Here is a 61,315-nt window from a genome sequence, read left to right as displayed (position 1 = left end):
GCCAAATTCTACCAGAGGTAGAATTTGGCTGTGAATCCATCTGGTCCTGGACTTTTTTTGGTTGGTAGGCTATTAATTCTTGCTTCAATTTCGGGGTCTGTTATTGGTCTATTCAGGTATTCAACTTCTTCCTGGTTTAGTCTTGGGAGGGTGTATGTGTCCAGGAATTTATCCATTTCTTCTAGATTTTCTAGTTTATTTGCATAGAAGTGTTTATAGTATTCTCTGATGGTAGTTTTTATTTCTGTGGGATCGGTGGTGATATCTCCTTTATCATTTTTTATTGTGCCGATTAGATTCTTGTCTCTCTCTTTTTTTTTTTTTTTTTTTGAGACAGAGTCTCGCTCTATCACCGGGGCTGGAGTGCTGTGGCCAGATCTCAGCTCACTGCAAGCTCTGCCTCCCGGGTTCACGCCATTCTCCTGCCTCAGCCTCCCGGGTAGCTGGGACTACAGGCGCCGCTACCTCACCCGGCTAGTTTTTTGTAGTTTTTAGTAGAGACGGGGTTTCACCGTGTTAGCCAGGATGGTCTCGATCTCCTGACCTCGTGATCCGCCCGTCTCGGCCTCCCAAAGTGCTGGGATTACAGGCTTGAGCCACCGCGCCTGGCCAGATTCTTGTCTCTTTTCTTCTTTATTAGTCTTGCTCGCAGTCTACTGATTTTGTTGATCTTTTCAAAAACCCAGCTCCTGGATTCATTGATTTTTTTGAAGGATTTTTTTGTGTCTCTATCTCCTTCAGTTCTGCTCTGATCTTAGTTATTTTTTGCCTTCTGCTAGCTTTTGAATGTGTTTGTTCTTACTTCTCTAGTTCTTTTAATTGCGATGTTAGGGTGTTGATTTTAGATTTTTCCTGCTCTCTCTTATGGGCATTTAGTGCTATAAATTTCCCTCTACACACTGCTTTAAATGTGTCCCAGAGATTCTGGTACATTGTGTCTTTATTCTCATTGGTTTCAAACAACATTTTTATTTCTGCCTTCATTTCGTTATTTACCCATAGTCATTCAGGAGCAGGTTGTTCAGTTTCCATGTAGTTGTGTGGTTTTGAGTGAGTTTCTTAATCCTGAGTTCTAATTTGATTGCACTGTGGCCTGAGAGACAATTTGTTGCAATTTCTGTTCTTTTACATTTGCTGAGGAGTGCTTTACTTCCAATTATGTGGTCAATTTTAAAATAAGTGCAATGTGGTGCTGAGAAGAATGTATGTTCTGTTGATTTTGGGTGGAGAGTTCTGTAGATGTCTATTAGGTCCACTTGGTGCAGAGCTGAGTTCGAATCCTGGATATCCTTGTTAACCTTCTGTCTTGTTGATCTGTCTAATATTGACAGTGGGATGTTAAAGTCTCCCCTTATTATCGTGTGGGAGTCTAAGTCTCTTTGTAGGTCTCTAAGGACTTGCTTTATGAATCTGGGTGCTCCTGTATTGGGTGCATGTATATTTAGGATCATTAGCTCTTCTTGTTGAATTGATACCTTTACCATCATGTGATGGCCTTCTTTGTCTCTTTTGATCTTTGTTGGTTTAAAGTCTGTTTTATCAGAGACTAGGATTGCAACCCCTGCTTTTTTTTTGCTTTCCATTTGCTTGGTAGATCTTCCTCCATCCCTTTATTTTGAGCCTATGTGTGTCTCTGCAGGTGAGATGACTCTCCTGAATACAGCACACTTGTGGGTCTTGACTCTTTATCCAATTTGCCAGTCTGTGTCTTTTAATTGGGGCATTTAGACCATTTACAATCAAGGTTAATATTGTTATGTGTGAACTTGATCCTGCCATTATGATATTAACTGGTTGTTTTGCCCATTAGTTGATGTAGTGTCTTCCTAGCATCCATGGTCTTTACAATTTGGCATGTTTTTGCAGTGGCTGGTACCAGTTGTTCCTTTCCATATTTAGTGCTTCCTTTCGGAGCTCTTGTAAGGCAGGCCTGGTGGTGACAAAATATCTCAGCATTTGCTTGTCTGTAAAGGATTTTATTTCTCCTTCATTTATGAAGCTTAGTTTGGCTGGATATGAAAGTCTTGGTTGAAAATTCTTTTCTTTGAGAATGTTGAACATTGGCCCCAACTCTCTTCTGGCTTGTAGTCTTTCTGCCGAGAGATCCGCTGTTAGTCTGATGGGCTTCCCTTTGTGGATAACCCGACCTTTCTCTCTGGCTGCACTTAACATTTTTTTCTTCATTTCAACCTTGGCGAATCTGACAATTATGTGTCCTGAGGTTGCTGTTCTCGAGGAGCATCTTTGTGGCGTTCTCTGTATTTCCTGAATTTGAATGTTGGCCTGCCTTGCTAGGCTGGGGAAGTTCTCTTGGATAATATCCTGAAAAGTGTTTTCCAGCTTGGTACCATTCTCCCTGTCACTTTCAGGTACACCAGTCAAACGTAGATTTGGTCTTTTGACATAGTCCCATATTTTTTGGAGGCTTTGTTCATTTCTTTTCACTCTTTTTTCTCTAAACTTCTCTTCTTGCTTCATTTCATTCATTTGATCTTCAATCACTTTTCTTCCACTTGATCGAATTGGCTGCTGAAGTTTGTGCATGTATCACGTAGTTCTCGTGCCATGGTTTTCAGGTCTTCTCTATGCTGTTTATTCTAGTTAGCCATTTGTCTAATCTTTTTTCCAGGTTTTTAGCTTCCTTGCAATGACTTTGAACATCCTCTTTTAGCTCGAAGAAGTTGGTTATTACCAACCTTCTGAAGCCTTCTTCTGTCAACTCATCAAAGTCATTCTCTGTCCAGCTTTGTTCTGTTGCTGGCAAGGAGCTGTGGTTCTTTGGAGAAGAGGTGCTCTGGTTTTTAGAATTTTCAGCTTTTCTGCTCTGGTTTCTCCCCATCTTTGTGGTTTTATCTACCTTTGGTCTTTGATGATGGTGACCTACAGATGGGGTTTCGGTGTGGATGTCTTTTTTGTTGATGTGGATGCTATTCCTTTCTGTTTGTTCGTTTTCCTTCTAACAGGTCCCTCAGCTGTAGGTCTGTTGGAGTTTGCTGGAGGTCCAGTCCAGACCCTGTTTGCCTGGTTATCACCAGCAGAGGCTGCAGAACAGCAAATATATTGCTGCCTGATCCTTCCTCTGGAAGTTTCGTCTCAGAGGGGCCCACAGCTGTATGAGGTGTCGATCGGCCCCTACTGGGAGGTGTCTCCCAGTTAGGCTACACGGAGGTCAGGTACCCACTTGAGGAGGCAGTCTGTCCATTCTCAGAGCTCAAATATTGTGCTAGGAGAACCACTGCTCCCTTCAGAGCTGTCAGGGATGTTTAAGTCTATAGAAGTTTCTGCTGCCTTTTGTTCAGCTATGCCCTGCCGCCAGAGGTGGAGTCTACAGAGGCAAGCAGGCCTCGTTGAGCTGCAGTGGGCTCCTCCCAGTTCGAGCTTCCTGGCCGCTTTGTGTCCCTACTCATGCCTAAGCAATGGTGGACGCCCCTCCCCAAGCCAGCCTGCCGCCTCACAGTTTGATCTCAGACTGCTGCAGTAGCAGTGAGCAAGGCTCCGTGGGCATGGGACCTGCAGAGCCAGGTGCAGGATATAATCTCCTGGTGTGCCATTTGCTAAGACTGTTGGAAAAGCACAGTATTTGGGTGGCAATGTCCCGATTTTCCAGGTCCAGTCTCTCACGGCTTCCCTTGGCTAGGAAAGGGAAATCCCCTGACCCCTTGCACTTCCTGGGTGAGGCCATGCCCCGCCCTGCTTCAGCTTGCCCTCTGGGGGCTGCACCCACTGTCCAACCAGTCCCAATGAGAAGAACCAGATACCTCAGTTGGAAATGCAGAAATCACCCATCTTCTGCGATGATCACGCTGGGAGCTGCAGACTGGAGCTGTTCCTATTCAGCCATCTTGGAACGGACCCCTATTTACCCTACTTTCAAGCTACAAGTTAAAGTTATCCAATGTGTTGGCATACAATTTTTCATAGTAGTCTTATAATCCTTTTTATTTCTATAAGTTGGTAATAATGTCCTTACTTTTGAAAAAATTTAGTTGAATTTTTTTTACTAGAAATTTTCAAATATACACGAAAGTGAATAGCATGATACACTCCTACATACTTATCATCAAGATGAACAATTTTCAAGGGTTCATTAGACTTGCTTCATCTATTCATTATCTTTCCCTCTCTCTCTCATGCAACCTAAGAGTGTATGAAAGGGGCCCATCTAGTTCTGTGTTAGGGTTAGAGAAGAAAGTATTTTTTAAAAAGGTTACAGGATGAATGTGTGCATGTGAATACCAATTCCTCACTGGCACTGAGAAGCTTTTCTTCCTCCTGTCAGTCTCCCTATCTCTTGTTCAAGACCAACCTCTTAGTCAAGTTTCTCCTGCTAGAGTGAAATTCTTGGCCAATTTTACTCACCTCAGGAGCTTTAAGAAAAATTGATTTCTGGACCCTATCCCACAATATTGTATTTAATTGGTCTGGTATATGGTCTGTAATGGTAGTTTTTAAAAGGTGATTCTAATATACAGCCAAGATTGGGGACTTGTGCTCTAAAATGTAAGAGACCTCATTCCTTCTACTTTCCTTTTGTAATGCATCTCTCATTTCTTACAAGATGCTTTAGAGAACAAATGCTGTGGGACCTGGCAGTTCACTTCCACAGGTGTTTACAAGTGAGTAATCAGTTTAGGCAAGGATATAACACATGAAATCTGCCCAAGGCCAGAAATAAATTCAGGAGTCAACTCTAAATTCTGCTGAAAGAGTTACTGATAATCTTACCTGGAAAGGGACCTGCATCAGGAAGTGGGGAGCGTGGTCTGATGTGAAAAATGGAGACTTGACAGACCAGGAATTCTACTGAGTTCCTAGGGCTTTCCACTTGTCCAAGGCAATGGTCTCAACTCTGGCTGTACATTAGAATCACTTGAAATGATCATCTTCTCAGGCTTCACTTTAGAGATTCTGATTTAATTAGTCTAGGTCAAGTGTTCTTAAATTTAGATTGCATCAAAATCACCTGGTTGCTGGGCACCAACCTCAGAATTTCTGATTCAGTAGAGCTGGGGTGGGGCCAACATCCACGTTTCTAGTAAGTTACCAGGCAGTGCTGAGGCTGCTGATCTGGGAACCACATTTGAGAATCACTGGTTTAGGGTAAGACCCAGGCACAGATTGTTAGGGGGAAAAAAATCTCTAAGTACTTTCAATGTGCATGCAGCCAGAGTGAAAAAAAAAAAAAAAATCACTGCCCTAGTACTGCTGGCTCGCAAATTGCAGGGAAACAGAAAGTACAGAAAGCCTGACCCTCTTGAATCAGGACACTTCAGATGAATGAATGAAAGAACTTGAACTTCAGATAGAATCCCTGAGTGAATCAGATACTCTATGGTAGGTTTGACCTCCCTGGGAGGAAAGAATGGTTGAACTCAATTCTTAAATTTTATTTCTGCTGTTTCTGAATTTTAGTTCTGTTCAGCCATTAGTCTCCACTTTTCTATGACTGTAGAACTAGAACAAAACTCTTTCCAAAAATGTATCTAACATCTTTACTTCTGAATAGAAGAGCTATCCAGAAACTTTACCAAGTCTCTGAGTCTCCTAGGCTAAATCTTGCTTTAACTCTGGCTCTGTGCTTACATCTGATAAAGTATTTCTTGAATGCAGGCAGTTACCGTTTAAATTTATTTTGTCAGTAGGAGAGAAGCAGCTAAAGGAACATTTTGCCTCTTGCACTAAACTGTTACAGATATATAAACCAGTGCTTCCAACACAAACGGCACACACGGAAATGATAATACAGTAGTTGTATAGCACACTGGTGTAACCGCCTAGTGGGTTGACTTTACCCAATTTGTAACCACCCAGTGGGTTCACCTTATCCTGCTGCCTAGACAGAGCAGATTTCTCGAGACAGGGGAATCACAATACAGAAAGAATAATTAATGCAGAGCCGGCTGAGCAGGAGACTGGAGTTTTACTATTACTCAAATCAGTCTCCCGGAACATTTGGGGATCAAAGCTTTTCAAGACAATTTGGTGGGAGGGGAGGGGTAGTGAGTTGGGAAGTGCTTATTGGTTGGGTCGTAGGTGAAATCATGGGGTGTCCCTGTCTTCTTGTGCTGAGTCAGTTCCTGAGTGGGGGGGGTGGGTCACAAGATCAGATGGCCGGTTTCTCGATCTGGGTGGTGCTGGTAGATCCATCCAGGGTAGAGTCTGCAAAACGCCTCAAGCACTGATCTTAGGAGCAGCTTAGGGAGGGTCAGAATCTTGTAGCCTCCAGCTACGTGACTCTTAAACCATAATTTTAAATTTTGTGGCTCATGTTAGTAGTACAATCCCCAGGCAAGAAAGAAGTTTGTCCTGGGAAAAGGCTACTATCATCTTTGTTTTAAAAGATAAACTAAGTTCCTCTCAAAGTTAATTCAGCCTGTATCCAGGAATGAACAAGCACAGCTTGGAGGTTAGAGGCAAGATGGAGTCGTTTAAGTTGGACCTCTTTCACTGTCTCAGTCATAATTTTGCAAAGGCAGTTTCACTGGGGCAAGAGGAAGAGGCTGCTTACAGCTGAAGATAATCACCCAAGGCAACCAACTGTCTCAAGGACTGAGGGCAGTCAATATCTGTGAGCTAGCACCAAGCAGGCTGCTTAGGAAATGCTGATATAGTAGGCAAAGCGCACATCTGCCTCATGTAGACTCAGCCTTCTGTAATGAATACTATTTAAAGAGAATATCCTCAAGTAGTCATTGTTGGTTTAGATATATTGTAAATAGCTTAATCTAGATTTTAAAAATTGTGTATTTACTTGTGATAGGTGTGAACTTACTCCAAAACACAGATGTGCAATACATATTACCACAATCTTGGAGTAATGGTGGAATGGTGAAAGGGAAGATTACACACTCTAGAATATTCAGGGAAGGACCCTGGTCTTCAGGCCATTGTTGCCACTTCATGGTCATTTGAAAGCAGGTGGTTCCGCTCTCTCCATGCCAAGCTTGGGCAACTCTCCCAGTGTTCCCAAGCCACAATGCCTAGCGTCCACTCACCTTGGGATCCCATGTAGACACATTTTTTTTTTTTTTTTTGAGACAGAGTCTTGCTCTTGCTCAGGCTGGAGTGCAGTGGGGCGATCTTGGCTCGCTACAAACTCCACCTCCCGGGTTCAAGCAATTCTCTCATCTCAGCCCCCTAAGTAGCTAGGATTACAGGCGCCCGCCACCATGCCTGGCTAATTTTTGTATTTTTTAGTAGATACAGGGTTTCACCATGTTAGACAGGCTGGTCTCGAACTCCTGGCCTTGTGATCCACCCACCTCGGCCTCTCAAAGTGTTGGAATTACAGGTGTGAGCCACCGCACTGGTGGCTACATACCCCAGGTAGGCATTTCTTCATCCATACATTGTTTGTAAGTGGGACACAGGTCTCTGCTAAAATCAAACCCTCCTCTCCACTCCTTTGGGGGCAGCTTAGTTTAATGCCTTATTGGTTCCTTGTGTATTTTTTCTTCAGGCCAATAACAAAAATGAACCCATTTTTAGCTTCTCGCTCTTATAGTGAGAAGAGCCCAAATACAGTTTTCCTGATGGGGCTGGAACTATCTTTCCATTCTTTTCAATCTCTTAAATTGAGTGTCTAAGAATTAGACAGGAACTACTATATCAATAAACTAGCTTGCCTCTTAAAAAAAAAAGTCTCAACTGGGCACAATGGCTCATGCCTGTAATCTCAATACTTTGGGAGGCCAAGGTGGGTGGATCACCTAAGGTCTGGAGTTCGAGACCAGCCTGGCCAACATGGTAAACCCCTGTCTCTACTAAAAATACAAAAAATTAACTGGGTGTGGTGGGGCATGCCTATAATCCCAGCTACTTGGGAAGCTGAGGCAGGAGAATCGCTTGAACCCGGAAGGCAGAGGTTGCAGTGAGCTGAGATCATGCCATTGCACTCCAGCCTGCGCAACAAGAGCAAAACTCCATCTCAAAAAAAAAAAAAAAAGGGTCTCTACTTCAAGAACACATACCTATGGCTGAAACTTAAGAAATTACATGGTGAAATATTATTTTGAATTAAAGACTTTTTAAAAATTCACTTACATACGTGGAATGTGCTTTTACTCTTTTAAAAAAATTCTGTCGGCCGGACACGGTGGCTCAAGCCTGTAATCCCAGCACTTTGGGAGGCCGAGACAGGTGGATCACGAGGTCAGGAGATCGGGACCATCCTGGCTAACATGGTGAAACCCTGTCTCTACTAAAAAATACAAAAAACTAGCCGGGCGAGGTGGCAGGTGCCTGTAGTCCCAGCTACTCGGGAGGCTGAGGCAGGAGAATGGCGTAAACCCGGGAGGCGGAGCTTGCAGTGAGCTGAGATCCGGCCATTGCACTCCAGCCCGGGAGACAGAGCGAGATTCCGTCTCAAAAAAAAAAAAAAAATTCTGTCATTCTGTCTTTATGTTAAAGTACAAGATACTCTAATTTTGGACAGATCGTTGCAAGTAATATGTACAATAATAAAGACTTTCCACATGCAAATGAGAAATAAACACTTTCTTTAAGCAAAATGAAATAGGCCTAGGAGTATAGGGGAGGAATAGAGCTATGTGGCATTCAAATGTGGGTGTGAGTTGGCCTAAGTCTAAAACCAGAGGTGGGCTGCAAGCAAAATCATGGCCTCTAATACCAGGAACTAAACTGGATTAGAACCAAGAAGAATAGCTCATAGAAGGGTCAGTCTAGAAGGAAGAGTAAGAAACCAGACTGGATGAAAACCCAGGGAGTGTTTGAGAATCTAGGTCATAAGAGGTCATTGAGCAGCTTCTCTCACCCTTAAGACTTGACCTAAGCCAATTTGTCCATTCAGGGACTGTCCATTTCTTATAGTAAAAATACTTTCAGAGATTAGAGATAGAAGGGAGTCATGCTTCCTCTTCTACAACATTGTTATTATGATTTATTATAATGAAAACTAATCTCAGATCTAAATTTTCCACACACCAGTATTAACAAATAGGCCAAAAGTAAGCAGTCGTACAAATGATTCCTATAAAGTCAGTGAAGTCCATACCCCTTTCTTGGCCCTCTAACAAACACCTTGCATGGAAGATTCACTTGGATGTCAAAGCAACTTTATTCTCACAGAAGACAAGCTAACCTTCCAGTCACTTCAGGTGAAAGAAACTAGTATTAGGAAGGGTCACATGGAAGTAAAGAAGTTCTAGACCTTGATGCTACTTAAAAGGCTGTTAGGCCAGGTGTGGTGGGTCATGCCTGTAATCCCAGCACTTTAGGAGGCCGAGACAGGCGGATCACTTGTCATGAGTTCAAGACCAGTCTGCCCAACATAGTGAAACCCCATCTTTACTAAAATATAAAAATTAGCTGGGCATGGTGATGTGTGCCTGTAATCCCAGCTACTAAGGAGGCTGAGGCACAAGAGTCGCTTGAACCCAGGAGGTGGAGGTTGCAGTGAGCCGAGATCGCACCACTGCACTCCAGCCTGGATGACAGAGCAAGGCTCTATCTCAAAAAAAAAAAAAAAAAAACGAAAAGGGCTGCTAGGCATCTGGCAGTATATCTTGAATACTGCTCATTTCACTATGAAAAAATGCAACATCGCTTATGGTGCAGGTTCAGAAAGTGAGATATCTAAAGTTCTACACCTGCCTCCTTTGGAGGGTGGCCAACAGATTAAGGCCCTTAGATATCTAGTTATTCACTCCGCCTCAGGTGTAGACTCCTGACCTGGGTGTTAAAAATGTTAAATAATTGTCCCTAGGGTGTGGATTAATTCATACACATACACTTCAAAATAGCACTTTTACCAGCAAATTCCAGACAAAAATCTCAGACACCTTTAGCTATTAATGTTTAAACCTAATTTCATATCTGACAGTATTTTCTTTTCCTCCTAGATGTGGGAGTAAGATTGATTTTAAAAATAGTTGCTGGCCGGGCGCGGTGGCTCAAGCCTGTAATCCCAGCACTCTGGGAGGCTGAGACGGGCGGATCACGAGGTCAGGAGATCGAGACCATCCTGGCTAACACGGTGAAACCCCGTCTCTACTAAAAAATACAAGAAACTAGCCGGGTGAGGTGGCGGGCGCCTATAGTCCCAGCTACTCGGGAGGCTGAGGCAGGAGAATGGCGTGAACCTGGGAGGCGGAGCTTGCAGTGAGCTGAGATCCGGTCACTGCACTCCAGCCCGGGCCACAGAGCAAGACTCCGTCTCAAAAAAAAAAAAAAATAGTTGCCATTACTCAGAAATAGATAAAATGTAATATGCCTTACTATTAGTCAAGGAGCAGAAATTTTACTCAAAATAATTTAAGCAAAGAGGAACGTTTAGTGGTTCGTGTTCCTGGGGAGAATAGGGAAGGCCCTGACCCTAGCTACTCTGAACCCCGGGACTCAAGGACATTGAAAGGTCTTCTCATTCTCTTTTTCTCTGCCCCTCTGCTTTGTGTGTATATCCTCACAGGTCTATTTCTCTGGGTTTTGGCCTCATTCCCTTCTATTTCAGCTAGGCCTTTTCATGAGGTGTGCAAGCCCCTCTGGCTTCACTTCATCTAGCTCCGTGACCCCAGAGCCAAAGGGCCCCTTGAGTACCTGCTCGGGAAGAACTTGGATTTCCTCAACTTGTGTCACCTGCCCTAATAATAATCCTTGGATAATTCCTCTTACCAGGAAGTTGAGGTTCGGTCTAAATCTGGGTTGCTGACCTTATGTTTTGTGGGTTGGGGAGTACTGTTGTAAGAAGAAGGGTAAGGTGTTTGCTTTGGAAGCACATATACTAAAATTGGAACAGGCCGGATGTGGTGGCTCACGACTGTAATCCCAGCACTGTGGGAGGCTGAGGCAGGTAGATCACCTGAGGTCAGCAGTTTGAGACTAGCCTGGCCAACATGGTGAAACCCTGTTTCTACTAAAAATACAAAAATTAGCTGGGTGTGGTGGTACGCGCCTGTTATCCCAGCTACTCGGGAGACTGAGGCAGGATAATCACTTGAACCCAGGAGGAAGAGGTTGCAGTGAGCCAAGATTGCACTACTGCACTCCAGGGTGGGTGACAAAGCGAGACCTTGTCTGAAATAAACAAATAAAATAGGAACAATGTGGAGACGATTAGCAAGGCCCTTGCACAAGGATGTCATGAAAATTTACAAAGCAGTCCATATATTTTTTCTGAAGTGTTCTCATCACGTACACACACAAAAACATAACTATTTCAGGTGATGGTTGATTAGCTTGATTGTGGTGATTATTCCACAATGCACACATGTATCAAAACATTGAGTTGTACATCTTAAATATATACCATTCAAATTTGTCAATTATACCTTATTAAAGCAACAGGAGAAGAAGCGGTGTTACCAAACTGCCCAATACTATAGTTGCCACAGCCCCGTTTGCCCTTCCTCTTCTCTTTTTCCTACCTTTCTATACTTGGGATCTTTCGCTTATGTGTGTTAAACTGGATGTTATGAAAAATAAGAAATACTCAAGCTTCTATGCATTAAAATTTAGTAGTTTATAAACTTTGATCCACTTTATATTTTTCAGTAGAGGGAACCATGTAGAAAAGCTGGCATCAGAATTTTCTGGATTTTTTTCCTCAAGCGATACCACTAAAATGGAAACCTGAAGATTTTTATAAGCAAATGTAGGCTAACATTGATTCAGAAAAAGCCGCCAATATGCTATAGTAGTGAATATTGCAACCAAAATGAATTTCCTTAATTATAAGCGGGTGAATTTGGGACTAGGAAAACAGCTTGTTTACACATTTAATCACCACCTATAGGTAAGAAGCTCAGAGATTTTCCAGGTGAATGATGCCCCTGATAAATATATCTCTGTCTTGGGGACAGTAAAATGATTCAACAAATGCCATATGTAGTGTTTAGCTCTTGAGGAGACCTATGGCCTAGTTGGAACATAGCCTATGTGCTGTGCCTACTGGAGGGTAGCATGAACAGATTGCTGGTAATAGCTCACTCCACATAGTGTCTGTCAGATATAAAGTGCCAGGTCAAGTAGTGACCACATGCAATGTGGACACCATGATTTTTCCATTTCTCTCAGTTACTAAAAAGCTTTTAAGAGGCTGGGCATGGTGGCTCACACCTGTAATCCCAGCAATTTGGGAGGCCAAGGCAGGCAGATCACCTGAGGTCAGGAGTTCAAGACCAGCCTGGCCAACATGGCGAAACGCTGTCTCTACCAAAAATACAAAAATTAGATGGGCATGATTGCAGGCAGAAGAATCTCTTGAACCCAGGGGGTGGAGGTTGCAGGTGAGCCAAGATCGCACCACTTAACTCTCAGCCTGCGCAAAAAAGCGAAAAATGTCTCAAAAAAAAAAAAAAAAAAAGCTTCAAAGAGGAACAAAGAGAACAAGTTTCAAGAATACTATCAGACAATAGTAAATTGTGGTATGATACTTGACCATTACATTATGATGACTAATTTATAGCAGTGTGGATTTTAAAATGGACAGATAGTATCCTTTGCAATTTTAATTCTTTATGACAGAAACTGTTATAATAATTGATGCACAACAATTTTCTGGCATGAAATTCCATCATTGAATATATTCTGAAGAGGAGTGCCATTATAGCAAAAAAAAAAAAAAAATTACTCTTCTTATATGAAAAATAGTGGCTGTGTGCAAGTAGACAAGACATATAAAGGTGGAACAGTGTGTGATAAAGTCAAAATTCTACTATGGCCTAGCCGATCGCTAAGAATTGCCCTTAGAGTACTGAAAACATACCCTGTTGAGTGTGTGTGAATAGGACCTTGCGACTCGAAGTATGGTGTGGGATCAGCAGAATCAGTATCACCTGGGAGCTTGTTAAAAATGCAAGTTATTTGGCCCCACCCCAGACCTACTGAATCAGAAACTCTGGGAGCTGGGCCAGAAATCTGTGTCCTACAAGCCCTCCAGGTGCTCCCAGTGCATGCTACAGATTGAGAGGCACCATTCTAATTAGTTACAAGCACTCTCCTGATGGCTTGTAGAACTGCCCAAGCAAGGGACTTGAGCATGGAGAAGTACCTGATGTACAGGCTTCTCTTGCGGCAATAAATCAACTTAGTAGACCACCACTGTTGCAATGACTCCTTTCACCCAATGGTCAAACCTAGATGTTAGCTGGGTTAAAACAGCCTCATTTTCTTTATCACTTTTTTTTTTTTTTTTTTTTTTGAGACTGGGTCTCACTTTGTTACCTAGGCTGGAGTGCAATGGCATGATCTCAGCTCACTGCAGCCTCGACTTCCAAGGCTCAAGTGATCCTCCTGCCTCAGTCCCTCAAGTAGCTGGAATTATAGGCACCCACCACCACACCCGGCTAATTGTTGTATTTTTAGTAGAGACAGGGTTTCACTGTGTTGCCCAGGCTGGTCTCAAACTACTGGCCTCAAGCAATCCTCCCACCTCAGCCTCCCAAAGTGCTGGGATTACAGGTTTGAGGCACCGTGCCCAGCTCTTTATTATTTATATATTAAAGACTAAGTTGTAGGAGGGTAGTTTTTGAACCAGTTATCAATTAGCATCAATAAATATTTATTAAGTGTTATATTTTGTTCTAGGAGCAGCAAAATATATACAAAGTGACCTAAAAGATGATTGTTGTTTAGCCTGTGGTTAAGGAGAAAATAAAAACTTGAAAAATTAAATGGCAATATCAGATAATAACACAAGAGCTATTCCTAGGCATTATATGACTAATTATAAAATAAGGGGAAAATTCACTGAAAAGGAAGAGATCCCTGGGTTGAATAGGTCTGTGAAGACATCACTCAAGGTTCCTTCACTGAGCGTATGTTTAGGAAGTAGCTTCTCCAGGAAGGGCCTTGGGCAGGTGCTGGAGAGAATGTGGAATTTGAACTAGGCTTCTGGAAAAGGCAATTCAGCCGGGCGCGGTGGCTCACGCCTGTAATCCTAGCACTTTGGGAGGCCGAGGCGGGCGGATCATGAGGTCAGGAGATCGAGACCATCCTGGCGAACACGGTGAAACCCTGTCTCTACTAAAAAAATACAAAAAAATTAGCCGGGCGTGGTGGTGGGCGCCTGTAGTCCCAGCTTCTAGGGAGGCTGAGGCAGGAGAATGGCATGAACCCGGGAGGCAGCGGAGCTTGCAGTGAGCAGAGATCGTGCCACTGCACTCTAGCCTGGGCGACAGAGTGAGACTCCATCTTAAAAAAAAGAAAAAAAAGAAAAGAAAAGAAAAGGCAATTCAAATGGCAGGAATGTAACAAACCAAAGGTATCATATGAGAGATTTACACAGCAATTCTGATTGCTCTGTCCTTGCATATCTCCAAGGAAACTTGGACCCATGACTGACTGTTGGTCAACCCTAGGTATGTGGCCCTTGGAAGGCTCTTTATGCTAAGGTTGATGATTTTGTTGTATGCACCTAAAGCAATGAACCGTGTCCTACTAGCTTGTCAGAATTGCTTTGCACGGACATCAAGACTGATCATGCATGCCAGGTTTCATTAATAGAGCCCTGAGTTTCAGTTGTCAAGGATGGTCATGTAGCAGAATATACCCATGTGACCAGACCTCCATAAAAGCCTTGGGCCCTGAGACTTGCATTGGGTAGAGAGATTCTGCTAGAAGGAAAGCATGTCTTGTGTGGCTCTGGTTGGAAAAAACTTGAAAGTGTGTATCTGACCTCTCTGGATTTTACCCAATGCCTATCTTCTTTCTGCAATTTTTACTGTCTACTTTTTGCTGTAATAAGTCTTCGCCATGAATATAACCTGATATTGAGCCTTCTGAGTCTTTCTAAAAAAACACCAAACTAGGAGTGGTTATGGCACCCCTGAAATATGGCCTGTGACAAGATGCAAAATACACGTGAATTTTTGGGAAGAAACAATAAATATTAAAATCCAATGGGAAAAGTCAATTCTTGATTGCTGAATCTTGGTAAAGAATGTAAAGGTGTCCATTGTACTATTTATTTTTCTTCTTCTTTTTTATTTTTATTTTATTTATTTATTTATTTTTGAGACAGGGTCTTGCAGTCACCCAGGCTAGAGTGCAGTGGCACAATGATGGCTCACTGCAGCCTCAACCTCCTGGGCTCAAGCAATCCTCCCACCTCAGCCTCCCAAGTGCCTGGGACTATAGGTATTTGCCACCACACCCAGCTAATTTTTGTATTTTTTGTAGAGACAGTCTCCTTATGTTGTCTAGGCTGGTCTCAAACACCTGAGCTCAAGTTATCCTCCCACCTGGGCCTCCTAAAGTGCTGGGATTACAGGTGTGAACAACTGCACCTTGCCTCATTGTACTATTATTTAAAGTTTCCTGTAAGTTTGACATTTTTCAAAACATAAATTTATGGAAAAATGAGTAGTATTGAGCAAATAGTACTCAAGAAATGTTAGCAGTTGAGAAGTCAATTATCGTATGCATGCATGGACATACGTATGTATAGAATCATAGAATTGTATGTTATCTTGAAGAATAATCATTTTACACTTTACCGTTTAGTCAAGCCTGTCCATCTTTTCCTATGTTTGCTTGGATGTGTGTTTTCTATTCTTTTTTTGACCACATACTCCTGCCTCAGGCAGATGGGGGGCCCTGAGTCCCTGGGCTGGAAGTAGGCCTGAGGCTGTGGTGAATGGGGCCAAGAAAATCATTACCAGGTCAGTTTCCTATGGAGTTTCTGGGTCAGTAATGCTGAGACCAATAGTCCAGGGTCAGGATGCCAAATTCAGACAGGGCAATAAATAAATAAAAAGAGAAAGTTCTAAGTCAAAGTTAATCGTTCTGACAAAGAAGGCAATGCAAAGAGAGTTCAAACAGTCAGACAAGCCAGGAGTGATTCCTGAGAAAAAAATGCACACAGTGCCAACTTCCTTTTTAAACTGGTTCCTGCCACAGCTAAAGTTGGGGGCATATGCTAAAGTGAGTGATGCAGCTGGGGAGTGCACAACTGTATTCTCACAGAGTTTTCTCTCAGCCTGAGATTGACTGAATATTCACTTATAGTTTCTCCTTCTTTTTATTATTTGAGATTTTACATTTAATTCTTTTTTATGCACTTTCTGCTTTTTTATTACATTTAATTCTTTAATATCTCTAGTTAGAAAACTGCATTTATATATGGGTAAGATTGGTTTATACTGTGCTAGCTTCCTAGGTTTTATTAATAAGATACGCATAGTGGTCAAGAATGTGAATTCTAGGCTGGGCGCTACGGCTCACGCCTATAATCCCAGCACTTTGGGAGGCCGAGGCAGGTGGATCACCTGAGGTCAGGAGTTCAAGACTAGCCTGGCCAACATGGCAAAACCCCGTCTCTACTAAAAATACAAAAATTAGCTGGGCGTCGTGGTGCGTGCGTGTGATCCCAGCTACTCAGGAGACTGAGGCAGGAGAATCGCTTGAACCCAGGAGGAAGAGGTTGCAGTGAGCCAAGATCACACCACTGCACTCCAGCCTGGGCGACAAAGCAAGACCTTGTCTCAAAAATAAAATTAAATTAAAAATAAATAAATAAAATAAAATAAAATAGGAACAATGCAGAGGAGATTAGCAAGGCCCTTGCACAAGGATGTCATGAAAATTTGCAAAGCAGTCTATATATTTTATCTGAAGTGTTCTCATCATGTACACACACAAAAACATAATTAGGTCAGGTGATGGTTAATTAGCTTGATTGTGGTGATTATTCCACAACGCACACATGTATCAAAATATCAAGTTGTACACCTTAAATATATACAATTGAAGTTTGTCAATTATACCTTATTAAAGCAGCAGCAGAAGAAGCGATGTTACCAAACTGCCCAAAACTGTAGTTGCCACAGCCCCATCTGCCCTTCCTGTTCTCTTTTTCCTACTTTTCTATACTTGGAATCTTTGGCTTATGTGTATTAAATTGGATGTTATGAAAAACAAGAAATATTCAAACTTTCCATGCATTAAGATTTTGTAGTATATAAACTTTGATACAGTTTATATTTTTCAGTAGATGGAACTGTGTAGAATAGCTGGCATCAGAATTTTATGGATTTTTTCCTCAAGCAATACCACTAAAATGGAAACCTGAAGATTTTTATAAGCAAATGTAGGCTAACACTGATTCAGAAAAAGCCACCAATATGCTATAGCAGTGAATATTGCAACCAAAACGAATTTCCTTAATTATAATTGGGTGAATTTGGGACTAGGGAAAGCAGTTTGTTTACACATTTAATCACCACCTATAGGTAAGAAGCTCAGAGATTTTCCAGATGAATGATACCTCTGATTATATCTCATCTTGTGGACAGTAAAATGATTCAACAAATGTCATATGTAGTATTTAGCTCTTGAGGAGACCTATGGCCTATTTGGAACATAGCCTATGTGCTGTGCCTACTGGAGGGTAGCATGAACAGATTGCTGGTAATAGCTCACTCCACATAGTGTCTGTCAGATATAAAGTGCCAGGTCAAGTAGTGACCACATGCAATGTGGACACCATGATTTTTCTACTTCTCTCAGTTACTAAAAAGCTTTTAAGAGGCCAGGCATAGTGACTCACACCTGTAATCCCAGCAATTTGGAAGGCCAAGTCGGGCAGATCACCTGAGGTCAGGAGTTCAAGACCAGCCTGGCCAACATGGCGAAACCCTGTCTTTATTAAAAATACAAAAATTAGCTTGGCGTGGTGGCGCACACCTGTAATCCCAGCTACTAGGGAGGCTGAGGCAGGGAGAATCGTTTGAACCTGGGAGTCGGAGGTTGCAGTGAGCCGAGGTCATGCCCTTGCACTCCAGCCTGGGCAACAGAGGGAGACTCTGTCTCAAAAAACCAAAAACAAAAACATGAATTCTAGAGTCAGACTGCTTGGGTCCAAATATTGGCTCTAGCACCTAATAAATAGCCGCATTAACCTCTTCATGCCTCACATTTTTTTCTATGAAATGCAGATAAAAATATTACCTACCTCCAGGTATTGGAATATCAGTAGCAATGAACATGCTTGATGCCAGATCTTGTTTTATATATGCAATTTTACAAAAGAAAAAAGAGAAAAGGAAATAAATCAGGACAGCCAGGGCATTGGCTCACACCTATAATCCTAGCATTTTGGGAGGTCAAGATGGGAGGATCACTTGAGCTCAGGAGTTCGACACCAGTCTTGGCAACATGGCAAAACCTCATCTCTACTAAAAATACCAGACGATAGCCGGTTATGGTTGCGCACATCTTTTTTTTTTTTTTTTTTTTTTTTTTTTGAGACGGAGTCTTGCTCTGTGGCCCAGGCTGGACTGCAGTGGCCGCATCTCAGCTCACTGCAAGCTCCGCCTCCCGGGTTCACGCCATTCTCCTGCCTCAGCCTCCCGAGTAGCTGGGACTACAGGCGCCCGCCACCTCGCCCGGCTAGTTTTTTGTATTTTTTAGTAGAGACGGGGTTTCACTGTGTTAGCCAGGTTGGTCTCGATCTCCTGACCTCGTGATCCGCCCGTCTCGGCCTCCCAAAGTGCTGGGATTACAGGCTTGAGCCACCGCGCCTGGCCAGTTGCGCACATCTTTAGTCCCAGCTACTTTGGAGGCTGAGGCATAAGAATCGCTTCATCCCGGGAAGTGGAGGTTGTAGTGAGCCCAGATTACGTTACTGAACTCCAGCCTGGGCAGCAGAGCAAGACTCTATCTCAAAAGAGAGAAAAAAAGAAAATAAAAACCAGAACTTTTGGAAGAAATGTCTGGTTCCAGAACTGGAACAGAGAAAAACCAAGATCCGCCTGGAACATGTCATGATGCCAAGAAGTAAATGCTGAAAATATGATGGGGCATGTTGAAAGAACATAGGAGCCAACTTGAAGGAGATCCCAAGACAAATCAGGGACAATTTAAGCAACAAAATAAATAATGATAGTAATAGGTTGTAACTCATGAAATAAAACAAATATCCATATGTCCAGAGTGATAACAAGTTGAATAAATAAATCATTGGGGGAGTGGAGGAAGTTCTTCTTTACAGTAGAATTCCAAGTAATAAATGAAGAAGTGATGGAAACAAAATTACCATTTGCCAGACACTAGAGTAAAAATTGTTTCAGGCGAGAGTCATTCACAAATGCTAAAACTGGTAGGCTAAAAGGAGAAATGGGATTTTTTTATATAGTGTCACAGTATCTCCCCAGAAGATATTTATTAAATGACAAAGGGAAAAATAATGTTACGATAGAGAAGTCTGGCAGACACTACCTTAATCAAGTATCCAAGTTAATATTGCAGCCATGAGGCCAACATATATAACCTGATTTTAATCAAAAAGAAACATCAGACAAACCCAAAGTGAGGGACATTCTACAAAACTATTGGCACACACTTTTCAGAATTGTGAAGGTCAGAAAAGATAAAGAAAGATTAAGAAACTATCCCAGATTAAAGAGTAAGAAGATAAATAAATGCATTGTGTGATCTTTAATAGCATCCTGATCCAGGAAAAGGGGCACATAGGGACAATTGACAAAATTTATATGCCGTTCATAGATGAATTAGTGGCATTTACTAGTGTTATTTTCTTGATTTTGATCATTCTACTCATTTATGTAAGATTAAACATTTGGGGAAGTTGGGTGAAGAGTATACAAGAATTCTTTGTACTATTTTTGCTATTCATTTGTAAGTCTAAAATTATTTCATAATGAAAACTTTAAAAATATATATTAATATATATATTCCTGTTTACAAGTCTTTCCAGACTCTTCTAATATATATATTAGCAATAGACATATTTATATAGAGATAGAGCTTTGTTTTGATTTGTTTTATAGAAATGGAATTGCATTATACATGACTCTTTTGTGTTTCCACTCAACAATTGTATTAGCTCCTTTCTGGGTGTTGGCTTATCTCACAAAGACCTAGCTTGCTTCCTCCTCCTTAAAGAGGCACCAGACAACCATATCTCTACTATATGACATCATTCCTTGGTCACAGATAATCAGACCACGTGTGGACATCTGACCCAAACTGGGACATCAGATTCTTTCTACCAGGAATTTGAAACTGGGACCATAATATTCTTATTCAGACTGAGCTATTCTCTTGAGTGAAAGAAATTTTAAAACTTCAAAGCTGAGATACAGCTGTAACCTGATGTATGAATTGAAAAGAAGAGACAGTTGCAAGGCAGAGAGATGAGACCAGAGAAGCAGGGGCAGGATATGAGAAGGCACTTCCTGGGATCCTAGTTGATAATCATTTTCTTATCTCATGCTCTTTCTGAGGACTTCTGCCGTGGGATTCCACAAGACACATTTGAATCCTTAAAATATATTTCCTTCAAAGCTCATGCCAGCTCTCAAGAGGCAGAGCTCGTATCAGTTATATTTTCAAAACTAATTTGAAGCAGGGTGCGGTGGCTCATGCCTGTAATCCTAGGACTTTGGGAGGTCGAGGTGGGTGGATCACTTGAGGTAAGGAGTTCTAAACCCACCTGGCCAACTTGGTGAAACCTCGTCTCTACTGAAATAAATAAATAAATAAATAAATAAATAAATAAATAAATAAATAAAAGTAGCTGGGCATGGTGGCGGATGCCTGTAATCCCAGCTACTCGGGAGGCTGAGGCTGGAGAATCACTTGAACCTGGGAGGCAGACGTTACGGTGAGCCAAGATTGCAACACTGCACTCCAGCCTGGGTAAGAGAGCGAGACTCCATCAAAGACAACAACAAAAAACCAATTATAAAAAATTGTGATTATTTATGTAAAGAATTGCTGGCCAGGTGCGGTGGCTCACGCCTGTACACAGCACTTTGGGAGGCTGAGGCGGGCAGACCACTTGAGGTCAGGAGCTCAAGAGCAGCCTGGCCAACATGATGAAACTCCATCGCTTCTAAAAATACAAAATTAGCTGGGCGTGATGGCACACATTTGTAATCCCAGCTACTGGGGAGGCTAAGGCAGAAGAATCGCTTGAACCTGGGAGGCAGAATTGCAGTGAACCGAGATCCTGCCATGCCATTACTCTCCAGGCTGGGGAACAAGAGCGAAACTCAGTCTCAAAAAAAAAAAAAAAAGGAATTGCTAACTAGGTACTGATGAACTGAAAGTGCAAAGGAAAACACTTATTGAATAAACAATTTTTCATTGAAAAATTTCTGTAGAAAAATTACATGAATAGTACAAAGGAACACCTGTATACCTTTCAACTGGATTGACCAACTGACTTTCTCCACGTTTGCTTTTTTTGTTTTTTTTTGAGATGGAGTCTCGCTCTCTCACCCAGGCTGGAGTGAAGTGATGCAATCTCGGCTCACTGCAACCTCTGTCACCTGAGTAGCTGGGATTACAGGTGCCCGCCACCACGCCCAGCTAATTTTTGTATTTTTGTAGAGATGAGGTTTCACCAACCAACCAAGGAGGTTTCACCAAACCAGGCTGGTTTTGAACTTCTGACTTCAGGTGATCCACCTGCCTTGACCTCCTAAAGTGCTGGGATTATAGGTGTGAGCCACTCCACCTGGCCTATTTTCTTCTTTTTTAAAACTTTTATTGATGAATCATTCAGAAACATTTAAACATTCACTTTTGAAGATTTCAAAAGTTTCTATGAAAAAAGTCCTTTTGCATTAGAGATGCATACTGGAAGTATTTGTGGCTGAAATGGCATGTCTGAGGTTTGCTTTAAGGTACATCAGCAAGGCCAGGTGCTGTGGCTCACGCCTGTAACATCAACATTTTGGGAGGTCAAGGCAGGATGATCACTTTGAAGCCAGGAGTTCAAGACCAGCTTGGCCAACATGGCAAAACCCCATCTGTACTGAAAATACAAAAATTAGCTGGATGTGGTGGCCCATGCCTGTAATCCCAGCTACTTGGGAGGCTGAAGCACATGAATTGATTAAATCCAAGAGACAGAGGTTGCAGTGAGCAAAGATTGCACTACTGCACTTCAGCCTAGGCAACAGAGTGAGACTCTGTCTTAAAAAAAATAAAAATAAAAATAAAGTACATCAGCAAAAGGAGACAAAAAGTGGGGGAGGGAGGTGTAAATAGATAAAGCAAAATCAGCAAAATAGTAACTGCTGTTAAACCTAAGTCATGGGTTTATTATACTATTTTCTCTACTTTTACGTATGTTTGAAAATTTACAAACTGAAAAGTAAAAAACTATTTCATTTCAAAAAACAGATCAAATTGGAACCATTTGGCATCATATTATATAAAATCCAGCTCTTGGCTGGGCATGGTGGTTCATGCCTGTAATCTCAGTACTTTGGGAGGCTGAGTGGGGAGGATTGCTTGAGCCCAGGAGCTTGAGAGCAGCTTGGGCAACATAGCAAGACCCCATTGCTAAATCAAGAAAAATTTAAAAACAAATTAGCCAGGCATGGTGGTGCATGCCTGTGGTCCAAGTTACTCAGGAGGCTGAGGTGGGAGGCTTGCTTGAGCCCAAGAGGTCAAGGCTACAGTGCGTAGTGATTACACCACTGCATTCCAGCCTGGGCAATGGAAAAAACTTGAAAGAAAGAAAGAAAGAGAGAGAGAAAGAAAGAAGAAAAATCAAGGTTATATTAGCTTCATATGAAGAGTTAGAAAATGTTTTCTCTTTATTCTTTGAAAATATATACTGTATTGTTACAGGATCTTTGGGGTATTGCTTTTCTGGCCAGAAATCTCTGCAGTCGATAACATCTTTGCCCAAGTTATTGCCCTGTGTCCAGGAAGAATGAGGTACACAGACAAGTGAAAGGTGAGCAAGATGAAGAGGAGCTTTAGTGAGTGTTAGAACAGCTCAGAGGAGACCTGTAGTGGCTGACTCCTGTCTGCAGGCAGGTTGTCCTGACAAACATTCAGCCTTTAGCAGAGAGGGTGGCTCCTCTCAGTAGCTGGTCATCCTATCATCTGCAGCTCTTAGTGGAGAGGAGGCCCTGGAGAAGGTAGCTCCTCTCTGCAGCTGGTTTTCCCAGTGTCTGCCCTGCTGTTGTTGAGTCTAGGGGTTTTTATGGTCTTCAGAGGGGCAAAATGCATGCTGATTGGTCCACGGGCAGCCATGGGTGAGCCCAGGAAAAGGTTCCATGAGTTCTGCCTCCAGTACACAGGACTGGGAGCCCAGCCCCCAGCTTTCAGGCCTTCTCCTGCCTAAAGGTGGGGCTTCACCAGGTTCCTGCTCCCTTCTGCCCAGGAGCCTGTCTGCCTCCCTCTGCTGTTCATGTTTCACAGGCTATTCATGCCAAGGGACACCTGCAAGCCAATGCTGAGCTGCCCTCAGCCTCCCCTCAGCTTCCCTCCTGCACTCATGGGTGCCCAAAGTCTGGAGGGGACTGAGGCGGCAGGGGGCTAGCATGTTAGGCTGCCCCAAGCATGTGCCCACCTGGCTGGACTGTGACAGTTCCTGGACTTGGCCCCAAACTTGCTCCACAATTGCAGTGGGTACTGGGAACAGGGAGAGGCCAGGCAATGGGAGCAGGCACTTCGATCCTGTGGGGTGCCTTCCTGGGCCCCCAAGAGCACAGAGATGCCCAGGTCCGAAACCAGGCTTGGGCAGCTGCAGCTGCACCCAGGGAGACCTTGCCTCGCTAACTCAGAAGGGGTGAGGCTCCTGTTTGTCCCTGGCTCCCGCCAGCTCCATGGAGTGTGCAGTCCCAGCCACACCTCCAAGATGGGAGCAGGCACTGACAGCAGGAGAAACCAGGCAATGAGAGCAAGCACTTTTGAGCCTGCAGGGGGAAGGGAGGTCTTCCTGGGCACTCAAGACCACAGAGATGCTGGAATCTGGAGCTGCACCAGAGCAGCTGCAGCGGCACCCAGGGAGGCTGGGCAGCGCCTCCCTCCTGCAGCCATCATGGCAGCAGCCACTCTAGATGGGCTGCTGCTGCCACCAGTATTAGTTTCCTATTGCTGCCATAGCAAATTACCACAAACCTAATAGCTTGAAACAATGCAAATATATTATCTTTCAGTTCTGGGGATCAGAATTCCAAAATAGGCTAGCAGGCTGTATTCCTTCTGGAGGTTCTGAGGGAAAATCTGTTTCCTTGCCTTTTCCAGCTTCTACTTCTAGAAGCTATCTATATTTCAAGGTTCATGATCCCTTTGAAGATCTTCTGTCTTCCAAGTTGACAGTATAACATCTTCAAATTTCTCTCACTCTCTAACTGACAACGTTTATCTCCTTTTATAAGGGCCCTTGTGATTGCACTGAGCCCACCTGGATAATCCAGGATACTCTTTCCATCTCAAGATCTTTAATGTAGTCACATCTGCAAAGTCTTTTTCCCCTTGGAAAGTAACATATTCAGTTTTCAGGGATTGGGAGGTGTATATCTTTGGGGTTCTATTATTCTTTCTACAAAATATATGTAAGCTTGGTATTATTTCTTCCTTAAATGTTTGGAAGAACTTACCAGTGAAACCATGTGGGACCAAGGTTTTATTTGTGGGAAGGTTTATAATAATACATTTAAGTTATTTAATACAAAATAAACTCTTCAGGCTTGGCATGGTGATTTGTGCCTGTAATTCCAGCACTTTGGGAGGCCAAGGCATCAAACTCTTGGCCTCAAGTGATCCTTCTGCCTCAGCCTCCTAAGTAGGTGGGACTGTAGGCACATGTCACCATGGCTGGCTTTGATCACTGATCTTTGATGTTACTATTTTAATTGTTTTGGGGCACCACAAACCACATCCATATAACATGGTGAATTTAGTCAATAAAGGTTGTGTGCGTTCTGACTGTCCCACCAACTAGCTATTCTCCCTTCTCTCTCTCTCCTCCAGCCTTCCTGTGAGACAACAATATTAAAATTAGTCTACTTAATAACCCTACAACAGCCTCTGAGTATTCAACTGAAAGAAAGAGTTGGATGTCTCTCACTTTAAATCAAAAGCCAGGAATGATTAATTTTACAACTAAGATTAATATTAGTTGTCATTTTCTCAAGGCATGTTAAAAGCCAAGATAGGCCAAAAGCTAGCCTCTTGTGCCAAACAGTCAAGTTGTGAATGAAAAGGAAGAGTTCTTTTCTTTTTTCTTTCTTTCTTTCTTTCTTTTTTTTTTTTTTTTTTTTGAGACAGGGTATTGCTCTGTCACCCAGGCTGGAATGCAGTGGCATGATCATGGCTGACTGTAGCCTTGACCTCTGGAGCTCAAGCCATCTTCCTACTTTGGCCTACCCCAAGTAGTTAGGACCACAGACGTGAGCCACCATGCCTGGCTAATTTTTTAATTTTTTGTAGAGGCTGGGCCTCTGCGTGTTGCTCAGGGTGGTCAAAAGCTCCCGGGCTCAAGCAATGTGCCCACCTTGGCCTCCCAAAGTGCTGGGATTATAGGCATGAGCCACTGCACTGTCTAAGAAATGTTCTTGAAAGAAATTAACACGCAAATAAGAAAGTGAGAATGTGAGAAAGTGAGAAAGGCTGTTGCCAATATGGAGAAAGTTTTAGTGGTCTGGATAGATCAAACCAGCCACATCATTCTCTTAATCTAAGGGAAGAGAGTTAGCAAGGCCCTAACTCTCTTCAGTTCTGTGAAGCTGAGACAGGTCAGAATACTGCAGAAGAAAAGGTGGAAGCTAGTGAAGGTTGGTTCATGAAATTTCGTGAAGAAGCTGTCTCCATAACATAAAAGTGCAAGGTGAACAGCAAGTGTTAAAACAGAAGCTGCAGCAAATTATCCAGAAGACCTAGCTAAGATTATTGATCAAGGTGGCTACACTAAACAACAGATTTTTAATGTATATGAAACAGCCTTCTATGAGAGGAAGATGCCTTCTAGGACTTTCATAGCTAGAGAGAAGTCAATGCCTAGCTTCAAAGAACAGACTGATTTTCCTGGAAGAGGCTAATGCAGCTAGTGACTTTAACTTGAAGCCGATGCTCATTTAGCATTCCAAAAGTTTTAAGGCCCTTAAGAATTACGTGAAATTGGTGTGTGCGCCTAATCTCAGCTGGTCCACCCAAGACCCTCTGAGCACGAACCCTAGTCCCCTGGGCAGCCCCTTATCCGCTCCGACAGGATGAAACAATCATGAACCAGGAAAAACTCACAAACTGCAGGCACAAGTGCGCACTGGTGGGAAAGGAACTTCTTGCAGAAAGAAGGTGGTTCATAGAGCAGCCGCAGCGGTTGTTAAAAAACTTCAGTTCTTCTTAAAGAAGTTAGAGGTAAACAGTATCTCCGGTATAGAAGAGTTGAATATGTTTACAAACCAAGGAACAGTGACCACTTTAACCACCCTAAGGTTCAGGCATCTCTGGCAGTGAACACTTTCACTATTCATTACAAGCCATGCTGAGATAAAGCAGCTGACAGAAACGCTACTCAGCATCTTAAACAAGCTTGGTGCAGGCAGTCTGACTAGTTTAAGGAGACTGACTGAAGCTCTTCCCAAACAATCTGTGGATGGAAAAGCACCACTTGCTACTGGAGAGGAGGATGATGATGAAGTTCCAGATATTGTGGAGAATTTTGATGAGGCTTCCAAGAATGAGGCAAACTGAATTGAGTCAAGTTCTGAAGATAAAACTTGAAGTTACTGGGAGCTACTATTTTATATTATGACTGCTTTTCAAGGAATTTTTGTTTATGGATCTGATAAAATCTAGATCTCTAATATTTTTAAGTCCAAGCCCCTTGGACACTGCAGCTCTTTTCAGTTTTTGCTTATACGCAGCAATTCATTCTTTGCAGCTAATTAAGCCAAAGAAGTCTGGGAATCAAGTTTGAAACAAAGGTTAATAAAGTTCTTTGCCTAGTTAAAAAAAAAAAAAGAATTATGCTAAATCTACTCTGCCTGTGCTCTATTAAAGGAGCAGCGAAGCCTGCCTGACAGTACATCTGTTTATAGCATGGTTTACTGAATATTTTAAGCCCACTGTTGAGACCTGCTGCTCAGGAGAAAAAAGATTCCTTTCAAAATAACATTGCTAGGGCCCAGCACAGTGGCTCACGCCTGTAATCCCAGGACTTTGGGAGGCCTAGGCAGGCGGATCACGAAGTTGGGAGTTCGAGACCAGCCTGACCAACATGGTAAAACCCCATCTCTACTAAAAACACAAAAATCATCTGGGCATGGTGGTGCATATGTGGGTAATCCCAGGTACTCGGGAGGCTTAGGCAGGAGAATCACTTGAACTGGGGAGGCAGAGGTTGCAGGGAGCTGAGATTGCACCATTGCACTCCAGCTTGGGCAACAGAGTGAGACTCTGTCTAAAATAAATAAATAAATAAAAATCACACTGCTCACTGACAATGTACCTAGTCACCTAAGAGCCCTGTTGGAGGTATACAAGGAGATTAATGTTTTCATGCCTGCTAACACAACATCCATTCCGCAGCCCACAGATCAAGGAATAATTCAACTTTCATCTTATTATTTGTTTGGAGAAAAACTCTTAAAGTGTTTTTTCCCTCTGTTTTCACACCACAACAATCAACACAGAAGGCTTCTGTGGCTAAATGTGTGGGGATTTTTCCCCACCAACAAGCAGTGAACACCAATCTGACACTACCTGGAGACAGATCCGATCCCACAGGTTGAAGGTTCAGTCCTCAAGACTAATCCCCAAGCTTCAGACACACGTCACAAGTCTGGGCCTGGTGAACTTCTGTCTTCAAGTTGGAGTCCCCACAACCCTTCTTCGGGATCAATTGATTTGCTGGAGTGGCTCACAGAACTCAGGGAAACATTTATTAATACACTTACTGGTTTATTATAAAGGACATTACAAAGGATGCAGATGAAGAGAAGTATACAATGAGGTATAGGTGAAGGAACACGGAGGTTCCATATCTTCTCTAAGTGCACCATACTCTAGGAACCTCCACATATTCAGCTATCTGGAAGTTCTCCAAATCCTGCTCTTTTGGGTTTCAGAGAGGTTTTGTTACATAGGCATGATTAATTAAACCATTGGCCATTGGTGTTCAATTGACCTTTGTCCCCTTACTCCCTCACCAGAGGTTGGGGGATGGGGTTGAGAGTCCCAATCCTCTAATCATTGATCTTTCCAGTGACCACTCCCACCCTAAAGCTATTATTCAACATTAGCTGTACAAAAAGACAGCACTTCGGAGATTCCAAGGATTTTAGGAGTTGTGTGCCAGGAAATGGGGAAAAAACCCCAAATATATATTTCATTATATCACATTAAGAAATACATTTTATAATGCTATAGCTGCCAAAGATAGTGATTTCTCTGATGGTTCTGGAAAAAATACATTGAATACCTTCTGGAAAGGGTTCACCATTCTAGATGCCTTTTAGAATATCCATGATTCATGGGAGAAGGTCAAAATATTAACATTAACAGAAGTTTGGAAGAAGTTTATTCCAACCCTCATGGTTTATTTTGAGGGATTCAAGACTTCAGGGAGGAAGTAACTGTGATGGAAATGGTAAGAGAACTGTAAGTGGAGCCTGAAGAAGTAGTTGATCTGCTGCAATCTCATGATAAAACTTGAACGAATGAGTAGTTACTTCCTATAGATGAACAAAGAAAGTGGTTTCTTGAGATGGAATCGACTCTCAAGTGAAGATGCTATGAACGTTGTTGAAATGACAACAAGGACTTCGGATATTCCATAAAATTAATTAATAAAGCAATGGCAGTGTTTGAGAGGATCAACTTCAATTTTTAAAGAACTTCTACTGTGGGTATAATGCTATCAAGCAGCAGCTCATGTTACAAAGAACTCTTTCGTGAAAGGAAGAGTCAATCAATGTAGCACACTTCATTACTGTCTTATTTGAAGAAATTGCCACAGCCACCCTAACCTTCAATAACTACCATTCTGATTGATTAGGAGCCAGCAACATCGAGACAAGATCCTCCACCAGCAAAATAATTTTGGCTCATTGAAGGCTCAGATGATCATTAGCATTTTTTAGCAAGAGTATTTTTAATGTATGTATATACATCTTTTTTATACATAATGCTACTGCATACTTAATAGACTATAGTATAGTATAAACATAATTTCCTGTGCACTGGGAAACCAAAAAATTCGTATCTCCTGCATTATTGCGATATTCGCTTTATTGCAGTGGTCTAGAACGAAACTACTCCAAGGTGTGCCTATACTTAAAATCATGATGTCTTAATTTGTTTTCTTAAAATATATCTGTATGTGTATCCTAAGCAGATAAATCAAGACATGGTTATTCATATTATTAGAGGCAAGTGAAGTTGAGAGAGAGGTCCCCATACTAGACCATATTTATTTCTCTCTTTGATCTACTGTGGTTGTTACTATTTACACTATCCCCTTGCTACTCAAAGTGTAATTTCAGAGGTATTCCTGTAATTGTAATATAATGCCAGCATATTTTTTTAATGTTACCAAACATAACAAACCTTATTTCAGGAAAATCGAAATACCATCAACAAATGAAATGTGAAATAATGCCCTTGATAGTAATTTATTTTCCCTTCTGCCAATAGAGGGCAACATGAACAAGTTGCTGACTTGATGGTAGTGTTCAAACCTCCTGTCTCAGCAAAGTTAAAACAGACGTATTAAACTTGTGACAAACAAAAGCCGTGCAAGTTGAAACTATAAAATGTTAGGAGGAGGAGGTCCTGTCTGGCTTCTCTACCTAGAGTCTCACCTCTTTCCAATCCCCCTACTATACTGCTGCTAGAAATTTCTTTCTAAAAGAGAAATCTGATATCATTCCCTTGGTTTTTTTTTTTTTTTTTTTTTTTTTTTTTAAAGCTCAGTTGTACTCTATGATCCATAGGATAAAAGGCCAAATTCTTTAGTGTGATATTTGGGTTTGTTCTCAATATGACTTCAACTTTCATTTCTCACCATTATCCACATTTGGAAACTTCTTTAGCCACGCCAAGCTACTCATGGCTCCCCAAACACAATATAATCTTCTATACCTTGATGATGCTTTGCTTTGGTGGTTCTTCCACCTGAAATTCCCTGTACTTCCACTCCCCATTAAACACTTACTTTTCATTCAAGGCCTGGCTCAAAAGTCATCTTTCTGTGGAGACTTTCTTGACTCCCCATTATTGAACCTTGTTTCTCCCACAAATAGCATATATTACAGATAGAATTGTTTTAGAATAATCAGTTTGTATTCCTTAGCAGACTACAAGGTCTCTGAGGGTTCGTGTGTCAAAAGAAAATGTCTTATTCATCTTCATGTCTCCAGTGCCTAGTATGCAGTAAATACTCATAATGTGTGTTTGTTAAATGAACAAAGAAATGGAACTAAATAGAGAGTTCTCATACTGAACAAAACACCTTGTGTAAAATTTTAGACAGACATTGCAGCTAAGGCTTGTGGATGGTGCTTCTCACAAGTTCAGGAAGCATCAGATGTTACTAAAAGATTATTTTTGAAATATATAGATGTTTTTGGTGAATTTTAATTTCCCTATTGCCTCTTAGCAGCCAGATTTTTTTGTAGTATAGCTAAGATGAAGGATCTTTGGTGCAGAAGTACAGAGATATTATGTCACAATTTAGAGAAATCCTGGTTGCACGAGGTCACCTATTTCTAAGCCAGGTGGAATTCTACTTTCCTGCTTCTCTGGAGACAAAGGATGATCTACAGTCTGTGTGTACGTGGCATACTCAATAACCAATTCCAGTCTCATTTATGCCTGTTTGCTGAGATTAGCATTCACACAGTGACAGAAGAAGGTATTCCTCTCATGATTCTACCTCAGACTTGTAAACTGCAGTACATTTAAAAACACATGATGTATATACCAGTAAGTAGACACAGCTCATGTTTTGCAGAGGTGATCATTGCTAAACCATCTGCCAGGTTTTGCAGTTGGTTAAAAAAAAAAAAAGAAAGAAATTAGTTCAGCAGGATTTGCTCTTCGCAAAATCATGTCGAGTTTTGCCAATTCTACGTAATTTGATATGCTCTTGCTAATTGAGTAAGAGAAAAATGCTTTCACATTGCACTGCAGGAAAAATATGGCCATTGTCCTTATGACCCTTGTTAAAAAATATTCAATCATAGGGTTATAGTAAATAAAAGCGAAAATAAAGAAGACTGAGACAGCTGAGGAATTCAAAATTGTGACTAAATCAAAACTGTTTGTAGCTACCATAATAAAATAGATATACTACTGCAATGTCTTAAACTAAACAGAATGAGGAGGTTGAGATCTAAAACTAAGAGTAGGCTGCCTTCTGGGATCAAAATAAATCCAATCCAGAGCTTGGAGGTCTGTCTACTAGTAAATTTCCGTAAAAAGAGTGTAGGAGTTTGTGATCCGTGACACAAATAATTTCTTCCCAATTCAGAGTCGAAATCCTCACATGATGAATGTATTGCAAAATATAGGCAATCTAGCTGATGATTAGAAAAAAAAAAAGATTTGTTAGGAGACTTTTTGGCCCCTTTGTGTTTTTTGTTGTTGTTGTTTTTTGTTCTTTGTTTTTTTTTTTGAGACAGGGTCTCCTTCTGTGGCTCAGGCTGGAGTGCAGTGGTGTGATCACGGCTCACTGCAGCCTTGAACTTCTGGACTCAGGTGATCATCTCACCCCAGTGTCCCCAGTAGCTGGGACTATAGGTGCACGCCACCATGCCTGGCTAATTTTTGTACTTTTTGTAGAGAGGGGGTTTCACCATGTTGCCCAGGCTGGTCTCAAGTTCTTCGGCTCAAGCGATCATCCTGTCTTCACGTCCCAATGTGCTAGGATTGTAAGTGTGAGCCACTCTTCCCGGCCTACTATGTTAATTTCATAATGATTGAAAATTAATTAATTCAACAAATTTACATATTCCGCTAATACAGAACACATACTATATGCAAGACACTGCAGGACACTGAAACTATATATTTGTCAGTTAAAATAAAATTGTTGGCCAGGCACAGTGGCTCACACCTGTAATCCCAGCACTTTGGGAGGCAAGGGCAGGAGGATCACTTGACTCTGTGTGTTGAAGACCAGCCTGAGCAACATAGTGAAACCCCATCTCTCAAAAAAAAAATTAGCCAGGCATGGTGGCACACACCTATAGTACCAGCTACTCAGGAGGCTGAGATAGGAGGATTGCATAAGCCTGGGAGATCAAGGCTGCAGTGAGCTGTGATCATGCCACTACACTCCAACCTGGGTGACAGAGCAAGACACTGTCAAAAAAAAATTAATACCTTGCAGCAATAGATCATAGATGTTGACCTATATGCCATAAACGTTATGGCAGTTTGTTAACGTGCTTATCAGCTGCCTCTATCTCTTCATGACATTTTACCAAAAGCTTAAGCTTCTGTTAAATTGGAAATAATTACCTTCTTATATGGCTTTCAGAAAATCTACAGAAATGGTTCTAGGTGTTCTCCATACCTTTCACAGGCAGCTCTGTACTACACAGTCTTCTGCTGGGGCTTCTGGTCCCACTCTGTCCTCTGTGCCCTGAAAGTTGACCTCTATGGACACCATCATATGGGGTTTCTTATTCTTTGCTTCCAGGGGATTCAGCCAGAAGGGAAGCACTGGCCTGAAATATAAGTGAGGAGTACACAGAGATTGGGATATTTATTTGCCTTTCTTCTGCATCATGATTATGGCAGTGGCTCCACACTCTATGGACACAGTTCCTACTTAGTGACTCCTCTTCCAAGACTCCAGGTCTTTCAGGGTTCTGGCAGCACAGTTTCCTCCTCTTGCCCCTTCAGGCCTAGGGGTGAGAAGTGCTCACTGCTCTTGTTCATCCTTGGGTGATTCCCTGCCCCCGTGTTGGTTCACTTACCTTCTCATGCCTCTCTAAATCATCCCTTCATTACTTTCTTTTCACTTAAATGCTTTTTTTTGTTTGAACCAGCCTAAAGTTAAACATTTTAATGTGCCCTCTGCTTCCTGCTAGAACTCAAGAAGACTAGAAACAAACAAACAAAAAGTTTTATATCCAGAAGAAAAGTTCTCAATGGTAACATGCTGAAAGAATGACAGCAATTTGAACTACATCTGAATCAACAGAGCAATGAAATTCAGCTTTCAAGGAGCTCGTAGACAATTTCTGCAATTCCAGAAGGTAACTATACAATATAGTTGGATAGTTTATTTAATTATCTGTAGTCAGTTAATTCACTGGGAAGAAAGTCATTCCTGTTTTTTGTTTTGTTTTGTTTGCATCCTGTGTATTCAACAAGGACAGAGCCACGCCTATTTCTTTGCCTATAGTGTATGGCTGCTTCGTGCTACAATGGCAGAGTTGAGTCATTGTGACAGAGACCTTATGGCTCACAGAGCCTAAAATATTTACTATCTGGCCTTTTACAGAAAAAGTTTGCCAACCTCTGAACTAATTGATTGAATAATATATAGTTTGTAGTTTTATTTCTTTTGGCCTCATTTAGACACAACCTTTTGTGCTCAATATGCTTATCTTATACATATGGTGGTTCAATAAATATTGGTTAGTGAAGAAATTGAGAATGCACTGACAAACTTAGAACTCATGACCCTCAATTTTGTGATTAACATGGAGAATCTATTTTAATTTTTTTATAAGATATATTAACCAAATCATATACATGATTATAGGAATTTGGACTCTGATGTTGTAAAAATTGTTAACCTGGGTTGGGTGTGGTGGCTTACACCTGTGGTGGCTCACACCTGTAATCCCAGCACTTTGGGAGGTGAAGGCAGGCAGATCACTTGAGGCCAGGAATTTGAGACCAGCCTGGCCAACAGGGCAAAACCTCATCTCCTACTAAAAATTCAAAAATTAGCCAGGCACAGTGGCCCATGCCTGTTATCCCAGCTACTTGGGAGGCTGAGGCATGAGAATCACTTGAGCCTGGGAGGCGGAGGATGCACTGAGCCAAGATGGCGCCACTGCAGCCTGGTTGACAGAGCAAGAGTCCGTCTTAAAAAAAAAAAAAAAAAATTGTTGATCTGGCAATACTATGCATTTAGTATATGATAAATATCATTACTAAAAATGCATTTGAATTCTATTTATTGATTAATACAAACTGAGAGGCATATTCAGGCTTGTTTTTGTTTTTCTTTAGAGACAGGGTCTCACTGGGTCACTCAGGCTGGAGTGCAGTGGCACAGTCATGGCTCACTGCAGCCTTGACCCTCCGGCTCAAGCTATTCTTCCACCTCAGCCCCCTGAGTAGCTGGGATTATAGACATCAGTCACCACATCTGGCTAATTTTAAAATTATTTTATAGAGACAGGCACTCTGTCGCCCAGGCTGGAGTGTAGTGGCGTGATCTCGGCTCACTGTAACCTCCATCTCCTGGGTTCAAGCGATTCTCCTGAGTCAGCCTCCCAAGTAAGTGGGACTACAGGGACCTGACACCACAACCGGCTAATGTTTTGTATTTTTAGTAGAGAAGGAGTTTCACCATGTTGGCCAGGCTGGTCTTGAACTCCTGACCTTAGGTGATCCACCTGCTTTGGCCTCCCAAAGTGCTGGGATTACAGGCATGAACTACCACACCTGGCCTATTCTTTTTTAAGTGTTTTATTTATGTGTTGTGGATTTTTTTTCCAAATATGACAATGAAATGTATTATTTTTATGATGAGAAAATAAAATGATTTACAAAATATGCAAAATAGTAAACCTAATATAACTGAATATTTTATATCGCTATTTTAGTTGAAGAAACCAAAGAGAGATCTTTAGTTTAAAAAAATTGTTGAAATAAAATTGAGTCTGAGAACTCTTCTTAAACTAATATTTTAAGAAAATAATCAATGAGCATGTATTGATTGAAAATTAGGAAATAACGTTTAAATTGTAAATTTTTTAAATGTTTCATGTGAATTTTAACTTCTCAACAGCAGAACATCAATTACATAGTCACTTAATGTATGCATTTCTTAGTATCTTCCTACTATCATTCACTAGAAGGAAATAAAATATCTTCAGATATCCTCACTTGTAATGTTTATTATAATCTGTAATTTGTATTTTTAAAATGGAAGCAGATCTTTGCTTTTCCTATGGTTCAAAGTATTTACTTGTTTTAACTCACGCTTATTTTCAGTACCCTTAAAACTACCAATGGTTCTTTATGTGGAAATCTTTTTGCTCATTTACCTTAAAAGGAATGCTGTGTGAAAAATTTAAGTCATGTTCTAAAGATGGTATTGTTATACCCAAGAATGCCCAGTTTGTGTTTCTTTTATTAGAACATCTTAAGCTCTTGTGTCATGCTACTCATCAGTTATAATTGTGATCTTCACCACGAGGAAAGGGCCCATTACATGGAATATTTATGTATTTTATTAATCATCCATCAGGTGTTCTTCCTAGGTTCTATTTCAACTAGGTATTGCTAATGTCTGTCTCTAAGATGTAAATAGTTGAATAGTAGAGGTTGGGAATAGGCTTATGATCAGAATAGGAGAGTTAATTTTTTTTCAACTTCTAAAAGTTTATTTTACAGTATTTGTCCTTTTCTGCACATTTTTATTTTCTCCTCTATAACAGAGGTCCTCAGCCCCTGGGCTGTAGACCAGTACTGGTCCATGGCCTGTTAGGAACTGTGCCGCATAGCAGAAGTTGAGTGGGGAGCCAGCATTACTGCCTGAGCCCTGCCTCCTGTCCGATCAGCGGCGGCATTAGAGTCTCATAGGAGCGGGAACCCTATTGTGATGAACTACGCATGCAAGGGATCCAGGTTGCGTGCTCCTTATGAGAATACGATACCTCGATCTGAGATGGAACAGTTTCATCCTGAAAAGATCCCCCCTCCCTGCCCAGGGAAAAACTGTCTTCCACAAAACCGGTTGCTGGTGCTAAAAAGGTTAGGGACCACGGCTCTATAAGGTTTTCATTTGCTTAGTATCTTTCTGGTAGCAGCGTATTGTTTCGTTTGAGACACTCACTGTGTTGCCCAGGTTGGAGTGCAGTGGTGCATCTCAGGCTCACTGCAGTCTGCATCTCCTGGGGTCAAGCAATCCTCCCATGATGCTAGCTGGGACTACAACTGTGCTCCAACGCGCTCTGCTAATTTTTAATTTTTTTGTAGAGATAAAGTCTCACTATACATATTGCCCAAACAGCATCTTAAGAGGAAATGAGTCACTGCCTATTGCTTAGGTTTGAAGAATTAAAGAAGGAACAATGCCAACGCAAGGACTGACTATATGATAGGACAGTCATACCCTGGAAATACTTTGTAAGTGACGATTAACATTCAGAACTTTTGCATCACACCATAGCAAACTAGTTAAATAAACTGAGTAGCACCACGCTTACCTAAATAAAGACCAGGAGACTGAACGTAAGCAAAAACATTATACCAAGAGACACTCCAGGCCTGTCACAAATCCATCAATTCCACTCACTGAAGAGCCTATCAGGATTTCACTCAAAGACTATTAATTCTTTCAGAGTGTTTTAACAGTCTGTGTATTCCCAGCATCCAGAAAATTAGAAGCAGCACATTTGACTGGGGACTATAGGTAGGTGGAGTTACTGACAGCCACAAAAGAAGATAGGAAAACTATTCAAAGTAAATTCAAAGTAAAATAAAACTCAAAACTTAGTTATCTGGAGACTGTGAATGCACCCTTGCACATTTTTTTTTCCACCTCCCGGATTCAAGTGATTCTCCTGCCTCAGCCTCCCAAGTAGTTGGGACTACAGGTGCCTGCCAGCACACCTGGCTCATATTTGTATTTTTAGTAGAGATGGGTTTTTGCCATACTGGCCAGACTGGTCTCAAACGCCTGACCTCATGATCCACCTGCCTTGGCCTCCTGAAGTGCTGGGATTACAGGCGTGAGCCACCACACCTGGCCGCACCCTTGCACTTTTAAAAACCTCTGAATTTATCACAACATTAAAAGCACCACACAATTAGGTCAAATGTAGTGAAACAATTAAGAGACCAATTTCTGTTCAGAATATACTGTTCAACAAAGCTTAGATACATTTTTACAAGATTTCCATCAACATGACAAAAAATAAAAAATAGTTTGGGTGTTGAGAAGGATATATGCCATTACATGCTGACTAAGAAATAAAAGATTATACGATGTTTATGTATTCCTCTAAGCTTTTCTCTGAAAAAAAAATTACTTGGAAAATAGCTCTCTTGAAAGCTATTTATTTTATGACCTCAACGTCCTGGGCAAAACCTTTGATTCTTCAAATTCACTGGCAAGCAAGAATCTAGCTAAAGGCTCCTCAAGGTCATTAGTTAATGAAATAGTTCTCAGAAGTCACTCTGCTGTGAGCTCTTGCCTATCGTTAGGATTTTACACTAATCATCGTGGCGTGAGGAAGACTCTGATCCGTTGACTGAGAGTGCCCTCCATTGCACGGCACTGCCCTAGACCCAGGGACACAAAGATGAATAAAGGAGAAGTAATTGTAGGCAAATACATGCCATTTAGAGCAAGTTGCAGAAATGAAGGGAAGATTTGATACTATGCACGTACAAAAAGGAGTGTCACCCGAGTCTGATGTAGAGGAATGCTTCACAGAGAGGTAACGCTTGAATCCCAAGCAATGAGTGGGAGTTGGCCTAGCTAGCAAGCAGAAAAGGGTATTCTGGACAGGGATGGAAGCATATGCAGGGTTACAGGCATATGGGATATTACTGTGAATTTGAGAAGGTTCACTTGGAACACGGAAGTAGGATGTTTGAGAAGACCAATTGATACTGGTCTGAAAGGAGGACCCCTTCTCTCTTCTCTGTCATATCTTTCCACCTTTCCTCTCCTCAGCTGAGGTACAGGACAGAACAACTCCACTGGTCAAAGCAAAAGTCCAGTAGAGAATGAAACCAGTGTGCTCATTAACTACTGAGGAAACTGATGCTCAAAAAAGTTAAGCAAACTGCCTAATTTCTCTTTCTCTCTCTGTATATTTCCTCTTAAAACTATGTTGGCTAATTAAAATATAAGCCTTCTGTGTTCTTAGGTGATTTAAAAATCTAATTTATTAGATCAAGGGCCCCTTTTAAAAAGGCTATTAGAGACTAGATTTCTTGATGACTTAAAAAAAACTTCATGAGGCAATGGTGCCATTCTTTTTTGTAAAGCTTTATTGAGACGTAATTCACATTCCATACAATTCAGCCATTTAAGGTATACAACTCAATGGCTTTTAGTATATTCACAGAGTTGTGCAACCATCACCATGATCATTTTAGAATGTTTTCATTTTCTCAAAAGAAACTTCACATCCCTAAACCATCACTCCTATTCTCCCCCAACTTCCCCAGCCCTAGGCTAATCTACTGTCTGTCTCTATAGATCTGTCTTATCTGGACATTTCACAGAAATGGAATAATACAATGTATTGTTCTTTATGACTTTCACTTAGCATAATCCTTTCATCCATGTTGTAGCATGTATTAGTACTTCATTATTTTGTATTGCCAGATAGTATCCTATTATATGGATATACCGCATTTTATTTATTCATTCTTCAGTCCATGGACATGTGGGTTGTTTCCACTTATTGTCTGTTATAAACAATGGTGCCATTCTGCTGCTGCACTGGCTTATGAATGCGATTAGCTTTGCAAATCTGTACTTAAAAATATTTGTCACCAAGGAACCTGGTTCTGGGTGAGTCTATCACTTCCTATAGTATAGATCAAGATAGACATGGGTAGAAATTCATATGGGTGCTTTTGATACATGGGTTGTGTTATTCATATGCAACCTGAAGGAGAAAGCCTCAATTATAATACACAGGGGAGAGTCTTTCTCTAGTGATTTCTAAATGGGACCATGGTCCATTCTAACCGTTTAGTTTCGGATTAGAAGAGAGCTAAGCAAACAACTTACATCCTAACCAGATGGGTATGATTTTTCCAAACCCCTTTCGTGCTGGATTTAACATTCCAAGAAAGAATGCATTCAGGACACATAAATGACTACAAAGTACAAAACAAAAGTACTTTGAAGAAATCTTGAGAAATTTCTTCCTCAGTGAAAGGTAGATAGGAAACTTTTGGATTTAATTTTATAGGATGTTGCAATTCAAAGACCATTAAACTGGGTATAATGTACAATCCCTCTTTAACCAGACAGAGAAATTACTGGTTGTACTCTTGAGATATTATAAAGCATTTTTAAGGCTGCTGTTAAACTAGGGAATTGTGAATTGGTAGGTTTTCAAATAAGTTCCTCCAGACCTCAGTCTGGTCTAAAGTTTCCTGTTTTTACAATTAACTCCTCATGTTTCTTTGTTGAGTGTGTGTGTGTGTGCGTGTGTGTGTGTGTGCGTGTGTGTGTGTGCGCGCGCGTAAAACCTAAAGATAAACCAGAAAGCATCTGGGGCCATCTGGCTCAACAGGAGAATCTAGATTTCTGTGAGGGATGGGTACTAAATTGCATAAACAATACTACCTTAATGTATGACTCCTGTGCTAACTCTTCAGTCACCACTTCGAAATGCCCCTAACCTGCTGTATTTGGTGTTAATACTTTTTGGTTTTTTGTCTATGAATGAAGCAGATTGATTTGTCCTAGGATAAACCCAGTATAGGCATAATTACTTCCATATTGTTTTGTCAAGCGTCTGGGGGATTACAAAGAAAAGTGGATATGTCAAGCACTGGGCTGCTCCTGAAAGCAATGCTGTCTTCTTGGTGCCCACTCTCCTTCTGTTTGCGTTTCATTTGCCAAATAAAGGACTACTATTAAGAAACAGTCATCAGGCCAAGAGCAGTGGCTCTTGCCTGTAATCCCAGCACTTAGGGAGGTCGAGGCAGGCAGATCACTTGAAGTCAGGAGTTCAAGACCAGCCTGGCCAACATGGTGAAACCCCGTCCCTACTAAAAATACAAAAATTAGCCAGGGGGTGGTGGCGGGCACCTGTAATCCCAGTTACTCGGGAGGCTGAGGCAGGAGAATCACTTGGACCCTGGAGGCAGAGGTTGCAGTGAGCTGAGATCGTGCCACTGCACTCCAGCCTGGGTAATAGAGTGAGACTCCGTCTCAAAAAACAAAACAAACAAAAAAAGGAGTCACCAAGCCAGGCGTGGTGGCTCACACGTCTAGTCCCAACTGCTAGGGAGGCTGAGGTGAGAGGGTCACTTGAGGCCAGGAGTTTGAGGCTAGCCTAGGCAATATAGTGAGACTCCTATATCTAAAAGACTTTTTAAAAAGTCATCAAGAGCAGATGGAAAAGATTGCTAGCAATAAGGATGTCTGAAGGCTTGTGTACTGACTAGTGAAATTCAAGGTTCTACTTGTACACTACCTAGCAAAGTGCCACATGAATGCATCCTGATTTTAATTAAGATGATTTTCAAAGGGCATTCAGTTCCCTCCTCCTCAAAGCAAGATCCTTTCTCCTGTAACTGAAGTGGAAAGGTTACATTTCAAGTTTTTTCATAAAGGTTCTTTATTTTGAAGGAATAATGTTAAAAACAACATTAATGACATTTATAGAACACTCACTATAAGCTGCCATTTCACTTACCCCTATTATTAGCCCTGCTTTACACGTGAAGGAACCAAAGCACAGAGAGCCTCAATAACGTGTCTAGGCTCACACAGCTGGTGCATATTGGAACTAGGCAGGAAGACTTCAGAGTCCAGGTTCTCAACTACCCAATTAAGAAATTGTGCTGTTTCTTAATTGTGTGATGACAGAAACATTTTACTGCTAATTTAAAATATATACTCTATGTAAATATTTATGTAATGTAAACATAGCACACATTATAAAACTATATTATCTTTTCTCAAAAAAGATTGCATTCTACATGCCCATTTTACCCCAGGAAAAAAAGTCTTTATTTTCCTTTTAAATGAGGAGTAACATTTGATTTTGCCAGGGAACTTAAAATTATGTCGAGGTTCCAGTCGTGCATGGCATGGAGATTTATGACAAATATGTAATCTGTTTATTTGTCACCCAACTTGGATGACTTCCAAATGTTTCTTCTTTGTAGTTCTTGATTTTGCTTGGGATTCCCCCCCACCCCGACCCCTCAATGGCCAAATAGAAGAAAACAAAACAAAACCAAAAAACAATGTCTATGTCACGTTTGCTCCAGTTAGGGAATACCAACGTGCTGACAGACAGCTCTGGTTTTTAAAAAATCTTACTGTATGTCACTTGCAACTCTGAAGAACATTCATGTGTTAGTGGACTGGATTTGGAAGAAAAAAAAAGAAGGAGAAAAAAACCCCACCAAGTTGCGGCTCAAGTCCCTCTGCCATTTGCTGCAGTGAGTTTTCCTATTCCATTTTGCTGGGGGGAAGGCATGCTTTACAGAACACATCAAACTGTCCGAAAAAGGTTGTCTGCAACCCTCACGTTTAAAAGAGGATTTCTTTCCCTTTCCTTCACATATCAAAGAAGGCACTCGGGGAGGAAATAAACCATAATTAGGCATGAGCGAGCGAGCGAGCAGACAGACCCCTTGCTCTGCCTTCCCTGTCCCCGCCCCCCAAGCCTTGGCAACCGTCCTGGGCGCAAGCGAGGAGGGGGGTGTCTCCCCAGCAGCTGCAGCGAAAGCGCGTCCACGACCGCGCCCGCCGCCAGGATCTGGGCGGCGGCGGGGCTAGCCCGGGGGCGCGCTCGCTCGGGAGCGCGCTCATGCAGCGGTTTTCTTCTCCCACAATCCAGAGGCAGCTGCGCGGGAGGGGCGGGGAGTCGGCGGAAGGATATCGGCGCGGAGGAAGCTGCGCCCTCCCTTTGACGGCGGCCCCCGGCATTGGCGGGCGGCTCTGGCGGGCGGCGAGGGGTGGGGTGTGATGCGGCACTGCGGTTCTGAGGCCGTTACTCCGGCTTCTCCATAGAGGGCGGAGGAGGTTGGAGCGAGGCGGTGATTTTGTGCCAGGGATTCCCAGAGAAGCGCTGAAAAGGCTGGCAGGGCTTAGGAAGCTGGGGGGTTAGGGACACACATTCAAGCCCCCACCCCCGGGAGGGGAAGGGGGCTGGAGGCAAGGCTTGAGGGCGGCGGAGGGATGGTGTCTGTTCGGGGGGAAGGGGTGAGCCCTGCCTGTTGGTGCTGAGGGGCTGCGGGCAGTGGAGGCTCCGCGGGTCGAAAACGGCTCCATGCCCATCGGTGGGTGGAACGTGTAGAGGTCGGAATGCCGAGGTCGAGTCTGGCGGCCCCTCGGAATCCTTAACGTGGTCTCTGTCTAACATTTCATTTAGCCCACGTTGGGATTAATTCACTGGGAGCAGTTTCGCTGGTCTGGCTCCTCCAGGAGCTGGACAACCTTGACGGGCTTTTTGTCTTGGGCTCCAGCCCCCTTTCCCTTCCTCCTCCTCCAGATGCCTTTTCTCTGCCCCTCCTCGCCCGGTACAGACATTTCCAGCGCAGGCTGCTGCTCGTGGTGTCCGTCGTCGAAGCCACTTATTGGGATTTCGGCTTGTTTCCCTCTGGGGTGTTTTTTGAGGAGGAAGAGTGCCCCCCTCCTCCACGATGGGATTTTCCTCCCTTGCCGAAATGGACTTTCATTGATTTCTACTTACTTCCACGTTTAGTGACCAATTCCCTAGGCGTATTTTTGTGGTAGTTCCTTTTTTCAAATACATACTCTGTAAAATGGAGAACGAAATTTTTACTCCCCTTTTGGAGCAGTTCATGACCAGCCCCTTGGTCACTTGGGTAAGTGGGGTGTCCTTTATTGTATATTTTGCTGCATTATTTGTGGCTGCAGAGATGGAGGTGGGCGTTCATGTCGTGGTGATCCTTCTGTTCTAGGTTAAAACGTTTGGACCTCTGACTGCAGGAAATGGGACCAACCTTGATGAATATGTGGCTTTGGTGGATGGGGTGTTCCTGAACCAGGTCATGCTCCAAATGTAAGTTCTTCCTTCTTTCCTAGGTAACTTGTTTTCTTTGAGAAATAGCATACGGTGAACTTTGAGACACGATGTTTTAAGCCCCTAATTTGCTTCATTGGCCAGAAAAATTCAGGTGGTTTAAGAATTAGATCTTGAAAGGAATGATAATGTTATGCGCTCAGCCCATTATCACAACCTAGGAATTCTACCTGTTAAAATTGTGATACTTTAGTTTTTCATTCTGTCAACCATGTATCGTCACTTGTCTTCAGTACTGAAATCCAAGCCACATTGTGTCTTCTTTGATAATTTGGTAAAATAAGAGAGAGAATGAGAATCTGGTTTCCTAAGATAGGAAAAAAGACTTTACTGTGAAGTTATGTGCATTTGATGCAGAAATGTTTCTTATTAACCTTTATATCTAGAAATAAGTGGCTCAAAATTTGAAACTCGTTAAGTAATAGCAGATTTCAGAAGAGAAAATTTGAAACAGTTCTGATTGGTGAGGACTCTTGCTGTAGTAAATAATTTAAATGCCTGTAATAACTAAAGCTTGATGAGATGATTTATTGTGTGAATTATTAGGTTGCTTAATATTTTAGGGATCATTTTAAGGTATTCTTACAGGTTTTGAAATGCAAGTATCAAGTCTTAATAACAATTAGATAACGACTTAGTGGGCAAATCTTTGTCTTTTGTGTTTATAATATTGGGTTTGTACTAAGTAGGAAAGTATGCTTTTGAGATGGAAATTGAATAGTGAAAGTATATTGGTAGCTGGATTAGTAAAATTAAAACTCAGTTTTTATCCAATTACAGATATTGTAGCATACGTGCATTCTAAGTACGCTAATGTAGTTTATCAAACTGAATTTTTCAGTTGTGCTCAAAGTAGTGCGTACTTAGGCTTATTTCTCTTTAATAGAATCTGATTAGAAGAGGTAGTTTGGAACTTTTATATGTATGGGAAATCGGCGTGTTATTAATAAATAGTTGTTATTAGAGTATAAGTCTGCCTTACTGCTCTGATAACCTTATCAAGTTTGTATTTTATTGATTTAGATTTTTGTGTTTAAGACGGTAGAAGTCAAATCTATAAAAAATTGCTCTCTCGTTAACTTCTCTATGTGCTCAAAGAGATTTATGGGCTGTTTTTCATGTACGTGTTGATCCAACAGGGAAGTATTATACTATTATACATTTTCAACCAGTGTCTTATTTTCATAGGCACCCAAAGAAATGTGTATGCTATCTGAATATGCATATATGTTTTCCTTAAGAAAGGAAAAAAGAGCGTAGACATTATTTCCAGGGTTAGTAAATATATTTTTGACAGCTGTGTAATGGAATTATTTTTTATCCTCAAAATATCTAACTATTTCCTAAGCAAAATGGTAGGATAATAAACTGACTTCTGTTTTGGGGAAACTACATGACAGAAAGGGTAGCCATTACACTAGATATTCAGAACTTGTTCCCCTATGTCTCTTTATGTGCTTATTTTTAGACAGAAAATTTTGAATTTGTATGCTAAAAAAATGTATTCACAAAAATAGGGAAATATATTACTTTAGTTTTCCACTTTAATTTTATTTGTACGATTCTTTTTCCAAAAAATTTTGTTTTTTTTTTTTTTTTTTGCATCCTAAATACTTAACTGAGGTGCTAAAAACAAATACATTAGTTTGTTTCCACTTCGAATGCAGTTTTATGCTTAAAAAATATATGTATATTTTTAAAATGATGGTATTCCAAAATAGTGGTTGCCAGGTTGCTGTTTTTCATGAGGGCTAGCTCCTTTCCAAACCACAAATCTGCTTCTGTATTTTCAGTTCCACCTCTCAGTTTCTTTAGATTTTTTTTTTTTTTTTTGGTGTCCTAATTCTGTTGTAAATGACCTATATAAATTAAAGGAAAAGAAAAGAAAAAAAGTATACTTTTGCTTTGTTTGAATAATTTGCTAAAATAAGATCAACACAAATTTATCTTAAATTATTTAACTGATAGGACAACAAAATATACATTGTTTTAAAAGCTGTATTTTGCTAATTTTGAAGTCATTAGGATTTCTGTTAAGCACTTTACTTAGATTAATATATGCTTTAATGTACTTTATTATAAAGTGTCAGTTGTTGTTGTAACTCTGTACCTAGTAAATGTAAAAGTTAGGCCTAGTCTAATTTCTACAGTACATTTAGTTACAGAATTTGTGAGCAAGAACCCTTTGTAAATGAAACTATTTATATATTTTCCATGTTTCTTGTGCTTGGAATTCGATGAGTGTCTTGGATCTGTGGGTTTGTAGTTTTTATCAAATTTAGAAAAGTTTCAGTCATTATCGCTACAAAAAATATATATATATATATTTTTGACCTCTTCACCCTTTTGAAAGTCCAATTACATATATACTAGTCGCTTTGATGTTGTCTTAAAACTTACTGATGTTTAATTCAATTTTCTTTCAGTCTTCTTTGTTTCATTTTGAATAGTCTGTTGTGATGTCTCCAAACTTACTAATCTTTTCTTCTACAATGTTTAGTCTGCTCTTGATCCCACCCACCGTATTTTTCATTCCAGATATTATAGCTTCATCTCTAGAAATTGTCTTGTATCTTCCATGTCTATGTTTTTCGTGCTCTGTCTTTTCTCTAGCTTCTTGAACATATGGAATACAGTTATAATTGGCTTAATGTCTATGTCTGCTAATTCTGTCTGTGTCATTTTGGGGTTGGTTTTGATTGATTGATATTTCTCCCCATTATGGATTCTGTTTTCTTGCTTTTGCATGCCTGGTGATTTTTTTTTTTTTAATTTGATGCCAGACATTTGAAATTTTAACTTGTTTGGCGCTGGATATTTTTGTATTCCATTAAATACAAAAATCTTGAGCTTTGTTCTGGGATGCATTAAGTTACCTGAAAACAGTTTGATCTTTTGGGGACATGCTTTTAAGATTTGTTAGGCAGTACCACTTTGTCACACTGTTGAGGCAAAACCCCTCCGAATATTCTAGCTGGTGGGAACAGGACCTACTTGGTGGTGTTCGCTCTCAATCTTTTTGGTGGTTCTTTCACTATCTTTGGGTTGTTTCCTCACACTTACATTCTGATAAGTACTCAGACTTGAGGGATACCCTTTGCAGATCTTTCTCACTGTGCAGCTCTCTTAAGTACTCTGCCCTGTGTACTTTACCTACCTTGCTGTCACCTTTAGCTACCTTGCTGTCTCCAGACTCAGTTCTGTCTCCTCAGCTCACTCCAGTGTGCTCTGCCTGGATTCCCCTCTTCCTGTTCTGTGGCCTGGAAACTCTTTCAAGGCTGTAATGCTGGAGCAGTTATTGGATTCATGCTTGTTTCCCATCTATTGGGGATCACTGTCTTTTGTTGCCTGATGTACAATGTCTTGAAAAATGTTTTATGTATTTTGTCTTCCCCCACCCAGTTGTTTCAGGGAGGAGGGCAAATTTGGTCTCTGGCCACCAGTAAAAATATGTTTGTATACTTTTTTTTTTTCAAGATGAGGTCTTGCTATGTTGCCCAGGCTGGAATATGTGATCATAATGCACTGTGGCCTCAAACTCCTGGGCTCAGGCCATCCTCCCACCCTAGACACCTGAGTAACTGGGACCGCAGGCATGTGCACCACAATGCCTGGCTGTTTATATACTTTTAATTACATTTTTGCTCTGCTAGTCTTATATTATTGCTTTTAGATGTAACATGGACTTTTGTTATAGGAACTTTTTTGAAACGGGGTCTCGCTCCGCACCCAAGCTGGAGTACAGTGGCTTGATCTTGGCTCACTGCAAGCTCCACCTCCTGGGTTCATGCTGTTCTCCTGCCTCAGGCTCCTGAGTAGCTGGGGCTACAGGCACCCACCACCATGTCTGGCTGATTTTTTGTATTTTTTTTTAGTAGGGACGGGGTTTCACCATGTTAGCCAGGATGGTCTCGATCTCCTGACCTCGTGATCCACCTACCTCGGCCTCCCAAAGTGCTGGGATTACAGGTGTGAGCCACCGTGCCTGGCCAGGAACCTTGTTATATAAGTTTTTTCACCTTAAATGTTTATTAAGACTAAGAAAATTGATTAATTTAATGACTCTGGTGTTGCCGTTTTGCACCCAGACTCTGTAAGTGAAGAGCTAACTTCTTCATGACACTGTTTACTGACTCTGCCTCACAATTTTGAAGTCTGTTCACTGACTTGGGATTTACTGTATTCAGAGATGAATCCTGAATTTCATTGAGTAGCTTTTTGAATCAAATAATCTCTGTAAGAACTTGTAACATGACATCAATCCTCTTTAACTAATGGGAAGGAAGAGGGAAGCTATTTAGAGATCTGGAATGATGGGCCAGCTCTTCTGTACGCTATAGGGCATTTCCTACTTCAGTGGATTGAAATCTTTTTTCTTTATTGTTACTTATCAGTTGTAGGGCTTGGTGACAGTGAAGTAGAAATAATTGTTTTCCTGTTTAAGATGTTGTTTAGTTCTGGAGCCAGTTTTGAATATTACTTGCTGTGAGTTTTTAAGGAATTTGTGACATTGTAGTTAATTTCATACTCCTAAAATTTTAAAAACGTGCAATTCGTATTACCCAAATGGTTGAAAATATGGATGTCTTAGGGTTTTAAGTAATGAGAAAATTGTTAATAGTATCAGAACAGTATTTGGAATTATTATTTATGATCCAAACCCATTAGATAGTTATAGAGAACTATACTTGGAACACTTGGTAATTGTGATATACTTGTTTTAGCCTTTCTTTTCCTTTAGAATCTTGGGTTTGAAGGGACTTCAGAAGTCATCTCCTGTTTTTTTTTGTTTGTTTGTTTTTTTGGTTTTTTTTGGAGACAGGGTCTTGCTCTGTTGCCCAGGCTGTAGTGCAGGGGCATGATCACCGCTCACTGCAGCCTTCACCTCCCGGGCTCAAGCTATTCTCCCACCTTAGCCTCCCAAGTACCTGGGACCACAGACACACACTACCACGCCTGACTAATTTTTGTGGTTTTTGTAGCGATGGAGTTTCACTATGTTGCCCAGGCTGGTCTCAAGCGATCCACCCACCTCAGCCTCCCAAAGTGCTGGGATTACAGGTGTGAACCAGCCTGACTCTTTGCTTGACTCTATTGACTAGCCTGTGAGTTTCCTGAAGCCAGGGACTCTATCTTTTGTCTCTGTATTCCTAGGGCAGTGCTTGACAAACAGTAGGTTCTTGCTATATTTCTGTTGAATGATTGAATAATAGAGCCATGTGTAGTAAAGTAGAATGAATTTGGACCTCATGTTAGATAGACTTGGGTTCAGTTCTATCTGTGCTACTTATTGGTATGTGAACGTAACATCTCCAAATTACAGTTCCTACATTTATAAGATGGGAGATAATGTTTCCTTCCTGGTGGGGAAGGATTATCTCTACTAAGACAGGGATAGATATGTCTATTTTCTGTTTTGTTGACCCACTATATCCCCAGTCCTGGTTGCTGTTATTATTATTATCTTGTGCTATACTATATCTAGCTACTTATGGTTCCTCAAGTAAATCATGATAGTTCACAGCTTAGTTTTTTTGTTCATTTGTTTTTGAGGCAGGATCTCACTCTGTCACCCAGGCTAGACTGCAGTGGCACAATCTCAGCCCACTGCAACCTCAAACTCCTGGGCTCAAGCAATCCTCCCACCTCAGCTTCCCAAGCAGCTGGGACTGCAGGCATGTGCTACTGCACTTGGCTAATTTTTAAAAATTTTTTTGTAAAGAACAGGTATCACTTTTTTGTCCAGGCTGGTCTTGAATTCCTGGGCTCAAGTGATCCTCCCACCTCAGCTTCCCAAAGTGGCTGGCATTACAGGCATGAGCCACTGAGCCTGGCCTATAGCTTAGTTTTGTATGATCTCTGTTAGTGTCACCTCTATATAGCTGTATGATCTTTAGTAAGTTACTTAATTTGTAAGTGGGATAAAAGTCACAGGATTATTATGAGAATCAAATAGTATAATGTATGTACAATGCTTAACATATAGAAAGTGTCCAATAATGTTAGCTCTTTATTGTTTTATTTATATTATTATCATTAGAATTATTTTCCTCTAGAGCAGCGGTCCCCAACCTTTTTGGCACCAGGAACTGGTTTCATGGAAGACAATTTTTACATGGACCAAGGCTGAGGGGAGATGGTTTCAGGATGAAACTGTTTCACCTCAGATCATCAGCCTTTATATTCTTATGAGGAGCATGCAACCTAGCTCCCTCGCATGTGCAGTTCACAATAGGGTTTGTGTTCCTGTGAGAATCTAATGCCTTTGCTGATCTGACAGGAGGCGGAGCTTGGGCAGTAATGCTTGCCAGCCCACCACTCATCTCCTGCTGTGTGGCTTTCCTAACAAGGCATGGACCCAGTCGATGGCCCAGGGATTAGGGACTCCTGCTCTAGACTATCCTTACCCTTTTCTTTGACTAACCAATTCCTGCTCTTCCCTTAATACCTTGTGAAGTCCCCAGGCAGAGTTGTTTTCTTGCTTATGATTCTGAAGTACCTTCACCTGAGTAGCTATTGCTCTGCTTTATTACTGTTTAGGGGCTAGATGTTTTGTCTCATATATTGCTAGCACCTAACCTAGTACTTAGCATGTATCACCAGCACCTAGCATGGAAGTTGGCATGTCGTAAGTTGTAAGTAAATGTTGAAGAACTAAGTGAAGATAGCTATAATTGTATTAATTTTCAAAATTTTGAGAATACTTTCTAGTTTTAGTACTATAGAATTTAGTTTATTTTTTTAGTTTGTCTTCTATTTCTCCTTTTTATTTGTTCTCTCTCTGTCCCCGTATTTGTTTTAATTACCTTTATTGTATATTTTTCCCACCTATGTTGTATCTCCTTTGAGGCAAGGTGATTGGAACAAGATTTCATGGTCCATGGTTTTTTACAGTATTAGAGTATAGAGTGCTTTCAGTTTGGTTTCCAATAACTTTCCTGTCCAGTATGTTGTGTTTTTTTGTTGTTGTTGTTTGTTTGTTTTTTGAGACGGAGTCCTACTCTGTCACCTTGGTTGGAGTACAATGGCGTGATCTTGGCTCACTGCAACCTCCTCCTCCCAGGTTCAACTGATTCTCCTGCCTCAGCCTCCTGAGTAGTTGGGATTACAGGTGCCCACCACCATACTTGGCTAAGTTTTGTATTTTTAGTAGAGACAGGATTTCACCATGTTGGCCAGGCTGGTCTCGAACTCCTGACCTCAAGTGATCTGCCCGCCTCAGCCTCCCAAAATCTCATGCTGGGATTACAGCGTGAGCCACCGCACCTGGGCCATGTTGAGATTTTTTTGTCTACAGCTTTGTATTGGACTGTCTTCAAGAAAAGTCCATCATGATTGCCTTGTTCTCAGTATGATTCATATTTAGTTAAAGTACAGAAATGATGAGAACCTAGAGAAGAACAGGTGAACTAGATGTTATACATGAGAGTATATTTAAATTTTTTAACTGAAAATTTTCTCTTAATATATATTATGGGAAACTAGTTCTCACAGGATAAATGGAAAGGAAGAGCAATTCTTTCAATAGGACACCAGTTGACTTTTAGGATCCATGAAACAGTTTGATACCATTCTAGGCATGAAGTTTTCAATATTTAGAAATAGTATTTGAGATTATACTTTGTATTGGGACATCTGTATAATACTTAATTTATTAATTAGTAAACTGGCTGCTTTTGGAGAGTCAGAGTGGTAGGAGGGCAAAAACAAAAACATGGACTTGAAAGTTTAAATCCTCAATCAGTCATTTAATATTTAGCTAGTTATTGAAATTAGAAAATTAAATGTTTTCTTTATTCCTGATTCTATTTTTATGCCTTCTTAGATCTATTTTGCTAGTTTAATAATCTTTCTTTTTTTTTTCTTTGAGACAGGGTCTCTGTCTGTTGCCCAGACTAGAAAGTAGTGGCGAAATCTTGGTTCACTGCAACTTCTGCATCCTGGGCTCAAGCGATCCTCTCACCTCAGCCTCCTGAGTAGCTAGGACTACTACCATGGCCGGCGAATTTTCTTTTCTTTGCTTTTTTTTTTGTAGAGGCAGAGTTTTGCCATGTTGTCCACACTGGTCTCAATCTCCTGGGCTCAAGCAGTCCACCACCTCAGCCTCCCAAAATGCAGAGATTAGAGGCATGAGCCACTGTGCCTGGCCTAGTTTAATAAAAATTGATGGATAAAACTCATTAACTTCACTCTGAGTGAGAGGAGATCTGCCCCTAACATTTGTAAGATCCAGGATAAGCATTCATTTACCACAATAGGCCTAAATATTTAAAGCTTATAAACCAGGCCAGCAAATCATTAACTATATTCTAGTCTTTTCTCTTGATAAATATACCTTCATAATGACTTGAAAGGTTCAAATTTAAAATCTGTGGAATTTAGAATTCATAAATTCACAGTTTTGCAGCAGAATGTGGTTAAGCCCAACCTCCTCCCCCCATCCCTGGCTCTTTCTGGCATCACAAAGAGGTCTCATGTACATGCTGTGAACACCTTGCATGCATGCACAAGGTCTAAGCTCTTGTACTCCCATCCCCAAACAAGTACTCCTTGGCCCAAGGGTGTACACAAGTGTGGCACAGTCTATTCTAAGGACAGACCTAGGAAAGAGGCCTGTGTGGGCCCTGAAATTGAGTTAAAAGTGTTTGGGCAAGAAATTGCAAAGTTCTGGGTACCTGGAGTGTCATTTAAAAGTGGGGAGGTAGGCCAGGCATGGGGGCTCACGCCTGTAATCCCAGCATCTTGGGTGGCCGAGGCCAGTGGATCACTTGAGATCAGGAGTTCAAGATCAGCCAGGCCAACATGGTGAAACCCCGTCTCTACTAAAAATACAAAAATTAGCTGAGCATGTTGGCGGGCCCCTGTAAGCCCGGCTACTCGGGAGGCTGAAGCAGAAGAATCGCTTGAAGCTGGGAGGCGGAGGTTGCAGTGAGCCAAGATTGTGCCAATGCACCCCAGCTTGGGTGACAGACTCTGTCTCAAAAAAAAAAAAAAAAAAAAAAAGGAGGTATATAGGCACATACCCCTGTTTATGTGGGCTCCTTTCCCAGTGGAAGCATGTGGGCCGAGGAGGGCCAGAGTGGGACTCAGGGCAGAGCTCTTTCTTGTCAGGATCTAAGTGTAATACTCGGTGAAAGGGATGAAGGGCTAGTTCCTTCAAAGATCAATTAATATGGGAGTAGTTTCTAAGTGCTTACTGTGTAACAAACTGCTAGATGCTAGGAATAGGATGCTTTGCCCACGATAAAGGGGAGGTGCATGTAAACAAATTGCAATGTGGTATCTGTGCCATGATAAGGAATTGTGTTCTTGAGACAGTGTTCGCACAGAAAGGGAAGTGATGATTTACATGGAGGAAGGGCTTCTTGGAGGAGCTGTTTGAGCTGGACATGAGAGCTCCGTAGGAGAAATTAGGCTGAACAGGAGTCATAAGCAGTGGAAGGACATTTTAAGCAAAGAAAATAGCATGAAAAAGAGGCACGAAGATGTAAATAACGGTGGAGGAATTAGGTTTGAGAAAAGTGGAAAAATTTTACAAGGCTGCTAAGAGGAAATCACAAAGAGTGTCAGTTAAAGATGAATACAAGTATTGTCATGCAGGGTTGATGGCTTATTTGAGATTTGGAAACCACACATTTGTAGTTGAGCCAGTGAGCATGGTTGACTAGCCAGTAATGCTTAGCTGCTCAGAAACTGACAAAAATACCTGTAGAATTTATTCAGAATTCTGAATAAACAGACGTGGGATGAGAGAAAAAACAGACTACAGATTCTTAGCTGAATAGTTGAATAATAATGTGTGAACATTAAAGTGAGGAAGAAAGCAAAGATCAGGAGGAAGCTTAGAGATTAAAGGTTGTGTTACTGGAAAGGGGTCCCAGTCCAGACCCCAAGAGAGGGTTCTCTCGGGCAAGAAAGAATTTAGGGCGAGTCTATAAAGTGAAAGCAAGTTTATTAAGAAAGTAGAGGAATATAAGTATGGCTGTTCCACAGGCAGAGCAGCCATGAGGGCTGCTGATTGCCCATTTTTGTGGTTATTTCTTGATGATATGCCAAACAAGGGGTGGATTATTCATGCCTCCCCTTTTTAGACCATATAGGGTAACTTCCTGCCATTGCCATGGCATTTGTTAACTGTCATGGCACTGGTGGGAGTGTAGCAGTGAGGACGGCCAGAGGACACTCTTGTCAGCATCTTGGTTTTGGTGGGTTCTGGCCAGTTTCTTTACTGCAACCTGTCTTGTCAGCAGGGTCTTTATGACCTGTATCTTGTGCCAACCTCCTATCTCAACCTGTGACTTAGAATGCCTCACCGGCTGGGAATGAAGCCCAGCAGGTCTTAGCTTTATTTTACCTAGCCCCTATTCAAGATGGAATTGCTGTGATTCAGATGTCTCTGAGAGTTGTAATAAGAATGAAGGAAGAGTAGATTAGAAGTGAGGGCATGAGAGAGGGTGAAAAGATAGGAGGTCAAGGTCAAAGTAGATTTTCAGAATTTGAGATTTTGGAGGTTGCAGTTCTGAATAGTGATTAGGACTATGATTAGACAATACTAATGGGTGGATAAAATAGAATAAAATGAAGATAAGTAAAGTTGAGTAGGAACTTTCTTCCTTTTTTTTTTTTTTTTTTTATGAGACTGTGATCTCTTGATTTCACGCTAGAGGTAGAAGTTGGTATTTTGAATTAAAATAGAAAGCTGGGGCCAGGCGCAGTGGCTCACACCTATAATCCCAGCACTTTGGGAGGCTGACGCGGAGACAGGTGGATCACCTGATGTCAGGAGTTCGAGACCAACCAGGCCAACATGGTGAAACCCCGTCTCTACTAAAAATACAAAAATTAGCTGGGCATGGTGGTGAGTGCCTGTAATCCCAGCTACTCGGGAGACTGAGGCAGGAGAATTGCTTGAACCTGGGAGGTGGAGGCTGTAGTGAGCTGAGATCATGCCACTGCACTACAGCCTAGAAGATAGAGCAAGACTCTGTCAAAAAAAAAAATAATTTAAACTAGAAAGCTGGGCAGTATAATTAGTGGGGAAGAAAAAAAAGGTCATTGTTTATAACATTTTATTTTATTTTATTTATTTATTGTTTGAGACAGAGTCTTCCTCTGTCACCCAGGCTGGAGTGCAGTGGTGCGATCTCGGCTCACTGCAACCTCTGCCTGCCGGGTTCAAGCAATTCTCCTGCGTCAACCTTCCTGGTAGCTGGGATTATAGGCACCCACCAGCGTGCCCGGCTAATTTTTATATTTTTAGTAGAGATGGGATTTCACCATGTTGGCCAGGCTGATCTCGAACTCCTGACATCAGGTGATCCACCTGTCTCGGCCTCCTAAAGTGCTGGGATTACAGGCATGAGCCATCGTGTCCAGCCCACAACTTTTTATATTAACATAGTCCTTACATTAAAAATCAAACTTTGTGAGGTAGCTCAGTAGTCCTTCATGAAAAATTTTTAGATAGTGTATTCTTTTTTTTTTTTGAGACGGGGTCTTGCTCTGTTGCCCAGGCTGGAATGCAGTGGCATGATCACAGCTCACTACATCCTTGACCTCGCAGTCTCAGACGATCCTCCCACCTCAGCTTCCTGAATAGCTGGGACTATAGGTGTGTGTCACCATGCCTGGCTAATGAAGATTTTTTTTTTGTAGAGATGGGGTCCTACTTTGTTTCCTAGGTTGGTCTTGAACTCCTGGGCTCAAGCAATCCTCCTGCCTTGGTCTCCCAGAGTCCTGGGGTTATAGGCATTAGCCACTGTGCCTGGCCTGTATTCTTAATGTGACTGATTTTCCTAGTGAAGGCTAGGAAAAAAGTTGAACTTCACAGTATTATCGATAACATAACTATTAATGTCTCCTTTCCCTGGGTGGTGAAGGACCAAGGAAGTTGGTTTAGTTTTAGATGTTGGATACTAGTCTTTGATTTTTTTTTTTTTTTTTTTTTTTTTTTTCATTTGAGACAGGGTCTCGCTCTGTCACCCAAGCTGGAGTGCAGTGGTGTAATCACAGCTCACTGCAGCCTGTGCCTCCTGGGATCAAGCGAGTCTCATGCCTAAGCTTCACGAGTAGCTGGGATTACAGTTGTACACCACCACACCCGGCTAATTATTCTTTGGTATTTTTAGTAGAGACGGAGTTTTTCCATGTTGGCCAGGCTGCTCTCCAACTCTTCACCTCAAGTGATCAGCCTGCCTCAGCCTCCCAAGTGCTGGGATTACAGGTGTGAGCCACCATGCCTGGCCACTAGTCCTTGATTAAGACTTGAACTACTACAAAGTAGTGGAGGATGAGAATTTACAGGGAAATACCAATGGAAAGACAAAACGCCTAATCCATGGTTTGAAAGGTGAACTGTAGTAATATCCCAGTTAACTTGAATAATTAGGGAAAATGGGGTGAGTTTTCTCATATTTGAAGGTTAACTTAATTTTTTCCAGCTCCTTATTTCATATATTTGCAAATGAATTAGACTATATTTCCACCTTTTTAAATAGAATATACATGTAATGATTCAGAATTTGTAATTTTTTTTTTTTGTCCTGAGACAGAGTCTCGCTCTGTTGCCCAGGCTACTGGAGTGCAGTGGCCTGATCTTGGCTCACTGTAACCTCCACCTCTCTGATTCAAGCGATTCTCCTGCCTCAGCCTTCCGAGTTGAGTTGCTGGGACTATAGGGCGTGCCACCACGCCTGGCTAATTTTTTGTATTTTTAGTAGAGACGGGGTTTCACCATGTTAGCCAGGATGGTCTCGATCTCTTGACCTCGTGATCTGCCTGCCTCAGCCTCCCAAAGTGCTGGGATTATAGGCATGACCTGCCGCACCCGGCCTGTATCTTTTTTTTTTTTTTTTTTTTAACTTAAGTATAGCAGCAGCCCCCAACCTTTTTGGCAGTAGGGATCATTTTCATGGAGGACAATTTTTTTCATGGACCAGGGCGGGGGGCATTAAATTCTCATAAGGAATGGGCAACCTAGATCTCTCGTATGGCAGTTCACAATAGGATTCGTGCTCCTAAGAGAATCTGTTGCTGCCGCCAGTCTGACAGGAGGTGGAGCTCAGGTGGTAAAGCTCACCTGCCCACCGCTCACCTCCTGCCGTGCAGACTGGTTCCAAACAGGCCACGGCCCTGGACTAGTCCTTGGCCCAGGGGTTGGGGACCCCGAAGCATAGTACTGAATGTGTATACTGACTAAGACAAACCTGTAGTTAATAGTGAATGATCCCAAGCAGGTATTTGAAAACAAATCTCTGGTTATTAGGTTGCTTTTTTTTCTTCTTCTTTTTTTTCATTAATCTGTATGGGTTTCATGTTTCTTTTGAGAGAGAGAGTGTGCTGAGAGAGTGAGTTGTGCAGGCGTGTGAACTGAAATAAATTAGGGAGCCCCGATGTCTAGAAGTTAGGTTTGGCCCCTGAAGGTATGGTTAGTCAGGGAAACCTATCTGTGAAGGAAGTTAGATTTGATTTAAACCTTGAAAGGTGACTGGACTTGGATAGCTATCCACGAGGAGAGGAGGGTATTTTAGGCCACGGAAGCATTTTGGGGGGAAAGCATACTGCACATATGATTTGGGAAATGGTGAAGAGACTAGCCTTAGTGGAGGAACCAAGTTGAGGAATAGTACAATACAGTATTTTAAAATCTTAGGTCATTTGTTCCTTTGTCTTTTAAAAACTATTTAGTGGCCGGGCGCGGTGGCTCACGCCTGTAATCCCAGAACTTTGGGAGGCTGAGGTGGGCGGATTACCTGAGGTCAGTTTGAGACCAGCTTTGCCAACATGGTGAAACCCCATCTCTACTAAAAATACAAAGATTAGCTGGGCGTGGTGGCACATGCTTGTAACCCCAGCTACTCGGGAGGCTGAGGCAGGAGAGTTACTTGAACCCGGGAGGCAGAGGTTGCCGAGATCGCGCCACTGCACTCCAGCCTGGCTGACAGAGCGAGACTCTGTCTCGAAAAAATGACTCTTTTGCTGAATTGGAGGTCCCCAAAACAGTTTGTTTCTCATGGACCATTTGTAGAACATGACTGCAAGTTTTGTTAACTTGTCTATTAATAATTCCTTACCTTTCTGTATGTGTATCTTTCCTCTAACTTGGTTCATCGCATCTTGAATGTATGTGTGGCTATTTTTTGTCTTCTATTTTACTTTTTATTATATTTCTAATTAATTTTTGTTTGTCTTAGTGCTTTTACAATAGGTATCTATTATTTTGCCTTTAATTGGTGGGTTTATAATGAAGTAGCATTGATCCATTTGGAGCACTTTTCTGGTACACTGAAAAATACAAACGAATATTGCGGTAATCTTATTCATATACTTAGAGTTGTCCCGTATGGGGACTTTAAAAAAAAAATCAGAGAAATTGGTGATTGGAAAAAAGATTTTCTTACCAAATTTAAAAACTGCTTGCTTAAGGTAAGTTTCCATGACTAAATTTAATTCATTAATTAGAAGAGATTTTCTTTGGGATTTTTTTCTCATTTTAAAGGGCTTTCTTCTCAAAAATGAAAGTCACCCATAATTAATACTTGTCACCCATAATTAATCAAGTGAACTATTTAAATTACCTTAGGAGGGGAGTACAGATTAAGAGGCCTTACTATACTGAATTGATAGTATGGGAGGGAAAGCTGTAGTAGGTAAGTCTGTCACTGATCAAGGGAAATACCTGACTGTGTATCAGCTCACTTTGGAATTTCTTGAGTCTCTAGGCCTAAGTAGATCTGGAGCAATTACTACTCTAGAATACTGATTAAAACCAACTTCTGTGACCCAATCTTAGGGCTTAGGGACAATGGGTAAAATGTTCCATCACAGATCAGTGCTGTCCATTGAATCTATAAACAGCCTTCTTTTGTTTCAGTTACTGGTCATGAGGTTGGCAACCATATAAGTGAATGTTCTAGATTAGCATAATATTAAGTCCCCAGGTCTCTATACCAACAACAGGAATTGAATTACCTAATACAGTAGTTCTCAAATAAGATCAGACCCCTGCTAGGACAGAGATTCCTTCAAGGTTGTCTGTCAGGTCAGAATTATTTTCATAATAATACTAAGATATCCTTTGCCTTCTTTTGTGTTGCTAAAGCACTGACGATGCAAAAGCAAAGGTTAGTAAAACTGCTGACATTTTAGTATGAATCAAGGAATTGTACCAAATTGTGTGGGCAATCATTGTATTTTTCTCATTATATACTTGTAAGATGTATATAAATAAACCCAGTTTCACCATGTCCTTGATGAGGCAGTAAAAGTTATTTTGTTGGGTCTCGACCCTTGAATCTTTTTAACATTCTGCGGGCAAAATGGGAACCATATATAATATTCTTGCTCGATGATTATCTCAAGAAAAGGTATTCATGATTTTTGAGTTGCAAGGTTGAAGTAGTCCCTGTTTTTTGGAACACCATTTTTATTTGAAAGAATGACAGACAAACTGGTTGTTAATACTTGAGTACTGGGCAGACAGTTCCTCAGAAATGAATAAAGTGAGCCTGTCACGTCAGGGAAAACAACTGATTGTTGTCAGTGATGAAATTTGATTTATAGAAAACATGGGCTTGACAGCTACTCAATATTTAAAGACTTTTCTGATGAGATTGGAGGTGATATTAATGAATGTGTTTTGGTTTTTGTTTGTTTGTTTTTTTAAGACGGAGTCTTGCTCTGTCACCCAGACTGGAGTGCAGTGGTGCTTCCCGGTTCACACCATTCTCTTGCGTCAGCCTCCAGAGTAGCTGGGATTACAGGTGCCTGCCACCATGCTCGGCTAATTTTTTGTATTTTTAGTAGAGACAGGGTTTCACCGTGTTAGCCTGGATGGTCTCCATCTCCTGACCTCATGATCCACCACCCTCAGCCTCCCAGAGTGTTGGGATTACAGGCATGAGCCACCGTGCCTGGCTGTTTTTTTTTTTTTTAAGTAATAAAATGTGCTGACATTTGGAAGATCTGTATAATTCAGAGAACCAATAATTTCTAAATGACCAATGAATGATGTTAAGAAGTTATGCACACATAATTAAAAGATCCATTGAATGTGCCAGATAGACCAATGGATTTTAATGTAAAACAGAGAAAGAAAAGTTCATTGATATTCAGATTCCACATTGCACTTAACCTTTAAGAAATAACCTTTACTGGATTTTGGTAATATCAAAGAAGAATATCAATAATTGTGTGAATGTGCCAATCATAATTTTCCTTTTTCTAATTACATACTTCTGTGAAGTCATATTTCTTATACTTAAAGCAAAAACAATGTATCGCAGCACACTGAATGCAGAAGCAGGTTTAAGAATACAGGTGTATTCTATTAAGCCAAACACTGAGATTTGCAAAGAAGTGAAAGAATGTTATTTCCCACTAAAATGTTATGTTTTGAAAAAGTTATAAAAATGTTCTTTATGTTAACAAACACTGTTATGTTTAGGTGAATTAATATTTTTTAAAAATTCTTTATTTTAAATTTTAATATAGTAAATATAGATAGATATAATCCACATAAACAAAAGCTCTTTGGGAATCTGCAGTAATTTTTTAAGAGTAAAAAGGGGTTCTGAAACCAAAAGTTAAAAAACTGCTAACTTAATATTTGAAGGGCTAAGTCGACTTATTCTAATAAATAAAGGGTGGGTTCAGCCATTTTATTAAGTTTAGATGAAACCAAAGTAAAGTATATGTATAGTACTGGATTTTAATTATTTTTGTGTCCATTTGCAGTTTTTAAATTAAAGCATTACTTCTGTTTGCTAAATCAGTGAATATCATGCTTTACTGCTAGCTTAATCTTGGACTAACTAGAAAATGTCATAGATTTTCCAACTTTTGAAAAGGTAACTTAATGTGTCCAAAATTATGCGAACAAAAACATGAAAGACTGTGTCTGTAATCTCTGTATGGTATTATATGTCACGTACCTCTCCAAGAATGACCTATTCAGTCAGTGTGAAGATCAAGATAGTTAATATATGTGAAAATATTCTCTAGATAGGTAAAAGCTTTTATTAATATTAGACTTGTTGGCTGTCATGCAAAGTAATTGAATTTATGAAAATGGGAAGAAATTGAGTTGAAGGAATATATATATATATATATTTTATTTTATTTTATTTTTTTTGAGACACAGTCTTGCTCTCTCATCCAGGCTGGAATGCAGTGGTGAGATCATAGTTCACTGCAGCTTCTAACTCCTGGCCTCAAGTGATCCTCCTGCCTTAGCCTCCTGTGTAGGTAGGACTACAGGCACACACCACTATCCCCAGCTAATTAAAAAATGTTTTTTTGTAGACAGGGAGTCTTGCTATGTTGTACAGGCTGGTCCCAAACTCCTGGCCTGAAGCGATTCTCTGGCCTTAGCCTCCCCAAGTGCTGAGATTATGGGTATGAGCCACCTCCTCTAGCCAATACATTTTTTCCCTTAAAACCACTAATTTTCTGTAATGTACCCTCTGAACAGTGCTGCAAAATAAGAAAGCCACTAATTTTCCTGAAATACCTTACTACTTGGATACTTCGATAACCCTCAATGGTGGTGCTATTTACCCAGTTAATTATTTTTCATCAAGCAAACATTCTGGTTTATTCACACTTAAAGTTAGATACGTAAATTAGTTATTTCAGATGTATCATGGTGACATGCAAATATTACATAGTTATGTTATTATATAAATTATCTCAAAAATTTTAAAAGACCACACTACAACCGTAGTTTTAAATTACAGTGCCATGATCAAAAACCCCCATCAGTTAAGCAGCAACACAGAACAGATGGTCCAAGAGGACATACAACAGGTTTACAGTCTGGAGGAGAAAAGCATAGAGCCATTAAAACTATCAGATTTCTGTTTCTTATATATATTAGTTAATGAATAAGTAAAGATACAATCCTTGGTCATACAGGGACCAAATCTTAGCATATTAGTGTTGCAAAATTGCTAACTTTAACTTCATATTTTTTCCTGATTTATAAATTTTTATGTACAATGGTTGATAATACTACTGTCCGTTTATTATTTTAATTGAAATTAATGCAACTTGTCATAAGTAGGTCATTTATAAATGTGAAATTGCTTGAGGCCGTCTTTTACTGCCATGTTGCATTTAACTCCTGGTTGAACAGATTTGAGCTGTATTAGGCTATTTGTCACTAAAGCATTTTTTTACTTTTCATCTTATAAAGGAAGATGGTTGACTTGAAATTGTGTTGTCTTAGAAATAGCTGTGTATGATTGGAAAGGTACTTGCTCACATTCCACATGCCACGTGTATCTTGTTCAATAGCTCATCTTTTATTTTAGAAAATGACCTTTCCAAAGATACATTCTGTAGAAAAAAATGGTATAGTACGCTTTCAAAAAGAGCCTGATAAAAACTTTATTGTGATTATTTATTCCAAATTAATTTTTGTTTTGCATTTTAAGTATTAAACAAAATGAAAGGCAGAATATTTGGAATATTTAATAGACTACATTTTCTCTTTAGAGAATTCTGTGAGTCATACTTAATAGACTACATTTCTTTTTAGAGCATTCTGGAGTCATACCATACTGTTTGTTTAAATTACTGTATTGTGATTTTTATTATATTAAAAGTATTGGAATACAGGATTCAACCTGAGG

At 41.0% G+C, this 61,315-nt stretch overlaps 1 protein-coding gene and 3 pseudogenes across 10 annotated transcripts in view; all 4 read left to right on the top strand.

Annotated features, from left to right (window-relative positions):
* Nucleotides 1-11,028: 11,028 nt before the first annotated feature.
* LOC111553494 lies at nucleotides 11,029-11,127 on the top strand (annotated as a pseudogene).
* A 5,344-nt stretch (nucleotides 11,128-16,471) lies between these two features.
* On the top strand, nucleotides 16,472-16,563 carry LOC111553493 (annotated as a pseudogene).
* A 9,382-nt stretch (nucleotides 16,564-25,945) lies between these two features.
* Nucleotides 25,946-26,421, top strand: LOC111553451 (annotated as a pseudogene).
* A 14,821-nt stretch (nucleotides 26,422-41,242) lies between these two features.
* Nucleotides 41,243-61,315, top strand: part of CCDC88A (coiled-coil domain containing 88A) — a 133,276-nt gene continuing 113,203 nt past the window's right edge. For 9 of the 10 annotated variants that reach the window (XM_023228278.2, XM_023228276.2, XM_023228280.2 and 6 more), the window contains exons 1-2: nucleotides 41,627-42,465; nucleotides 42,562-42,662. In XM_023228278.2, the coding sequence (XP_023084046.1) occupies nucleotides 42,403-42,465; nucleotides 42,562-42,662 (164 nt within the window). In that variant the 5' untranslated portion in view covers nucleotides 41,627-42,402. Of the gene's footprint in view, nucleotides 42,466-42,561; nucleotides 42,663-61,315 lie in introns of all 10 variants that reach the window. The other variant, XM_023228272.2, reaches the window with a different exon arrangement.

This window comes from Piliocolobus tephrosceles, chromosome 15 (genome assembly GCF_002776525.5).
Source record: "Piliocolobus tephrosceles isolate RC106 chromosome 15, ASM277652v3, whole genome shotgun sequence".
In the NCBI taxonomy this organism is placed as follows: Eukaryota; Metazoa; Chordata; class Mammalia; order Primates; family Cercopithecidae; genus Piliocolobus; species Piliocolobus tephrosceles.
This window is presented reverse-complemented; position numbering and strand designations above follow the sequence as displayed.